Here is a 60,948-nt window from a genome sequence, read left to right on the forward strand (position 1 = left end):
AGGCAAACTTTTCATCTTCCTTGGCTAGATGAGCTCAAGAAAAACATTTCATTTAAGAGGGCTGCATTACAAAGCTCTGCCCCAAGAAAACACAAACTCCTCAAGAGTAAGGATTTGGGGCTGGTTTGCTCAGTGTCCCCAGTATCTACCTGAGGTGTCCTTACATAAGCATTCAGTAAATATTTGCTGAATTAATGCCATCGGATGACCACCCTTCTTGCACCGTGTGAGATGAGCTGCAAGACTTCTCCCTTAAGATTAAGATACTGATGGAGCATCCTTCCAGATCAAAGGTGTGCCCTAGATGAGAGATAAGGATGTGCAGGAGGAAATGTTGCAAGTCACAACTATCTATCTATTCAGTCTTAAGTGGAAACTCAAAAGACACACACCAAGGGAGCTGATAGTAGGCCCAGAGTTACAGCTCTCCTTAAAAGGAACTGTGTCATGCTGCTGCTGCTGCTAAGTCACTTCAGTCGTGCCCGACTCTGTGTGGCCCCATAGACGGCAGCCCACCAGGCTCCGCCATCCCTGGGATTCTCCAGGCAAGAACACTGGAGTGCTAGAAGTCACTTAACAATAATAGCAGACATATAAGTGTCAGGCCTTGTTCCAGGCTTTGTTTAGATTACCTCACTTAATCTTCACCACAAGGCTACAAAGCTAGTTCTATTATCATCATGTCCCTTTAACCGATGAGCAAATCACTCATCACTCACTTTAACCGATGTGTTAAATCACTTGCCCAGTGTCACACACAGCATCAGAATCAAAATTTGAACCTGGCAACCCAGCTTGAGTAGCTGTGTGTATAACATCTGCACTGTGTGACCACCTTGGCCTCCCAGGACCTCTAGGATTTCAGTTCGCTCACTGTCTGGGGATCAGGGGGCAGATAGGAATGATGATTATACTAGGGGGCTATCAAACCTTTCCAGCTGCTTGATTGCTTTTTGAAAAGAAATGTTACTTGGCTAGTCAAATTCATAGAAACAGTGTAGAAGGGAAGGAAAGGGAGAATTGCTTTTTAAAGAGAACAGAGTTGTGTTTGCAAGAGGAAAAAGTCTGGAGATCTGTTCAACAGTGAGTATACTGGGTTGGGAAGATCCTCTGGAGAAGGAATGGCAACTCACTCCAGTATTCTTGCCTGGAAAATTCCATGGATAGAGGAGCCTGGGGTTGCAAAGAACTGGATGCGACTGAGCATGCACACACATACACACACTTAACACTGCTGTTTTTAAATGTACAACTCAGTAAAGATGGGAATTTTTGCTATGTGCTTAACCACAGGAAAGGAGGAAAGGATGGAGGAAAGAAGAGATAGATGAAAGGACTCTTACCTGGCAGCTCAGTAAATAAAACAGAGGCGGAACTGCTGATTCGGTGGGAATAGGCACCTAAGGTCCCAGCCTCTCAGCTTCTTTTCCCAGCCCTTCCCTCCAGAACAGCTCTGCAAGGAGATCATCAAAGCAAAGGTTTAAAACCACTAGACAAGACAACTTCTAAATTCTCTTTAAGACAGTTTCAAAGGCCTCAGGTCAAATCATACTCAAAATTCTCCAGCTCAAAAACCCTTACGGCCCCTCAGCAAAGACTCGGTTCAGTTCACATTCACTACCATGGCCCTTGAGATCAGCCACGATGTAGCCCCAGTGTAACAGTCCAAGCTGAGGACCACTGAGGCCCCCTGCACTCAGAATTACTCATCACAACAGTCTCTCGAGCCTCTATGTATTGCCTAGTTCATCCTTTTTGTGATGCAAGAGCTGTGAGCTCACCCACCACCCCAGCTTAGAGGACTGTTTCTATTCCCACCTCAGTTATGGTGGCAGTGCTGTCCCTATTCCACTGTCACCTGCACAAGATGACCAGTTCCCCCATCCTGCCCCAGATGGAAGGGAGGAGGAGGAGTAATTCACAAGAGCATAGTGATACCCCATCTGTCCCTATCCCTTGACCTGTTTCATGACCAGGGAGAGAATGAATGCTGGGAAGGCAGCATCATCATAACCAGCTTGTAGCAATGAAGGCCAGAGAACTAAGACAAATATGTGCCACTGAAGGGACAACGGCACATATTTTCAGTTAAAAAGAAAGAAAAAGAAATGCTAAGTAAAGGACAGAATAATTATTATCTCAGACTGTAAACCTCTCTCTACATCGTCCTTGGGCCCTAAAGTGACCTATTTCCATCACATGTTCATTCCACTAGCAGCCAAAATTCATCTCAACACCCATGTTAAATTCTCCATTTTACATGGAGCTGACTGAAAGGCAATGAATAAGAAAGTGAGGCATTTGAAAGGGAAATCCAATCTTCCTAGTTCAGAACTACACCAACTCCTTTGCCCGCCACAGGAAGGGATTTGGCTACTCAAACCAAGTAACCCATTTCTCTTTGTTTAGGAACATGCTGATTACACTCAGGGGGTATAAATAAGATAAAGGACCCATGCACACTAGATTTTTTTCATTTGGCAAGCAGAATAAAAATCATCTGAATATATCCCTGTGGAAAAATTATTAATTTTTTATAGACTTGTTATAGGTTTCACAAAATCTACTGCACACTTTTTTAAAAGTAAGAAAATGGCTTTTTAATGATACTTAAAATATATGGCATGGCAAGAATTATTTAAAATGTGTTTCTGGGGTCTGAAGTTTGGTACTGCCTGTTAAAATATAGATGATTTGGATAAAGCTGTCTTCTTGGGAATAAATGTGAGACCCAGGCTCCACTTATTACAAAGCTAATAGGAAGGAACTTGGTATTCAGGCAGTTAATTAATTGGTATAAATCCTCCCAAGATATTAGATCCCCTGAACTCACCAGTTAGTGGTTGGCATTGGCCCATGTGCCTTAACTGCTCTTAACCCAGAAGAAGTCAACACAAAGCAGACGAAGAAGAAGCAAAGCTGAACCCAACAGACATGTGACCACGACTCACCAGCAAGTGTTTCCGGAGCAGTGTGCCAGACCCAGGAAAGCAGACACATGATCCACGTGGTCAGGATTCTCAGTCTCCACTTTCATGAGCCACAAGCTTGATTTTCCATGTTGGTGGGCATACGTTGTGCAAAAAACACATCTCCATTTTTTTAAAAAAGGCTATACACCTACACCTGTGACTAGCCTATGTGAGGATGTGTGTGTGTGTGTGCATATGTGCATGCATGTGGGTGTATGCATACATATGCGTGACTAAATGAATGGGTAAATGAATGAAGTTTTTTATATCTACATGAAGCAGATCTAATATATGAAGATCTATGTTTACAAAAAGGCTTTCCTTTTTTTCATCATGCACCAGGTCACTGAAATATTACACTATTTTGTGTCCAGCATCTCCCTTCAAGGACCTATGAAGACATGAAGCACCACAGAAGTCAGAATTCATAGTCTATCTGAGAAGGCCCGTGACAGACTTGGACCAAACCACATCAAATATCTGACGCCAAGTGTAAAAGCTCTCAAAGTCACTTCAGGCCCCGTTTGACTGAGAAGACTTAGAGAGTGAGTGTTAAGAAGGACAGGAAAGATGGTAGGTTTTAGATGGCTAAACAGGCATCTCAGGGAGGTACAAAAGCAGAAGAAATGACTTAGGAACAAAAATAAGCCTCTGTTTGCTGATAGAGGTGACAGTGCCTGCCCTGATCAGAGCCACAGGAAACAGGGATCATTATAGTGTGGGTACTCGTTATGACGGGGTAACAAGCTGCCTGGAGAAGTTGATTTGTTACATCAGGGAGTCATTTTAGCATCTTTAGTTGTAGTAACAGGGTGTTCCTTCTGTATGGTGAGAATTCACCCCAGGATTCCTTTAAAGAACACACCCCCTTGACATTGAGTTAATGATTTCATTCACACTCAGCTTTTCAATATCTCATCTCAGTAGTTCCCAACTTTTGAACCACAGAGTTATGGCAGAGGTCAAATAAACACTGCCTGGAAATGACTTGTTCCTGGTATATTGCCACAATCTCTTTCTAATATGAGTATATACTGCATGAGACATAAAATGCAAATTCATTCAAAAGCAACAGTAACCTACACTGCCCCAGGCGCCAGCCTATGGCTTCACATGGAGTCACTTTAACAATAACCCAAATGTCACTGGCTCCAATCTCGCTGCTGTTCATGCAGGACATCAGCCTCCAGTAAAATACACCCTAAGCGTTTCTAGGCGATCTCAAGGATTTGGGGCCTGCACCTGCAAACAAAGCCGTCCTCTTCTCCAGCCGGCCACTGGGCGGCGCTGCGTTTGCACACCTTCCTCTCTTGAGCCTTCAAGCACCCCACGGCCTCTTAACTCCAGCCAGGCCTAAACTGCAGGATGGTTTATACAGAGTATATGTTAGTTGCTCAGTCGTGGCTGACTCTTTGCGACCCCATGGACCGTAGCCCGCCAGGCTCCTTTGTCCATAGGATTCTCTACGCAAGAATACTGGAGTGGGTTGCCATTTCTGTCTCCAGGGGTTTTCCCTACCCAGAAGTCAAACCTGGGTCTCCTGCACCGTAGGCAGATTCTTTACTGTCTGAGTCACCAGGTAGATGGGGAATATCTCATTCTTCCTTCCAGTTACTATTCCCAGAGCAGTCATATTAGCACCACACACAATATTTTACTGAGAGTGTTTTAGGAAAACAACTCTTTCAGTTTTTACTTACAGCCCCTAAGCTATAAATGAAAATTGTATGTGAATGTGAATCCAGTTGAGGTTGGTCAGGAAGAAAAATACCAGGGACAGAGTCCAAGATGTGCTCACAATCACCCTTCCCATAATCTGCGGTCAAAATGTACATTCTGTTTGACTCAGCAAATTAAACCTCTAAGTGCACAAGGAAGTAAAAGGTGTAAGAGGATTTTCACTGCAGATTATTTGCAAAAGTGAAAAAGGAGAAACGCACATCTCCTAGTGCAGCACAGAAATGGTTAAGTTATGACACACAGACAAGGTAGAATATAGGCAGCTGTTAAAACAAAAATGATGTCGACTTGTAAGTACTGCTGGAGATCTCTGCAATGCAGCTTTTTTTTTTTTTTTTTAATATTTATTTGGCACCTCTGGGTCTTAGTTGAGGCATGCAAGTTCTAGTTCCCTGACCAGGGATCAAACCCAGGTCCCCTACACTAGGAGCACAGAGCCTTATCTACTGGACCACCAAGGAATCCCTCTGTGATGCATCTTTAAGTGAAACAAGCCAGTCAGAAAACATTAGGGACAGTGTGACCAAATTTCCAAAATGTGTGGGAAAGGGAGGGGAGGTGTATATATTGATATTATATGTCAGGAACAAAACCCATGGAACTATTGAAAACCTTTCTTCATCACTCCCATTCTCTGACCACTCAGATCCTTTCTGAAACTGATATGAGAAACAGTAAGAGAGATCCAAGTGTTAACAGTCTTCAAATGGCCATATTCATCTTCATAAGAAGAGACGAAAGAGGACGTAGTGAATGAAGGCAGGCAGGCAGCCAACCAGAAGATGGAAGAAAAGAAGTACCTAGGGTTTTTAGAAGGAGTGGGGAGATGGAGATCCTGGAGCAGTTACTACAGATTTGGTTTATGGGAGAGAAAGCTAGGTGAAGTAGGGCTCAAGGATGTTTTAATGTGTCATATTCTGTGTGACCTCCACAGAGTCTGCAAATACAGCCATGGCAAAGATCTAAAACATGCATGAGGTTTTGAGATCAGATTGGTGTTTCTTTCCCATATTTCTGTGCTGCCCGTGACGTAACAACAAAAGCCTAGTTTATGGTTGGAGCAGTCTGAAAAAACGCAAGGAAGGACATCCCAGAAGTTGTTCCAGCATTAACCCCTGCCAAGTTTAATTAGGTGCTGGTGGGCTTTGTTATAATAGAAGTCCACCAGTTATAATGAGAGTGTATTACATTTATAATTGTAATAGGTAGATAATTTACCTTCACTCAGGGTGGGGATTTGGGTGAGGGAAGCAAGGTGACAGGTGCAAAACTTAAGGAGACACTGACTCTCAGCATCTTGCTGGTTCAGAGCCCACCTATAAAAGTCCCCTTGAGGGAGTGCCTCCTTAACTGAGCACTCTAGCTACCCTGCTTACCTCAGCCCTTCCTGGCTCTGCTTGCTTTGCTAATCATAGTTCTGAATCTCATTTAAATTCAAACTGGGATGTTACCTGCCACACAGACTGTATACAGAGTACCTTGCCATTCCAAAAGCACTTTCAGGTACATATTTCACTGGCTCTTCGTGACAATCTCAAAGGAAAATGAGGAGGAGATGTAATTCCATTCTACCAATGGGAGACCAGAAAGGTAAAGAATCTTGTCCAAGGTCACACGGCTAAGTGACAGCAAACTAAACTCAGTTCAGCTGACTCCAATGATTACCATCCCCAAGTATTTCCATGACACCACCCACACAGAAAACAAGCAAAACAAGCCAAAAAAAAAAAAAAAAATCACTCATATGTATCAGGGGAAGAAACGAACCTCTGAAGTGAACCTAGTCCAAATATTCATGTCTCCCATCAAATAAGGCCCTGCATCTCCCTTCTGCCCCCTTGGAAACCATAGGAGGCAGAACCCACAGAAGATAGAGGCAGCCTCTAACCAAGATGGCCACCCCAGCAGGAAAAGCTCCTCTGAATTCCCTAGTAGCGGCAGGTTCTCAGGAGGGACTGTGGGGTGGGAGGGGGGTGGTGGGGTTGAGGGCGAGAGTGTCCCTGGCTGCAGGTTGGCACCAGGTATGAGGCATAGGAGTTCTTCTGGAGTTTGGGGTGGGGGGAGGGCATCCGCACAAGAGACATTAGCCTAAGAGAATCTTTCAGAATTGGACATCCCAGCAGGAGTACATGCAACTATTGGTGGTCAGCACTTCCAGCTTTTCCGCTTGAGAGGAGCAGAAGGAAATCACATGGCATCACTAGCCGCTAGCCTGGAGCTCAGCCAGGTGGCCTGGAGACCTAGAAATTTGCTTAGGGAGTCAATTGGGGCATACCCTGAACTACCCTGTTCATCCAGTTGTATTTTAGGGCACAGCATGATTCCAACACTGCATTTAGTAAAAATGAAGAATAACTCTCCCCCTGCCCTCTGAAGGTTTGTTTTTCTCAGTTCCCACTGGTACTTTCTTTTTTTAAAAGTTTCAAAATGAATCAGCAAAGCACACTCATTTGCCGATTGTGCTTTTTCTCCCCTTTCTTTCACAAAAAAAAACCCTAAATCATATCTGGTAGAATTCATCCTGTTCTTGTTTACCTGTTACTCTAAGAATATGGATTCATTTCCCTCTAGCCTGGGTTTAGGTACTGTTTAACCAAGCCTTTGCCTCCCTCTTCTGTTAAAAAAAGGAAAAACACACAAACTCAAGTTCTATATTTAAGAAAACATTTAGAGGAAACTATCTTGGATACTTATGCAAGCTGTGCAAAGTGGCTTTAAACAGCGTCTAGTATTACAGTATTATCCTCTTACCAGGTTCGAATTAATACTTCCCAGAAAAAGTAAACTTTAAATATCAAATCAGGATCAATTGCACACCCACCTGAGTAGCTGAACAAAATCAATGGAGCAATTCTTTAGTCGCTGGACTAAAAGATTCAAGATTGATTTTTCCCCCTTTTAGCAAAGTATGAAACTCCTTGGTAACCTGAACTATTATTATTGGAGTCCTGTATCTTGCAAGGATTTCTGGGCAGTTTATCGAAAAACCATCTTTCAACAGCTACATGGGTAGCTGAATTTGCATGATCTCATCAGGCAAAGATTCTTTTAACAACATTAACCTCAGAAACAGAAAAAAAAATTATGTGTGTGTCTGTGTGTCTTCTGTTAAGTACCAGAGTTTTCAATTATAACATTCCTTTGCAAACTCAGCTATATCCTAAAACAGCCGGTGATCGCCTCTCATTATACTCAGCATTCTGAGAACTGAGTTCTAAAGGACCTTATGCTGTCTTGAAGGTAATGGGAGATTCCTTTAAGGGAGTTTTTCTTTCTGAGGAGGACGACTACATACCCGTGGATTACTGAAAAGCCCTGCTGGGCCTGTCTTGTTTCGGAGCTGTTTCCACAGTCAGTCGGGTCTTCTGGGTTTATAGGGTGCCCCTCCTCTAAGTGAGGCTGACCACTACTGAGCACTGAATTAGGCTCTCAGTGTACACATGTACACACGCTGCCAACCAGGCACCGTTACCCTCATTTCTCAGCAGAGGAAAGAGACCGAGAAGTAACTTACCTGGTGGAGTCGCCCATCTGCGCTCCGGAAGGCAGCGCGCCTCCGCCCGGCCCCGCTTCTGTGAAGCCGCTTTCCTCGCCCGGTAGGCAGGCACAGCCGAGACCAGCAACGCCCTGGTGATCAGAATCACCTGGGAAACTTGTTCCCTCTACCTTCCCAAAGCCTCTGCCCTCGAGATTCTTCTTCAGCGGTTCCAAGATGGCCCCGGAAACCACCGCTTTAACAAATGATCCAGGTGTTTCTTATCAGAAGATTGTGCCAATGGTCTTAGACCGGGAGTCTGCCGCAGCCGGGGAGTATTTCTGGCTTTGTGGGCCATTAGCTCTCCGTCACAACTACTCAAGGCAAAAGCGGCCTGAGAGAATTCATGAATGAAAAGGACTGACTGTGGTCCAATAATTTAGTTACAAAAACGAGCGACTGGCTACAGTTTGCTGACCCCTCTAGTAGACCATTCATCATAGCATTAAAATTGAGACATGAACGCTTGCTATTTGTCAACTCATTAAGGCTGTCTCAGTCAGGCAGTTGACCCAATGAAAATCTCCCCAACTCCATGGAACATCACTCTCATCAGGGGATAAAGTCAAGGCTGAGTCTTCCCAGCCTCTTCGGGGAGCAGCACTTTTAATGTCAGATGCAGGCTTGCTGACTTCCTCTGTCTGCATAACTTATGACACAGTGGAAGGCTTAAGTCAGACACATGCAGATAAAGCGAAGCGTTCACTTCAGCTTGTTCGTGTGTCCAGTAGGCAGAATTCTAAGGTGGCCTCTGGGTTGGTCACCCCATGCTGAATACACACCTTCCTCTAAAGATTCAATTGCCCTGATTTTCTTTTAATGTTTTCATTGGAGGATAACTGCTTTACGATGTCGTGTTGGTTTCTTCTGTACAGCTACATGAATCAGTCATAACTATATGTCTGAATATATCCCCACCCTCTTGAACCTCCCTCTCACCACCCCCCATCCCACCCTTAAATTGTCACAGAGCACCAGGCCAGGTTCCCTGTATTATACTGCAGCTTCCCACTGGCTGTCTGTTTTACACATGGTAGGGTATATAGGTCAATGCTTCTTTCTCAGTTCATCCCATCCTCTCCTTCCCCCGCTGTGCCCACAAGTTCAATCTCTATATCTACATCTCCATTTAAGTGCCACTTTACAGGGACTTTGCAGAGGAAATTAAGATCCCAAATTAGTTGATCGAAATCACCCTGATGGCCCTGATCAAATCAAGTGAGCCCTTTAAGCTTGAGTCTAGAATTCTGAAGTAGAGAAGTCAGAGAGAATTACTGCGAGAGGGGGATTCAGCATGAGGGAAGAGTCTCCATCGCTGGCGGTAGTTATGGAAGGCGGCATGGGGCAAGGGTAATGGTTGACCTCTGGAAGCTGAGAGAGCACCCTCACTGACAGCCAGCAAAGAAAGGGGTGCTCCAGCCTACAACCAAAAGAAATGAGTTCTTGCAAGAAGTGTGAGCTTGGAAGCACACATTGAACGCCAAATTAGACCCAGAGCCCTGAGCAAGGCTGTGGCATCAGCAGGTGAGACTCCCAGCTCAGCAGAGAATTCAGTCATATCATGTCTGGACTTCTGACCTATGGAAACTATGAGTTGATCAAGTTATATATGGAAAACTGCTCAGTTTGTACTAATTTGTTACACAGCAATAGAAAACTATTATAGGGAGGCCCAAGACTTTGATGTCAGAATTACTGCTGGGGATTTTTATTGGCTTGGCCAATAAGTTCATTCGGGCTTTTCCATAGCATGTTACGGGAAAACCCAGACAAAGTTTCTGATGAACCCAATAAGTACAATAACTTCTGGGTTTAAATGTAGATAGATGTGTCCCTCTAGATCCATATTCATTCATTCTGTCTGAATTCTCATGTGGCTCAGGCCAGTGCATACAGCCCACCTTTCAGGACTGTGATTATCAAGATACTGACTGCAATGATGTTTACCCAAGACCAACTTGCAGACTTATTTCAACATTCCTGCTGTATGCAAAGCATCAAACCACATATTGGGGGGTCAATTAGTGATCAGGGATGAAAAGATAGATAAGAAGGTTACATCTTGGATGAGGGACGGATGTTTGGAAAATTAACTGTCGGGCAGGTATTATAACTGAAGTGTAAGAAAACCATATTGGAGCTCAGAAAGCAAGAAATGATGGAATTTACATGAGAGGATGCAGTTTAAGCCGAAATGGAAGAAGCAGGCTGTATTTTAAAGGACAAGAATGAGGTGGTAAGTGCGAGATGTTGGTGGAGCTTGTGGAGGATTTTCTTTATTCAATGGATATTCCCTGAGGGTCCCCAAAACTCTTCCTGTACCCTGGGAATTATGAGTTTGGACTGCCACATCATTTTTTAAGGTACCTATTGTTATATTCTTTTTTCACACCCTCATGAGGATGACTGGTGCTCATCTGAATTCAGAGGAGTGCTTGATTTGCCTGCCATCCTCTGGGAGTACCCCTGCTAAATGCATGAAAAGTCACTCAACATCAGAGATCATTCAGCCACAGATGTGAGAGCGCCTGTCACCTTATAGAGCTTACAATAGCCAGTGTCCTCTTAAAATTTTCCCCAGAGGTGGGAAGGCTGGAGGGAGTACTGGTTAACACAGTGGAATTTCTGTTGGTACCAGCTCCAAGCAGTCTCTTAACTGAGATGTTTAATTGATCTTTATTGAGCAGAACCTTCCCTTCTGCTTATAAATGAAATGATTGCTCTTCCCTCTGGTTCTATCTGAAGAAGTTAATAGCCCCAGTTTTCTCTGACAGCAGACATACTTAATAACCTGGAGACTATCATAAATATAGTTTATTGTCCAAAATACAAGTCACGTTCTAATCACCCTTCACATTGAGACTGCCTTGCTTGTATCTGTTTATATTTGGAGGAGTTTTTGCCAACTGATGAGTATATTGTTCTTTCTACTCAGGGTTCTGCTGCCCAATTAGACATAGGCCTTCAGTGAAGTAACCTAAATAGGCCTTCGCCAAAGGGCTTCCCTGATGACTGAGACAATAAAGAATCAGCCTGCAGTGCAGGAGACCCGGGTTCGATCCCTGGGTTGGGAAGATCCCCTGGAGGAGGGCATGGCAGGCTACAGCCCATGGGGTCGTAAAGAGTCGGACACGCCTGGAGACTAAGCTCAGCAGCACCAAGACTGTTGTAGACGCCCTAACGTGTATCAACGTGGTCCTTACAGGTAGTAGCTCCTAGAGGAGGCCCGAGAGCTGAGCCATAAGCATTTACCTACCTGGTGCAGGAATATTTTGCAGGCGTGGAGAATATCGCTGCAATATTTCCAGGATGCAGACACATTCAGGATTCAGTACAAACAGAGTCATTACTGCCTAGTAGCTATAAAGAGTGATTTGGGGAAAAAAAAGTAATACTTTCCAAGTTCCTTGAGTTCATTTATAAAGGGCTTTATTGATATTAACATTACTTTTTGAAATAACCTTCAAACACAACAAGCAGGTTTTAATGTTTCCACTTTATAACTAGGAAATTTTGTATTAAATGTTCCAACTGCTGTGCTACTTGGAGAATAGATTTAGCAGTAAACCAGAGGCTAGGCCTTGCTGCCACAGTAAACTATTATTATTTGGTAATTTTCTCTAAAGTTATGGATCTTCTGGGCCTTTTTCTTTTTTCTTTCCTCCTCCAGTTTTCTGACTTAGCCCACTTGTCACCTGCTATCTTTCTCACCCCTCTCTGTTGCCATCTTAGCCTTGTAGGCACCATGACCATGATTTCTGAACCAAATTTTGGAAGTTGACTTATGAAAAATACAAATGTTCTTAATGGACAGGAAGACATAATTTTTGAAACCATGATTTTCCAGAAAAATCTGAGATATATAATCACCCCCATTTTACTGAGATGTGGTTGTCATATAATATTGAATCAGTTTTAGGTATACAACATAGTAACTTACATGTTATAAATTGCAAAATAATTACCACAATGTGTTTAGTTAACATGTACCACCTCACAGAGTTACAATTTTTTTCTTGTATTGAGAACTTCTAAGATGTACTCTCTTAGCAACTTTCAAATTGAAAAACAGTATTATTAACTATAGTCATTGTGTGTGTTTTAAATGCCCAGTACATATCCACATTATAACTGCAGGTTTGTACCTTTTGACCACCTTCACCCCTCCCAACACCCACCTCTGACAACCACCAGTCTGGTCTCTGTTTATATGAGTTCAGCTGTCATGATTCTACATATGTGTAAGATCATAGGGTATTTGTCTTTTTCTAACTTATTTCACTTGGCATAATGGCCCCAAGGTGCTTCCTGGCTTTCTTTTCACTCAGTATCACAGTTAAACATTCAGAATCATGTTGGTGTTTTTACAAGGTCCTGTCAGGTGTTATGGACTGATTTGTGTCCCCTCAAATTCATATGATGAAGCCCTAAACTACAGTACCTCAGAATGTGACTATACTGGAAGATAAGGTCTTCAAAGGGGTAATTAATATGGGTCCCAATCCAATCTGACTGGTGTCCTTAGAAGAAATGGAGATTAGTACACCCAGAGACCCCAGGCCTGCCCGTAGTCTAAAGGCCATGTAAGAACAGGAGGAAAATGCAGCCCTCAGCCAGCAAAGGAGAGAAGCCTGGTCCCTCACAGGCCTCAGAGGAAACCAACGCTGCTGACATTTTGACCTTGGATTTCCAGCCTCCAGAACTATGAGAAATGCATTTCTATTGTTTAAACTCCCCAGACTGTGGTATTTCATTATGGCAGCCCTAGCAAACTCATACAGATACTTGAAAAATGAATACAGAAGGAGGCCACAATATCTACCAATTACATGGATTTTGCCACATGGAAATAGTTGCCAAACACTAACTCAATCCTCACCATAGCCCTATGAGGGGCCATAGCAGTATCATTTTCATCCCCATTTTACAGATAAGAAAACTGAGGCACAGAGAGGTTCAGTGAAAGCCTAAGGTCATCCATCTGGCATATGGAAAAGCTGGAATTTGAACCCAGTCACCAGTATAGGAGTTCTCTGTTTTTGTCTCAAGCTTCTGCCTATGTTCCCCAATTGATCATCCACTTTGGATGGACCAACCTTCTGAAACTGGTTTTGGAGGCAGCATGGAAGGTAAATCTGAGGATACTGTGCCCCACTCTTGAGAGACAAGGACTCAAGACTAGGGAGGCTTTGGAGAAACAAGGAAAGCTGGTTCATCCCAGAGACCCCTGGAGAAAAGGAAGAGACCCCTGGGCCTGGTGAACTGAGGGCGTGGAGGCAGGAAAACATTTCCCACGATCGCTGTCACCCTGATCCAGAGCTCTGCCATCTGGTATCCCTGGGTTCCTCCAGGCATGCTGGCCCTGTGGGTAAGCGGTGTACTGCATACAAGCTGCTGGAGCATGTTGGATGCAGAGTCAGAATTGGCTCACTCCCGCTTCAGTAGTCATTTCTCCATGGTAAGCAAAGAAAAGATGCCAGAATCAGAGAGGTTCTCCTTCATCCTCCAGACCGGGGTTTCTCAGCATTGTCTTTAGTGACATTTTGAGCTAGGTCATTCTTTGTCATGCAGTTCTACCATGGGCACTGAAGGATGCTTAGTAGCATCCCTGTCCTCTATCAGTCACTTATGACCCGCAGAAATGTCTCCACATGTTGCCAAATATTCTCTTAGAGACAAAAATCACTCCCACTGAGAAGCACTTCTCAGATACTTCCCTAAAACACTATTTCCCTCTGTCAGGAAGTGGTCATAATAATATATGTGAACATTCTACATGTATGGTGTTTTATAGTGCACAACCTGCCCAGCTGCGCATGGTCATCATTCTCCTCCCTCCCTCTCTTCAAGTGTCACGGGAAAATGAGGCTAATGTGCCCTACACTTTATCATTCCTTTCTACTTTCCATATTTCTGAGATGCTATAAGGAACCTGAGGGCTTCCTGACCTAAGTTCAGGGTTGGGTTTGAGACTGACCTTTCTCCTCCCTGAGGTAAGGACTAAGAAAATAAAACCTATGCTGATCCTTCTGATTTTCTAGTTCAGCCATTGATGTGACAGGCATGAGGTGTTGATAACATTTTTTTCTCCTTGTTGAAGGAATAGATAAAACAATTTTATAGCTGTGTTCCCCTATCCCTAAAGCAGGCAGTATTAATTAGGAAATAAAGCAGTGACAGGGTGTACATTAATGGGCTATTAATGCCTGCCATGGATGCCCGGCATGGTCCGAAGCCAAAGGCCAAGCGATTTCCACCACCCAGTAAGCTCACTAATGGCCAATTAAAGTCCATCCTGAATAGGCTCTTTCCTCTTGGTCAGGAGTTTTTCAATTTAAAAAGTGGTGAAGTTTCCAAGTATGCATAGATTTGTTTTCATGCATGTTTCTGTCTCTCTCTTCTTGCAATAAGAGGCGAATCCACCCACAGAGGGTAAGGGGAAGAAATCAAAGAAAGGACTGGAGTGTCAGGGACCAACACACTGACCCTTGAAGCAGTCCCTTGGCCCCGTTTCCTGGAGGCAACAGGCCCCTCGTGGGGAGATTTTACTCCACCCATTTCTCTCCTGTGTGTCCAAGATGCAGGAGGGAAGGAAGCTGACATTTTTGTAGAAGCTTTTGTTTTAGAGACTATTCTGTCCTGTTGACAGCTTATCTTTCTAACGATACCTACCTCCTAATACATGTAAGAGCTAAGGTGGCACACACTGGGTGTCCACCACGTGCCCGTGCATCCATCTATATGTCACTGAACCCCCATCACAGCCCCTTAAAGAGGGATTCTGAGTATCCTCATGCTGCTGATGGAAAAACAGACACAGAGAGATTCAATAATATGCCTAAGATCACACAGCGGTGGAGAAAGCCAGCAGTGTAACCATCACCTAGGAGCTTGTTAGAAACACAGAATCCAGTCCCCACTCCAGAACTACTGCATAAGAACCTTTGTTTAATAAGATCCACAGGAGAGGAATACCCATATTAAAGTTTGAGAGGCACCAAACTGGAGTCTCATCCCCTGGGTTATGTTCTTCTCTGCAGTCAATTAAAAGGAAGTGAAGATTCATTCTGTGCCTATTCTGCCTGTCACTTGGTTATCACACAAGTTTATTTAATCCTCCCAGAACCTACAAGTGAGACTGAGATCAAGCGCCCAAGATTCTATAAAAGAAAGTGACCAAGCTTCACCTGAGCCCAGAGAGGTAGGTCCAAAAGATGTAGCCCCAAAGACATAGGCCCCTGAACACAACAGTTCAGACTGTGGGTCAGCGGGGCCGTCAGGGTCCCCAGGCAGAGGTCAGACAGTTCCACAGATGGCCACAGCAGACCACAAGGCAAATGTGAGACGTTCTCACTGTGGAATCTCTGAATTCTGAGGTCTAAAGAAGAAAACATCTGCTTTTCTGGGCCGGTTAAAAAGTTCTATCAAGGAGTAAAGAGCAGGCCTCTCAAAGCCCCTTCTGGACTTAGAATTTAATGCCTATTTATTGAGAAACTCTCTCTGCATTTGCTCAGTCCTACATCAAGACAAAGTTGTTCTCTGTGCCCTAAAAGCTTCAGTTCTAAAAAGGCCACAGAAATGGGTGAGACATAAAAAATACCAGAACAATGAAACAGCTTTAATCAGACTGCCTTTGCTTTGCTTGCTTATAAGTCACTGGCTTTAAATTTAATATAGTGCCATGTCTTTATTTTTCTTGAAGTTTTTTTTAAAAGATCATATAAAGATTTTCTTCCATGTTGAGACTTTTATATTGTATTTTTCTTAAAATGGAGTATGGTACATTTACCCTCCATCAGATGATTGCTTATAACTCACCTTGCTTTATTAAGAACACTGCTAGAGGCTTCTATGCCCCTAGTAATAAAAATGTATTTTCAGGCCCATTCAAACCAATGAAAATACAAGTTTTCAGAGCACAAGATAATAAAAATTCTCTAGATCAGTGTCTTTTAGTACTTTTAATCTGTTAACAGACCCTAAGCGTCTCAGATGAAAGGTACTCTAGTGTGAATTGCCATCGTTAACAGCATTCCATACAGGTAACTCTTGATTATTCCAAGTTCTCAAAAATTTGGACACTTTTACTTCCTCTATAAAATCTCTAGGGTGTGTGAAAGATAAAAAGAGGCTTTTCAATTTATTCCTCAAAATATACACAAAAGTATTTTGCATATACATATAGGCAAACATAAAATTTGTATGAGGAGCAAAGACAAAGTATATGTGTGTTCAGTTGTGTCTAACTCTTGGTGACCCCATGGACTGTGGCCCACCAGGCTCCTCTGTCCAGGGAATATTCCAGGCAAGAATACTGGAGTTGCCATTTCCTATTCCAGGGGAACTTCCCAACGCAGGGATTGAACCCACATCTCTTGGGATCTTCCAACCCAAGGATCAAACCCACATTTGTTGTGTCTCCTGCACTGGCAGGGAGATTCTTTACCACTGTGCCACCTGGGAAGCCCTGGAAAGACAGCACTTGTTATCAAGTGTTCCCTCACTGAAACTGATTGAGAATTTTAAAGAATCTGCCTACAATGCACGAGATCCAGGTTCAATCAACAAGGCTTGTTTTGGGTCAGCCAAAGGACAAATAGATCTCGACACCCACCTGCCAGAATTTTGAGTTTTCATACAGACTTTAACAGGGTTCAGTCATGTATACTGTCCAGATGGCCTCAATAACACATTACTGTCTCAAGGCAGTGTCCTTGGAACTTCCTCGGTGGTCCAGTGGTTGAGACTCCACCTTCCATTGCAGGGGACACAGTTTGATCCCTGGTCAGGAAAGTAAGATCCCACATGCCACAGGCAACTGAAGCCCATGTGTCACAAGTGAGACTCAAGACCATGGTTCCCACTCCCACCATAGCAATGGTAGGCAGAATGTATATTCCAAGGGCAGGGGAAGGGATGAGGAGTCCTTGATCGCCCAGGTCAAGCTCTCTGGTCAGCTGATGGTCACGAACCCTCAGTGACCTTCTCCAATATGTCACCAAGGAAGCATGCCAGGAAAGATGGCCTAGGGAAGAAAGCACTCAACTTGTTATCATGAATGCCTGGTCAACCAAACCAGTGGATATATAAGCGTATGTAGGGCTTAGATGGAGAAGGCATTTGGGGACTACCCCTGGGCTGGTACTTTTCGTTTTCCTCCCCAAATGAAAAAAAGAGCAGAAACCTGGATAGAGTCAAGAGAGAACCTAAAAAGTAAGACTGCATATGGAGCTACTTGTGGAGCTAAGAGCATGTGTCTCAGAACTGCTGGGTCTCTGCAGACCAGATGCTCCTCCCTTCTCCTTGAATCCTCATTGGTATAATTAACCCAGGGCAGGCTCATTCAGGCTCCCAAGTCACTTCTAAACTGTCCATGGAGCTAACAGTTAATTGCTCAAAGTGAACCAACCTCCCTAGAACTAACAGCTACTGCAAGAGGCAATGACCAAGATGCGAAGGGGGAAGACAGGCTCAGTGGACCACCTGGGTGGATTGATGCTGTGTGGTTAAGTCTGAAGAGCTGAAGAGGGGCAGATGCAGAAAATGCAAAAGGGAAGGAGAACCATGAGGATATAGTCAAGCTCTATTGTACGGATATTTCAGCCATATATTTTATACAAATTCCATTCAACTTGCTCTAAATGAAAGAGAAAGAACAGAATTACCATTTAAACCATGTCAGTGAGTTTAATTACATCTCACTGGATGAGCTCATAACCCAGGGTCAGAGGGAAATGGGAGCTGTGGAGCTGCCATCTCTCAGGAAGATTCAGGGCTTGGAGCCCTCTCATAGCCAAAGTAGCTCATCTTTTGCACTTTTCAAGCAAGATTATTCCTAAGTGTGAGTCACCTTCTTCATCAGGTTCCCTAAGAAATAGCAATAGCAATCAGTGGTAGAGGGAAAATTGGGCTTCTTTGGCTTTTTGTGAAACAATATATAGTTCTCTCTGGTGGCTCAGGGGTTAAAGTGTCTGCCTGCAATGCGGGAGACCTGGATTCGATCCCCTGGAGAAGGAAATGGCAACCCACTCCAGTATTCTTGCCTGGAGAATCCCATGGATGGTGGAGCCTGGTGGGCTACAGTCCATGGGGTCGCAAAGAGTCAGACATGACTGAGCGACTTCACTTTACCTTTCTTTATGTAGTTCTCCAAAATGCTACACTCCTGGGGGATTTTTCAAGAAAATTGACCATCAGTAATGATTTATTTGTCTTCACATAATCTATGACCCAGATGTGCTGAGAAATAAGAAAAGAATGAATGGATCAAGAAGGGCTGATCCAAAGAGTCCAGGGGGAACCTCCACAGCCTACATGGAATGCTAGAGAAAGGGGACATCCAGCTGGTGGGAGCTGAAGATCGCATCCTTCTTGGGCTCAGGAGTCAGCCCCTCTTCCTACATCTTAATGCTCCCCTTCTCTGTTAGCCCCACCCTTCCAGGGCTAAAAAGCCACAAGGAAACACTGTGCTCCATCCTGTTCTCACATCCTCCTATCCACCCCTCTCCTCTTTCCCTCTGCCATTGGATTTCTTCACTTGCCCCCCATTGCTTCCCTCCCATCTTCACTTCTGCCCACTGCGATCTGGTTTCTGCCCCACTACTCACGAAACTGCTCTCCTTGAAACCCCCAGTGATTTTGTCATTGACAAGCCCAGGGACTACTTTTCAATCCTTACCTCTGTGACCTCCAAGCCAAGTTATATCTTAAACCATGTCTCTTTGGGGGAGAGTGGAGGGGGACAATTGTTTTTCAATGTTGTGTTGGTTTCTGCTGTAGAACGAAGTAACTCAGCTATATGTATACATACATCCCATCCTTCTTGGATCTTCTCCACACTGCCCCCCATCCCATGCCCTCTAGGTTACTGCAGAGCACCAAGCTGATCTCTGGTCATTAGTTACCTATTTCACACCTGGTAGTATATATATATATATGTCAACCCCAATCTCCCAATTCACCCCACCTTCCCTTCCACAATATCTCTTACTTCACAATCTCTTTCCTTAGTTTCTGTGCCACCCAACCCTCCCAATAGGTTTCCCCTTCTCTGCACCTTCTTGGTCTCTTTCCGAGCTGATCTTTCGGGGGTGGGGGGTATTTCTGGGACTCTGCATCAGGCTTTCTGCTCTTCATCCTCTATGCTATCTTTCCAGGGAAGCTCTCCCCTAGTTTCAATTACCATCAAAGTCTGTCTCCATCAAAGACGATTCTCTCTTCTGCAGCTTTAAATCTACATACAACATCCTGTTAAATATCTCCATTTAAGTGGCTCATACGTCTGTCAAATGTACACTCAGAAAAACAACCCAGGACAAGCAGTTCAATACGGCAAATTTCATATGGTGATGAGAGAGCTAAAAGGCCAAAGAGGATGGTGGGACCGTCCAGAGAGTCACACCCTAGGAAGCCTCAGCCACCCCTCTGCTGAGCTGGGGGGCAGAGAAAGAAGGGGTGTTGCCACAGCGATGAGGGAGGAGCTGGGAGGCAGAGGGAGTAGCTGCCTGGGGGTCAGGGCCTCAGAACTGAGCAGCCACCCTCCAGCCCTGCTACAGATGCCTGAATAGAGAGCAGGATGGGGAGGGGGAAATACACTGGCTTCTCCCATCCCCAGGCTCTCCACCCTCCAGCCAATGCTTTCCATTGGCTGAACCTACCCAGACAAGAGTTGGCGAGAAAGTCTGGAAGGTGGGGCTTGCAGGATTAGCCCTGTGACGTGGAGCAGAGCAGTGGAAAGGCAGGGGGCAGGTCTGAGACAAATAGGAAAATGGCAGCACAATACTCGTTCTCCCTGCCTCTCCTGTCCCACCGGTGGAACTGTCTTCATACTTGACCTCTCTCTTTCCCTTCACGTCCCACATCCCGTGATCCTTCCTCTAAGCAGCTTATCCAGTCCTCTGCCCCTCACAGCTAGCCTCACTCACAATTGTTACCACACTGGGCACAGCTCTCCCTTCTCCCGTCTCCAGACCCCCTCTTCTAATTCATCACTACACTCCAGCCAGAAGGATTTTTCTCTGAATGTACATCATACATCTTTCTGCTGCTTCAAGTCCTACAGTGGCTAGCCGACTGTGCTTAGGATCCAGCCCAGATTCCATGGCAGGACTTTGTTGCATCTCCCATCTCCCCTCCCTGACACCGTCTTAAACCCTCAACACTCCCACATCCTGAACCACCAGCCCCAGAATTTCCTGGGGCAGCCCTCAAGTCCAGAAGCTCACAGGTGCTATTCTGTCTTCACAGAACCCTCCCCTGTCTTCCACCTCTTTTGACTTAAGCCATCTTGTGTTGGCCTCGATGGAAGTGCTTCCTGGAAGCTTTCCCCATCTCCTTATACGTGTTCCCTTGTGCCCACCACTTTCCCCAGTGGTAGGGTTATCTAGAGTTTCCCAGGTGGTTCAGAGATAAAGGATTCACTTGCCAAGCAGAACTGGGTTCAATCCCTGGGTCAGGAAGATCCCCCAGAGAAGGAAATGGCCATCCACTCCAGCATTCTTGCCTGGGAAATCCCATGGACAGAGAAGCCTGGCGGGCTACAGTCCACGGGGTCCAAAGAGTCGGACACGACTGAGTGACTAAACAGCAGCTGCTGCGGGGTTATCAGATTCAACAAATAAACCATGCAAGTTAAATTGGCCATCCTGTATTTTATCTGCAAACCTACCTATCAGAGTATGGCAATTGCATGTTCACATTTTTTAAATTAATCAATTACTTTTTAATTCTTGTTTATTTCTTGGTTGTAATGCATGGCATATGGATCTTAGTTCCACCACCGTGGATCAGACCTACATCCCCTGCATTGGAAGCCCAGAGTTTTAACCACTGGGCCACCAGGGAAGTCCCTATATGTTCACATTTTAATTTCCCTACTAGGCTCCAAATCACTTGAGGAGAATGATCTTTTCAGTAAGATTGCCCGATCTGCTAAATAAATAGGTAAACCTGGATGAATGGATGAGTGACTTGAGGATGGGAGTTTTTATTTGAGATCATATGGGACTTCACTTCAGCCCTAAACAGGAGATATGCTTAAGAGACTAAAAGGAGGCTAATGACAATTACTCATCCAAGTGGAGGCTCCTAGGTTAGCTCTGGGTCAGGCTTTCAGACTCTAAGAGAGGAACTTGGGGGAGGAAGCTGTATACCAAAGGGAAATAACAGAAAGTGTAACTGGAAATGATGACTTAATGCTTTCAGCCTGCAGAGAGCTAGCAGACTAACTTCAGCCAGTTTGAGGATTGCTCTGACTCAGTTCTGAGTCCTTCACAAAGCTGGAAAATTTGTGCTCCTGCCACTGGGGTTAAAATGGTAGAAAGGGCAAGAAGGGTGATGGCAAGAATCCTCTTTTTTTACCTTGGGAAGGTTTTCTAGTAGAAAGCATAAATCTTGCTATTTTCAGACCCAATACCCAAAGACCAAGGGGTAACAAATACGAAAAAGAAGGCGAGGTAGAAGAAAGGCAAATGAGAGCACATGATCTGAACCGGCAGCCTCTGCTGGCTCCAGACAAATGTCCACACTGAAGTGCAGGCCCAGATGTTCTGCCCCTTCAAGAAAAAGACTCAAAATGTTAATACCTCATCTCAGGATTTTTTAATGTGGCCATTGAGTTAATAAGTATTAAATGGCTCAAACAAAACACAACTGTAAATTTATTACTCCTTATAGGCTTCCAGTATTCTACAGTGGAATCAGTATGTATCTCCAGGCTGAGACTCCTCACAATTTTCAAACTCCAGGCAGCTGCTGATTCAAATTCCAGAAGCCTGTAGTTGAGGATCAATGTCTCAGATGCTCTGCAGAATCTGGGAAAGCATTTGCCAATTTGCTCTGGGGCAAAACTGGCTGTCAGTATCAAACAAGCATGAATGAGGTGATTTTCCCTTGCTATCAACATAGTCACCTATATGTTTAGTCAATGTTTATTGACTGTCACTTAGGAAGGTCAGTAGATAGTGGAAAGAGGCCCAGAGGAATGGGGTACATTCAGTTGAAATCCAGCAAGTACACACTTCTGCTGCCATACCAGTTACTTATATACTTATCTACTACCTCCATCCTGGTTGGTTAACTTTCTCTACCCCAGCTCTAGCCCTGTGGACCTCAGGCCCCAGAGGTGGGCCAATGGTGGGTACTCACTTGTGCCCACCTCCAGTCAGTTGCTGCCTTCCTTTAGTCATCCTCCTTTAGCCACTTGTAACTCTGGCCTCTGTGCAGTGTCTTGAATATCACACACTAACTCTCTGAAGACAAAGTAAAATAATAAATGTCCCCCAAATGCTCACATCACTCATCTCTCCCTAATCCCTTTTCTTTTCTTAAGTTCATTTTTCTTGGAGTATAGCTGCTTTACAATATTGTTAGTTTCCACTATACAGCAAAGTAAGTCAGTTATATGTATACACATCCCCTCCTTTTTAGATTTGCTTCTCACTTAGGTCACCACAGAGTATTGAGTACAGTTCCCTGTGCTATGGAGTAGGTTCTCATTAGCTTTCTATTTTATATATAGTACCAATTGTATATATATGTCGATACCAATCTCCCAGTGGATCCTGCCCTCTCTTCCCCCTTGGTAACCATAGGTAATCTTGGAAACCAAGAAAGCTAATCTCTTTCCTTTCTTTCTGTTTTTAATGATTGATTTTTAATTATTTATTTATATACCCTGCCAAGTGGCGTGTGGGATCTTAGTTCCCCAACCAGGAATTGAACCTGCGCCCCCTGTACTGGGAGCTCGGAATCTTAACCACTGGATCACCAGGGAAGTCCCCATAACCTCTTTTCTTGATTAATTCCCACTCTACCATTCAGATTCTAATCAAGGCTATGGTTTTTCCAGTAGTCATGTATGGACTTGAGAGTTGGACTATAAAGAAAGCTGAATGCCGAAAAATTGATGCTTTTGAACTGTGGTGTTGGAGAAGACTCTTGAGAGTCCCTTGGACTGCAAGAAGATCCACCCAGTCCATCCTAAAGGAGATCAGTCCTGAGTGTTCATTGGAAGGAGTGATGTTGAAGCTGAAACTCCAATACTTTGGCCACCTCACGTGAAGAGTTGACTCATTGGAAAAGACCCTGATGCTGGGAAAGATTGAAGGCGGGAGGAGGAGGGGATAACAGAGGATGAGATGGTTGGATGGCATCACCGACTCAATGGACATGAGTTTGAGTAAACTCCAGGAGTTGGTGATGGACAGGGAGGCCTGGTGTGCTGCAGTCCATGGGGTCGCAAAGAGTCGGACACGACTGAGCGACTGAACTGAACTGAACCATTCAGATCTCAACTCAAACGCCACTTCCCACTTCTCAGTCTGTACTGTGGCTTCCTGACAGTTAGTCTCACAGCTCTGTTCATTGAGTTTATATCTTGTGTCCATTTGCTTATTTGTTTGTCTGCCTCCCTGCAACAGGAAGCAGAATTTATTTGGCAAACTGAACAGACTTCCATATACTTTAGATGGGATTGGCCACCCACCCAGCTGCAAGGATGGACCCTGCTTTATTCCAACCAGTGAACATGGCCCTTCTTCCTGGTCCCAGTCATCAGTACAGGAATGAGAATATGACCTAAGGCAGCTCAAGCAGAGTGAGCCTGGATGCTCGGGTGGGGAAGGCAGAGATACAGACCTATGCTGAAGAGACAGATTCACCAAGGTGGTTATAATGAAGCATGACGTGAAGGAGAGCAAAAGCGCAGACTCCTAGCAAGGCGGCTCCAAAGGCTATACACCACAGGCCTCTGGAGCAAACCAGACATGGGCTGGCCCTCCTTTGCACTTTTCACTTATATGAATCAATGATTTTTTTTTCTTTAGCCAATTTGGATCAAGTTTTCTATCTATTGTGACCAACAAAATCCTAACTAATAAACCTTGATCATTCTGCTTACCCCTATATCGATAAGAATGCAGCTCATGAAAGACCCTGTATCTTGAACAACATGCCATTGGGAGAACTGGGGATGGCTTAATGGAGGAGGTGACTGGTAACATCAGCTGGATCCTTAATCTGAACATAATTCTTTTAGAAAGTATGTTAGATTGCCCTTGATTTAAATGCATGAAACTCAGAAGTATTTTCCCCGTGTGTTTTATGGCAGAATATTTGCTACCTGAGGTTATAAACTGCTCACCTGTCATCTCCTAAGAACTCTTGAAGATTTCTGCTTCAACCCCTGGACTTTTAACCTAAAGAAACTATGATTTTAAAGTGGAGAAAAGCAGCAGGAAGGAACGATTCAGCCTCTAGCCACCTTTTACTCTGCTGGATAAGATCATTATTTCTCCCCCAAGAGTGTCCTGTAACCTCCTACATTTCTTACATTTCAACTTCAAGTTTCATTTCTTGGGCATTTAAGATGCCTATGGCTTTTCACCTGGCTAGGTAGAAGCCAGGATTTTATTTTTCTCTTGGGGGCTATTCTGCTAGGCTAGAGTCATCAGAAGAAATTTTAACTTTATGTTGTTATATATATGACATCTTTCAAAGTATAGTCAGACTCTGTGGTTCATGATCTGGTTATTTGATTTAAGGTCTGTGTGGCCAAAGGGCTGTATTTTCTAAAATATTGAGAAACAGACAAACTTGACAAGACATGGAAGGAAAAGTCTACAAGTTGGTCCTTATATCCTGATCAGGGAATTCTCTTCTGCCTTCTTTGGTTCACCAAAATGTGTACTTGCCCATCCTGTTCACATTCTCAAAATGCTTGTTATTCTCAGGGCTCCTGGAATATATAACCTCCAGTGGCTGCCTTTTGACTTCCCAATGAACTACTCTGCAAACTTTTGCTTTTATCTTAGGACTTTTCCCCCCTTTGAGAGAGAGAAGAGCAGGTTGTTAAAATATTAGAATAATGTCATTCTCCATTCTCTCTTTATTCTCCATCAAATAAATCCATCTGTACTATCAGTTCCATGAAACAGAGATGCAATCCAAAAGCTTGATGGAGAGCAGAATACATTCAGAGTCTCAAAATATCTCTCCAGAAATGATTTAACTATGAAGGGACAAATGATAACCTGACAGTGGAGAAACTTCATGGGCACCACCTCTACCAAGATGCTAAGAAGACAGATGACAACCAGGTGGCTACTGTAAGGATGAAGAGTGACACACTGTCACTTTTGTGGAACCCTCACCAAAAGCACATAACGTGAAACAGCTTCGAGGAAATAGAGGAGACACCCAGACTGAGGATCATTCTACCCAACAACCAGCCCCTGCTCTACTCAATAATATGAAGAACAAAGAGGATGAAGAGCTATCTCCTGTTTAGACCAAAGTGACATAAGAACTAAGTGCAATGCATGGTTATGGACTGGCTCCCGAAAAAATGAGCCCTTAAGGATGTTATGGGACTAAATGGAAAAATATGAATATGGACATAGATTAGTGAACAGCATCAATGTTAAATTTATGACTTAGACCCCTGTGCTGTGGTTTGGTAAGAAAATGTTGTTGCTCTTAGGAAATAATCACTATTTACAGGTAAAAGGGCACAGCATCTCTTTACCCTTAACTGGTTCAGGCAAAAAACATATATGGAGAGATGGTGGATGCCAAAGTAAATAAAGCTAAAAATCAATAATTGGTGAATCTAGGTAAAGCATATACAAGAGTTCTTTGTAATAATCTTGCAACTCCTCTTTAAATTTGAAATTTTATCTGTAATAATATACCTGTATCTATATAAAATAAATACACAGAATTCAAAATAAATGCATCAACCTAAGATCCAGATTATCCTTCAGGTATTGTTAGGCAATCTGAAGAGAAACAAAGGCTAGAATAAAAACAGGCACTGAGTCCGTAGATTCATACATTAGTATTCTGAGGATATTTCTACCAACTTAAAGTATGCTTTCATTTGAATAAAACAATTTGGACTTCCTTAAACTTAGTGCCAATTACTTATATGTTCAAACCCTCAAAGTACAAATTCCATACCTTCCCCAAGTGAAGTCCAATGTCATCAACATTCTCATGTGCTAACAAGTAAACAAGGCAAATTTCTATAACCTAACTATAGAACCTCTTTGTCCATAAACTCTTTCTAATATACCCAGTTCTTAGAAAATCAAATTTACATCTCTGGGATTTCAAATACCACAAGCTATAGTTTTTGTCACATCAAATGAGCTATTTTATTCTTTATCTTCTTAAAAAGAAATTCAATAAATCTTTGCTCACTGCTAGCTCTTCTCTCTCTCTCCCAACATCTCTTTGATCAAGCTTTTTCCATCTACTCTGGAATGATCCAAGTGTAATTAGAACTTCTTACCTTCTTTAGCCCAAAAAGAGCCAATTTATCACAAACTGTCATGGATTCTGATGCTAAATTACCAAAAGCCCAATTACTAACAGAGGGAAGGAATCCTCCTTCCAATTAAAGTGACTGATTTCTTTGCAGACACAGTAGCATTTTACTTTTTAATTATGTGCATTCTGATCAAATGTGAAGAAATTCTTCCTCATTTCATTTTCCTTCCAAAGAACATGACACAACAAACATTAATCATAGAGTGATTCAAGGTTAGACCTGCAAGTGCCTTCAGCCAAATTAGACCTCTATCAATGGGGTTTGTCCATTCTACGGGTCTTATTGGCTCCTTAAGCTCAAAAGGGAGAAGGGAATAATTATTTGCTATATCACATAGTTTACCTAAGAGCTTGCCAAGCCTCCCAGCCCTGCTAAGCTGTGATGAGACAGCATTAGATATTTAGATAAACACAGACTAGCGTGGAATAGGACACAGTATCACTTCTCACGCACACAAAGAGCTGCAGTTCTGGGCACAAAGCCGTGTCAGGAGGTAAACATGCAATTTGAAAATAAATCTGCTTTTTCTCACTTGGGTGGTATTAACGTGACTATGTGTTGTCAAATTTTGAAAGAGAAAAATAAAACTTTAAAATCAGTTTGGGGGAAGAGGTACAGTTGGGAGAATCTCAAGCAGCATAAGGCCACCAAGTCTTACACAGATTTCCCAAGGCCTGAAAGACACTTTTCTGTCCACTTGGCTTTGAATCAAGACTGGCCAGTCATGGCTCCCACAGCCTGCTGACCCAGAGCCTGCATCCTTATCTCCTCTTCCCTCTCTTTCCACGTGGTCAGCAGCCTGACGTCAGTTCATTCACTTGAGACACACAGAGGTCAAGGTTTTCATTCAATGAGCGTATTCCAGCCATGTGCACTCCAGAACCTTCCTTTGTCCAGACAACAGTGTCTACCCTTTGGACTGGTACAAATGCAGCAGGTGCTGAAAAAATTTTCAAACACTTTCACAGATACATAAAGAAGAGCCTGGGAGCCATCCAAGATTTTAAGTTTTTGTGAAAAATTAAATTGTATACTAAGCTTTTGAAAATTAAAAAATCCTCCTACGTGAGACTGTACCTCTGCCCTTATGGCAGGCTGTTTGCAAAATTCAGGAAGACCTCCCTTTCCATTCATTAGATAATTGCTGAGCATCCCCACAGGCAAAGCAGGATGTCAGGTGACGTAGGTGATGAAACAGGACTTGCTCCTTGCTCGAGTGGGGAGGGCAGGTAAAAAGACACACTCAGTACAGTAAAGAACGGAATGGAGGAGCTGTGATGGGATAACAGGGTCACCCTCGGAAGAACAGAGGAAAAGAGCAGGGTTGCCGTGTAGGAGACACAAACAAGGTCAAGAGGTTGGCAGGTGTCTTGAAGGGAGGCCAGTCTTGCCAAGTTGGGGCAGGAACTCCAGGCTTACCTGTGGAAGCATGGGCTTATGCATGACATTCCAAGAATAAGAAACACAAGAAAGAACAGGCCAAACATGCACATTCCCATATGTAAAGTAGCTAGTGGGAAGTCTCTGCATGACACGGGAAGCTCTGTGACAACCTAGAGGGTGCGGTGAGGTGGGGCTGAGAGGGAGGTTGAAGAGAGAGGGGACATATGTCCCATGTGAATTATGGCCGATTCATGTTGTTGTATGGCAGGAACCAACTCAACATTGTAAAGCAATTATCCTCCAATTCAAAATTTTAAAAAAAGAAAAGGCCAGACTAGATGCTACAAAGACTAGGCTAAGAAGCCTGGGCCTTTTGAAGAACCAAAGAGGAGCATGAAGTGATCATCCAACCGGCTGTGCTGTAGGGGGTGGTGTGGGCAGGTGAGGCTGCTGAAATGACCCTCTGAAGGCTGGCAGAGCTGGTTGTGGCAAGGGGAATGGAAATAAGTGGAGATTCAAGAGATTTGGGGTTGGTACAAACCACAGGGACTTGCAACCATCATGTGAATGGATGAGGAAGGAGGTGAAATAGACTCTGAATGCTATGACATGTAAACACTTGGGTGGAGTCCATGGACTGGGCAGTTTTTGCTATTTAAAATATTTACTGTGGTTATTAGTCACATCCTGCATTGAGCCCTTGTTTTATGCTCTTTAAACATCACTGAGAAAAGTTGAGGAATTATTTCTATCCTCCTTTTCAAAGAAAGGGCTTCCCTGGTCACTTAGCTGGTAAAGAATCCACCTGCAATGCAGGAGGCCTGGGTTCGATCCCTGGGTTGGGAAGATAAGATCCCCTGGGGAAGGGAAAGTCTACCCACTCCAAGGCTTGGGGAATTCCACAGACTATATAGTCCAAGGGGTCAGAGAGAGTTCGACATGTCTGAGCAACTTTCACTTCACTTTAAAGATGAGAGAACCAGGCCTGTAAACGCTTAGCCCTAAGCAGAGAAACGCAACTAACCCAACTAATTGGCGTAGGGCTCAGACGAAAGATCAGTAGGTCCTTGTTACATAATCCAACAAAACATGAAGATAGCTCAATACTGTCCTGCTGGCATGTCTTCAACTGAACTGGGGCAAACATCATAGAACTTTATACCGTGAGCTGTGTTATAAGGTTGTTTGTTGATACTGTCCATTCCAAGAGCCAGTGGAAAGTTACCAGTGTGCTGAATCATTACAAACATGGATGCAGAGAATGTAAGTCTTGCACTTTTAGTTGAACAAAATACAGTTCACAGGTGCTATTTTTAGACTCAAGTTTTCCCAACAGAAAGTTTTTAAAAGAACAATCTGTCTAAAAAGCAGGTAAATAAATTCACTGACAAAGACTTAGATATTTTAGGACTTTAATGTTCTTCATATATTCAACATAAAACACTGACAATAGCTGAATAACAGGGGAAAAGAGTCTTCAGCAAAGATCTTCCCAAACTCACAGCATCACTGGCCAAACACCATAAACAGTCATGTGAACAAATGAAAGAGGAGTTTAACAGAGATTTTTAGTTTAATGGCATAACTGAAAAACAAACAATCAACCAACTAACCTTTCTTCTACCCACTGAGAGGAATAGGAAATGAATCAGGGAGCTTCCAAACCTTGTGAAGTATCTTTAAAAAGGAAGGGGTAGGGGAGGAACACACCATTGAAAACATAACACTTCAATGCACAAGGTTAAGAAGCCTATCAAATTCTCAAAGTCTGAACATATACCCACACGAACTGTATTATTAGAAAACATTAAGTGCACAGAGATATAAGCTATTTAGTATTAAAAACAGACCTTGTTATATAAACATACAGTATGCCACTTTCATCTCTTTAGGAGAATAACAGTATAAAGAAAGATTTCCAGTCTGCCTTTTAGTCTGAACTCCTAAACATTCACCGCATGGACGGTGGTGACCCGAATTAATAGCTGCAGAACTCCAGGAGACCCCCACTGCTGTCATCTTGCAAAGGATCAAAATTCAGCACCCAGAAGTTCCCACCCCACCCTCTATGCTGTTTGTGTGTTTCTAAAAATAATAACCTGCCAATTTGCATAATTAAAGCCATAGGCAGCTTTGAATATGAGATCTAAGCAGAAAGAGTATCAGCAAAGACAATATTAAGAGTTTTTAAAAAAAAACGAGAGGGAAGATGTTTTTAAAGGCTTCCAGTTAAAGTCAGAATTAAGAATTAGTCCCAGTAGTTTGGCAGAGCTGCGGATATGTTGCTGTTTTTCTCTAAAAAAGAAGAATCTATCATATCACTTGAGAAAATGCCATATTTGTTAATATTTTTGTAACCATTCCCAAGTGACTTTCAGCTTCGTTCATTGTTCAAGGGCAGAGTATATACTGGTCAGGATGCGCTCATAGCTGGTGCATCTCCAAAAAATTCTTCATGAAGGCTGCCAGCTTCTGGACGTCTTCGACAGTGACGGCATTGTACAGAGAGACCCGGATGCCTCCCACGGACCTGGAAGGACCACAGATGCAGCCGTTAAGAACAGGAGCATCTGGTTGAATGTCAAGACCACCCTCCTTCCAGTCACCCACTCCTTTAAGAGTCATGGCACCTGAGATCATCGTGTCCAACTCCTCACCTGAGAATACCCATAGGAGGCCAAGAGCTTCAAACATCTCAGTCCTTAGAAATTCTTCCCAACACAGTGAGCATCATGCTCACATGTGACCTAGGTTAACTCAACTCTTTGATGAGCCTGACATACAGGGGGCAGAGGGCTGGCAGGTACTCTTGTGCGTGAGGACATACATTTTTCATGGAGCCTAAAGGATTAACTACTCTTTCTGATGTCCAGCGGAAGCAATAGTGGATCTTTCTTACATCGGACAGGGTTGTGCCAGTTGCACCATGGATGGGATGGCAACCTCTGAGCTGTCACAGCAGACAGCCTCAAAGGTAATTTTGACCAAAGCTCTTAGAAGATGAGGCTCCATCATACTCTCAGCTGAAAAATCATGCTAAGGGTTCTAAAAGCAACAGGAAGATTATCCTGTAATAACTGGTCTTTTTCAACTAGTTACAGTAACTGCTACTTCAAGCTGGGCGGGCGCCTGGATGTGTTTTACTCTCTCTGCATCTGAAGGGGCTTCCCTGGTGGCTGAGACAGTAAACAACTCGCCTGCCAATGCAGGAGACATGGGTTTGATCCCTGGGTCGGGTAGATCCCCTGGAGAAGGGAATGACTACCCACTCAGTATTCTTCCCTGGAGAATTCCATGAACAGAGGAACCTGGCGGGCCACAGTCGATGGGGTCACAAAGAGTCCAACATGACTTAGCAACTAACACTTTCACTGCATCTAAAAACTAAACCAATTCTCTGATAAGCTTCTGGATGCAACATGTACTCACCTATGCCCTTTCAAGGAGATCATATTGAGTTCAAGAGCTTTGTCAAGAAATCTTTTTTCTAAAGCATCGTCTCCTTTGGTGTTGCCAATGCGGAATGGAATATTCATCTTGCTTCTATTCTGGGGCTCCACTGGACATCTGAAAAACACGTTTATTGTTGCAGATAATTGTTTGCAATGTACAACTTTAACAAGTCAACAGAAAGTTTTTTAAAAACCATTTTCTAGATGCAACAAGAGGTTAAAAATCTGCCCCAGGACATTTATAATGTACTTAAGGAGATCACATTTGCATTTGGAAAAGGGAGTTGGCATTCTCTTATATAACTTGTACTTAATTTCTAAGAGCCTCAGTTATCTCATCCAAATATTGGGAATATTAATAAAACCACCATTTCAGACAAGTTTTGACAGCTCAATGACACAACATATATGAAGCTTCCAACACAGGCAGCCACAGAGCAATGTGAATAACCCTTTCTCTACAAGGCTGCAGAGAAGAAAAAGTTGGTCCGAATAGTGGCTGTAAGATTTTAAAAATAATGAGCAGCAACTTTCAAAGCACTTACAAGACTAAAGTGTCCCAAATCATGTGACCTTGATCAACTTATTAACTCTCCCTGTTGTACCTCTGATGTGAGAACTCAACAACAAAGCATTTGCAGAGAATTTCTGTGGTACGTTTGAAAATGGCCACAAATTCTCTGTAGCCTTCCCAGCAAGAGGTGGGGCCTAGTGTTCACAGCTTTTGAATCTGTGCCGGCCTCATGGATTTGCTTTGACCAAGAGATAATCTGGAGAGTTAGGGTGGGTAGGTAGGTTCAGGATGGAGGGGACACATGCATACCTATGGCTGATTCATACTGATACATGGCAAAAACTATCACAATGCTGTAAAGTAACTATCCTCCAATTAAAACAAATAAACAGTGCTTTTACAAAGAGAGAGACTGCAACAGAAATGATGCCATGCCAAGCCAAGGCACATGCGGCTTCTATACCTGTCTTCCTCAAACACTGCTGCTAGGTAAGCAAGCCCAGGCTAGCCTGCAGGAACAATAGCCCCAGCCAACAGCCAGTACCAGCTGCCAGACAGGCGAGCATAAGCCATTTTAGACTCCAGGGGAACCACCAGATGACTTTGGTTGAATAAGTGATCTCAGAGGAGACCAGCAGAAGAAACCACCCAGCTGAGCTCAGCTCAACCTGCTGCCGGAAAAGAATCCTGAGCAATGAAAATGGCTGTGGTTTTAAGTCAGTCTTGAAGTTTTCTGTGTGTGATGCAAAGGCAGACAACTGACACAACTTAGAAGAGTGCCTGGATCACATTCAATGCTATATAAGTATCTGTTAAAATCAAATAAATTTGTCTTTTTATTCCCAGCACCTTGCACGGGACTCACACAGACTCTCAACATGAATGAGTCAAACTTCATCTAGGATAGGGTAGTATTTGACTTCAGTTTCTGATTTGGAAAACAAGCAAGCCAAAACTATTTTTCATTGACAACCAAATGAGAAAACAGGAGAGCTGACATGCTGCTCTGAAATACAAGGGAAAATATGTCATAACTCTCTTTCCCCATCTTCTCAAGCACATCCTGTTTTATCCTTCCATTTCTACAGGGTGGGATTCATTAAAATTAAACAGCAAATAAAAGCAGTGCGAGGAAGCCCCCCATTAACAGCGATGCTCACCCCTGAGGCACACACACAGTTCTTGTTAAAGTTAACAGGAGTCAAGTCCAAATTAACAGACAAGAGAGACCCAAGAAGGGAAATCAGGTCTCTGGTAATAGGCTTTGAGCCGGAATTCTGGCCCCCACCTTTTCACAGGTAGTAGGTTTCCTGGTTGACATTTAAATTAAAATTTTAGTGTCTACCTCCTTTGATATTCTGCTGCCTCAGGCTCCCCAAGCAAGGGTCCAATTATAGAGCTGGAGCAGCAAAAAGGATATGTGGTTTAAGGGTAAAAAATATTAAAAAGGGGAAGAATTAAGAACCTGGGTTTACAAATCTGTAAACACAAATCTGTATTTACAGTCTTCCCCCACAAATTCACCCATCCTACTGTGAAAGTAGATGGTACCATAACAGCTATAATGTCATAAAACCTAGAAACTGAAGATTAAATTAGCATGCAGAAGATACCTGAACAGTGCCCGACAGTCTCTCTGATGTGGGGCTGAGGAAAAGAAGAAATAGATTAGGAGAATTAGTTGCTCCCAACCTAGCAAGACAGCTATGTAGGGAATTAAAATTCCACGGGACAAGCCCTGTGGAAGCAAAGAGCTGAGCAAGTAATTCTGCCCAGAGAAGGTTGAAAGGTTTCAGAGGAAGGTATGAGGGAGGGGTTAGGACAGGGTGAGGGGAAGGAACAGTGTGTGGCAGAGAGCCGTGTCTGTCAAGCCCTGGAGACCACAAACAAATAGCAAATAGGGTGCCAGCTGCCTGGCAAGCCCCACCCCAAACTATTGATGGCCCCTAATTTCCTTCATCAGATCCTTCCTCAAGGACACCTGGGTGGACTCCAGATTTTCCCCGTTAGGTAAGCATCCCACGTTGGTCTTGCGCGCACCTGATTTTGTGCACACTTCCACGCCAGGCAGAGTACTGGCAGAGGGCAGGTGCCTAAGGTGAGTCTTTGGTCCAAGTGCAAGAGTTGTGAAGTTTGATGGGTGTTGAAACCTCACTCCAAGATTGAACACATTTACACTCAACATAACCAAAGTGTGGGCCCTTGCCAATACCAGCTGTTATCAATCTTTAGAATTTCTGTTGATCAGAAGGGAAACACCTCCTGGTTTTAATCTGCATTTCCTAAAGAAATTAACCCCTCTCATCATTAGCCAGCTGTCTCTTCCCAACTGTTTGCTCATACAGTTAAGAGACCACCTCCAGCCTGGTTTGTTTTTTGTTTTGCTTTATCCTTTTTAATTTGTGGATTCTTTCCTATAGCAAAAGTAAACCTTATAAGTTATATGCTACCAAGTTTTTCTTATATCTATCATTTTGTTTGGTTTATGATGTCTTGAACTGTAGCAAAGTTTCAAATTTTTAATGTAATTAGACATCTTTTACTTTATGGCTTTTGAGTTTTATGGCTTATTTTGGAAAGCCTCTGTACACTCTATACTTAAACAGAAATTCTTTCCTGCATTTTATATGTATGTCTTGCATTTCAATGCATTCACATCTTTTTGATTGATTAGAATTTATGTATAGCATGATGAAAATATATAACTCTAGTTTTTGTTTAAATAAATTATCAGTGCTTCAATCAATTGAAAACATGTTTTTTTTTTGTCTAATTTAAAATGCAGGGACTTCTCAGGTGGTTCACTGGTTAGGACTTTCCGCTTCCAATGCAGGAGGTGTGGAGTCAATCCCTGTTCAGGGAAATAAGATCCCATATATGGCCAAAAAATAAACAACAACAAAAAAAACCAAAATGCAATTCTCAAGTAAACAAAATTTGGTGAACTTTTCCAGTTATCTGTCTTTCCCTCTGCCAGTAGCTTTGTATTTTAATAGATCATATGCTAATATTACCTTTTACTAATGTTCACATATGTTAAACATTTTTCAGCTATCCTCTTGCACTAACTTTCCTAGTTAAACACTGAACTAATATTTATTAATGTTTGTGATTATTGTGGATTGGATCTTTCCTCATTTTTTATTGTTATCTCTGGAATTTGGGAAAGTAACTGACTTTTATACATTTCGATATAACTGATGACAATTCTGAACACAATCGTTTCTAATCTTTTCCACTGATTCCTGCATTTTGAATAGAAAGTCACATCATCTGTGATTTCTGTTGTCTCCTTAGCGTAGTAGTTAAAGGCTCTGAGACCAGTCCCACCGACTCTCCCCACGTTCATACCCTGTTGGACCCCACCTGCCCTTTGCACCTGACCCTAACCTATCTGTGCTGCTGTAAAACACTGTCTGCTCACAAGAAAGTGACAATAAAATGTACTAATATCTGCGAAACACCAAGAGCTCTGCCTGCTTTGTTTTCGGGTTGTCACTGGACCCGTTAGGTGCTTCCCTCTCTCCTAAGGCCTGGTTCCCATAGGAAGTTGATGAGAAGAGGTGACTTCTGATCTGAAATGGATTGTACCACTTGGACATCTTTAGCATGCTAAAGTTAATATCTAAAACATTTTAACTTGATATGTGACGCAGGGCACCCAAGCCAGTGATCTGTCACAGCCTGGAGGGATGGGGTGGGGAGGGAAGCAGGGGCGGGTAGTGGTTTCAAGTTGGAGGGGACACAGGTATGCCTATGGCCAATTCATACTGATGGATGGCAAAAACTATCACAATACTGTAAAGTAATTATCCTTCAGTTAAAATAAATTCTAAAAAATTAGTATCTAATACATATTAAACACTATGTGCCAGGAACATCCGAGGTGCTTTACATAATAAACCACAAATAATATTAAGAGCTAACTTTCAAGAATGCTCCCCACCTACCAAGTAGGGTTTCTCATGCTTTACACAAATGGCCCAGAACAAGAGCCCTTAAACCCCTCCATTATATACTCTTGATTCATACGCATTTTCATTTAACCCTCATGATGGTCATAATATTCTATGGACTTATGTCCATTGTACAGATGAGGAAACTGAGTCTAGAGCAGTCAGGACACCTGCCCAAGGCCACATGCTAGTAAGTGGCAATGCGGGGCTTCTACGGCCAAGATGCTACACTGCCCACGTGGGCTCAACTCACAGCCAGCCAGTAACTGTGGGTGGTCAGGATAGAGAATGAACGGGGACTTCAGTAGCGGCCCTCTCAAGTCTCTGAGTCCCCGGCCAGGAACACTGGCAGAGCTGGTCCAACCCCCAGCAAACTGCCCAAAACTGTGTTCCATAAAGGGGCTGCTTTACCAGGCTGGGGGGTCACCAAAGTGGGGACAAAAATGAGGAGCAAAAGTGATGGTAAATGGTAAATTCCAACTCTAGGTCCCTTGGTATTCCTCTTAGAAACTGCTCACCTCCCCTTCAGGGCCATATTTCTTTTTTTTTTTTTTTTCTTCCATTTATTTTTATTTGTTGGAGGCTAATTACTTTACAACATTGCAGTGGTTTTTATCATACATTGAAATGAATTAGCCATGGATTTACATGTATTCCCCATCCCGGTCCCCCCTCCCACCTCCCTCTCCACCCCATCCCTCTGGGTCTTCCCAGTGCACCAGGCCTGAGCACTTGTCTCATGCATCCAACCTGGGCTGGTGATCTGTTTCACCCTAGATATACATGTTTCGATGCTGTTCTCTTGAAACATCCCGCCCTCGCCTTCTCCCACAGAGTCCACAAGTCTGTTCTATACATCTGAGTCTCTTTTTTCTTTTTTTGCACATAAGGTCCATAGCAAAGAATTTCCTGAAAATCCAGATGCACACAGAGACAGCTCGTGAGTGTCCAACTGCTGAACAGGGGTGACGGGGAGCAAAGTGTACTCCTGACTATGGTAACAAGGTTCCACAGGAATTCCATGAGCCAGGATGACATTTTCTGGGCAGGCGGCCCAGGGCTGAATGGGAGTTCCCAGAAAGTGGTTTATTCAGAAGAGGATGTAAGTTCGGGCTCAAAAGGCTGTTCATAAGTGAATGAGGAGTTTCGCATGGGAAAGTGATCAGATTGCCCAGGAGACAACCCACCTGCCATGTTGGCTTTGGCAGGCTGCCTTCTGGAAGATGCTGGGGGGTGTTTGTATTTAAAGGATCTCAAGTAGGGGGAAGAATTTCTGGGACTTGTGGTGTTCCTTCTATACTTTATTTTCTTTCTAATGCCCTGGATTTCTTCCGGGGGCATCACCATACTTTCTGTCCTCCCATTTTGTGCCTATACATTTCCCAAGAAACACACGAAGTCAATGCTAACAGAAAAATTGGTCTCCCCTTCACAATAGCTGCCACGTGCTCTCACTCGCATTCATATACTGTGCACTCTTAGGAAGCCAGGAAAGGAGACTTATTCTTCTTGGTAACACCAGAGCCTAAAACCAGGTTAGCCCAGAGGAGTGCTCAGGCACCATTTACTGGAGGGGTGGATGGATGGATGGGTGGGCAGATGACTGGATGGATAGATGGGTAAATGGATGGTAGATGGATCGGTAGATGGAGGGTGGGTGGATGGGTAAACAGACAAATGGGTAAATGAACTAATGAATTAAACATGTCTTCAGACCTTTCCACACTATCTTTTCAATCCCAGCACAAGCCATGCCCTCTAGGCAGCCCACTCTCTGCTCTCCAAACATACTACTTTCTTCCCTCAGTGCTTTACAGAGGCCATTCTTTGCCTTCCTAAAAATTTATAGGACTTCTGCCTTCTTCTCTGCCTCATTCTACTCCTGCCCAAGGCTGAAGCTCATCTAAAAGCCCTCCCAAAAAATAAAAAAATAAAAAATAAAAGCCTTCCCTTCTCCTCCAGCCAAAGCAGCATCCTCCTGTCCTCAGCTCATGACCCATCATTTAGCCCTTGGCTATCCTTGGACCATCTATTGCCAATCATACATGTTAAAATCGCTCTAGTGAGTGCTAGCGGAGTACTCTGGCTTCACCTCTCACATACCGGGATCTGAAATGGAAGATTCCCAAGGGCCAAGCCACAGAACCACAGAGAAAGCAGAAATGCATAGTGGGGAATCCCTTACCCCAGATGGCGTACGGAAGAGGACCCCAAAGGTTAAGTCATTCAGCCAGGCTGGACCCCCTGAGGGCTTGTGGCTGCAGGCCAAGAACTCATAGGAGCAGGCAATCAGTTATGTCATCATAGATGACATAGATGACATAGATGACATGATGTCATCAGAGATGACAGCAGCCGCTATGGCTGCCCCAAAAGTGCACCCCCACCCCTCACCCATGGTTGGTTATGGAGACGTGTTAGCAAGTCCTGTGTAAAACATACAACTCTAAGTCAGGTTTGAGGCATTGGTTTGTTTGGGTTTTTTTTGGTCTTATGTGGCCCACCGAGTTCTCAATAGGGAGCGAATATTCCTTTGCTATTGTCAGCTAGATGTTTTTGTTACAACAGATGGAACTCCGAAGCGTAAAGACCATTAAGAAAGGGGTCCTACAGAGGGATCGGGTGGAGAGGGAGGTGGGAGGGGGGACCGGGATGGGGAATACATGTAAATCCATGGCTAATTCATTTCAATGTATGACAAATGTGGGGTAATTAGCCTCCAACTGGTGAAAATAAATGGAAAAAAAAAAAAACAAAAGAAGGGGGTCCTGGCTTGGTCAATGAGAGTATCTATGCAAATGTGTGTAGAAATGGGCGTGGATACACAGCATAAAGTCAAATCCTCCCACAGGTGTCCCCACCTTGAAGGAAGGGACAGCAAATGAAAGCCATCACCTGTTAAGCTCTTTGTGTAGCAGACACTATAGTAGGTACTTTATATGTGGCATTTTGGTGAGAGGCCTGTTGTAGGGGGTTGAATGGTGGCCTCTGCAAAGGTTTATCCATGTGCTCACCTCCACATTCACCTGTGAATGTGACCTAGTAAGAAAAAGGGTTGGGACTTTCCTGGTGGTCCAGTGACTGGGACTCTGTGCTCCCAATGCAGGGGGCCAGGGTTCAATCCCCGGTCGGGGAACTAGATCCCACATGCTGCAACTAAGACCTGGAGCAGCCAAATAATTAAAGTAATTACTGCAAAAGAAAAGAAAAAGGAGCTTTGCTGGTGCAATTAAGCTAAGGATCTCTAGATGAGATAAATCATCCTGGATTATTTGAGTATATCCTACATCCAATGACCACCTTGTGAAAGACAGAAAAGAAGATACACAAGGAAGGAGAAGGCCACGTGAAGCAGAAGCAGAGACTGGGGTGAGGCAGGAATGCCCAAAGCCCCCAGAAGCTGAAAGAGGCCAGGAATGGACTCTTCTTGGGAGTCTCTGCAGGGAGCAAAGCTGTACTGACAGCTTGACTTTGAACTCCTAGACTCCCGATAACTGAAAATAAATTTCTCTTGTTTTAAGCCACCAAGTTAGTGGTACTTTTGCTCTAGCATCCCTAAGAGATCAATACAAGGCTCATAGGTTTTCTGGCGCTGGTCCAGGGGTCAACACATGTTCATGAATCAATTAGTCACAAAGACATTTAACTAGGAGTCAACTATATCAGAGTCAATTCCATTCACTGACTACAGGCCTGGGATTGGAGAGTTTGTCCTGTGATAGGGGAAAGAGTAAACTTTTCTAAAAGGGTAAAAATCCCAGAGAAGTCAGGAGTGGGTGCTTATACCAAGGGTCTCCAGTGGAGTCCTGAGACAAAGCTGAGAGTTTCTAGCATGTTCACGTTTTGTCCCCAGGGACATGGAGAGGAGGTGGTAGGGAGAGAGGGGTGTGCAATGTGAGCAATTTCCCCACCAGTGGGAGACAGGTCCCAAAGCCCGGTATTCCTAGGGTGGAGATCCAGGAGGGAAAACTCACGTGCCTCACGCTCCTGGGAACTTCAGTGTCTCACAGAAAGATGGCTGCATCCATGTTCCAAAACCAACACAGCATAAACACAGTTTTCAATTCACAAGAGGCAAAATGTGAGATAAAAACCATCCACTTACACATAGAATCCTTGCGAATTATCAATAATATCATAAATCATTTGCGATTTGATGGAGCTAAGCTTCTCCATGGCTGCTGCCCCGCCGTTGTTCTTAATCCACTCCAGGACCAAGCCCATGACATAGATGCTAAAATAAAGAGTAAAAAAAATACATATTATCCATTTAGATCAGTTTTGCACAAATGACAAGACATCTGAGCAAAATGAACCTGTACTAAAATAGACTTAAAGATCCCATTAGACAAATTATTTTTAAAAGAGAAAAAATTTCTTTAAAAAGAAAAAAATAAAACTGCTGAAGGGACTTCCCTGGTGGTCCAGTGGTTAAGCCTCGGAGCTTCCAGTCCATGGAGTGCAGATTGGCTCCCTGGCTGGGGAACCAAGATCCCACATGGCACACGGCACAACCAAAAAATGAAAAATACAATGGTGTGAAGGGCTCCACGTGTACCTCACTGAAAGCCCACGGGGCAGGAACAGAGGTCTCCTGTGGAGAAGGCACAGCTCGAGCTGGGCATATGGAGGAGGCCAGCTATGCCCTGTCTACGAGGGGGGACAAAGGTTCCCCAGAGGAATTTGTGTAGACTTAGTTGCTGGGTGTCCAGGTCCAGTGAAGGTCTGGGGTGGGGACCCCCCAAACATAGCTGCTGCCTCGTTTATTAACACTGTGACAGTGTGGGGAAGGGAAGACACTCTTTACACAAGAAGCTTGTCCCAAGGAAGCCCTAGATACTGACTGGCCCCTTCATTGCCTCCAGGTGGCTGGAGAACTGTGGTATTTCCACCCCCAGAAGGTAGCAGAAGCCAGTGTGGGGCTGCCCAGGGGCCCTGGGCAGAGAATGGCCTGTACCCAGAAGCACGCGATGGCTCCTCCGGAAGCTTCCCCAGCGGGCTCCCCACTTGGCCCTGGAAGGAATGAGAAGTGGTGTCCAGGGCCAGAGGGGAGGGAGCTCAAAGCAGAAATCAGCCGCTGGGTGTTTATAGCCTCAGCTGAAGCTCTCTGGATAAAGACTGAGAGATCAGAGGGGCAGAGGAGAAAGCGAGGGGAGGGAAGCAACATTCAGCAGGCCAGGCACCCTGTTGGCTGCCCTCCCTTTTACTGGTCAAAAAAAATCTGAGGCCAGAGCTGCCATCATCTTATTTTACAGATGAGGAAACAGGCTCAGAGAGCTTGACTCTGCATGATTTTTACACCCAACAAGCAGCTGATAAAGCAGGATTCCAGCCCCAGCTGGTCTGATTCCAAAGCGCCAGCTCTTCTCACAATAACAAAGGGGCTCCAGACCCTCAACCATGATTTCACCTGCCCGTGGGTCGGTCAGGCTGGCACCACAGCAGCTGCTGTGGGGGCGTAACAGCTCACACGTGTGTTCCAGGTAAGGTGTCCTCCCACTTTCCTGTAAGATGCGCTAGAATTTCCACCTAACCCCAAACTGCTCGTTTCCCCAGGAACCACATAAACCCACCCGGCCACATGATCCCAGCAGAGTCACCTGTGAGTCCTGCCTGTTCAACAGTACATGCTAGTGACTGAGCTTCACTTCTCACTGCAGCTGTCTTCCCAGAGTTCCCAAGCTGCTATTTCAGTCATCAAATCACGGCTTCAAAAAAGGCTCAGACCAGGTCCATGGTCCCAGCCAGACCTCAGCACCCGCACACTTCCCTCTGGTGTGTGACTCGGCCCCATACCCAGACTCACTGCCCGTGCTCCTGGCTAATCCTAATGAGATCTGAGCAGCACAGTCAGCAGAGAACCCACCCGTTTTACAAGCCACCCAGAACTAGCATCCTTAGCTTCTGTCTACAAAGCCTCAGAGTAAGGCAGATGGCTTGGAAGGAAGCGGGTTCTCCTGGAGACCAGATGCCCCAGAAGTGGAAGGATGTCTGGCCTCATGACTCAACCGGAACCCCTAATGGGTAGCTAACACACACTTCCACTCCCATACCATCCAAAATCTTCAAAACACAGGGGTCCTAAGATGCTTATGCGGCCTTGCAACTTGGTCTCCACTCTCCCCACTAACCAGGGTATCACTTTTAACTGATGTATTGTCTTCACTTCTAAAATGCCACCAGATTGGGGCTTCCCTGGTGTCTCAGACGGTAAAGAATCCAACTGCAATGCAGGAAACCCAGGTTTGATCTCTGGGTTGGGAAGATCCCCTGGAGAAGGGAATGGCAACCCACTCCAATATTCTTGCCTGGAGAAATCTATGAACAGAGGAGCCTGGAGAGCTACAGTCAGTCCACGGGGTTGCAGAGTTGGACAGCACTGAGGGACTAACACTTTCACTTTCTTTTCATACAGTGTAAGTGTACTGTCTAAGCCTGTGCATTAAATGACTATAGAAATCACAGCAGATCCATTCTCTGGAATATCACACAGCAATTCAAAGGGGAAAAAAGGCAGGCATTTGTCCTGACACAGCGTGTTCACAGTACATTGCTGGATGGAAAAAGAATTCACAAAGCAGCCTGTATGGTAACATTTCATTTGCATAATTAAATATATGGCTTTATTTGCATCTGCTCTGCCCAGCAAGCAGTTAACAGTAGTTTCGCCTCAGAAATCTTTGCCAAGATCTTATGTTAACTTTTCTAAGCAATACAAAATGCTTTTTGGGCACTAGGGATTAGAAAAGCACCCCAGAAAGCCCTGGAAACTCTCCCTGGCTGTTCTGAAGGACTAAGCCTCCTGGGCAGGCTCACACTCCCATTCTGATAAGAAAGATGGCCTGGTTTAGTGGGGAATATTTTGTTTCTCGCTAGCTACTTTACTTCATACTATAGATAAAACGAATTTATACTTACAGGTCCCGTTAGTCATGGGAAGAAAATCTGCCTTATAGGGTTAGAAGGGAAGTATAGGAATCTGTTTGCATGTCCACAAACTGGGCTTAGTGTTGAACAGAATGTCCACGTGGTCCTTTATTCCACCCCAATTCACTGCTCAGGGTTACAGGCAATTATGTGAAGGCCAGTTGCCCAGCTGAGTTCAAACAAACAGTCCAGGGCCTCTGGTCACTTGGCTCTAATTTTATTAGAAAAAAAAAAAAGTGCTTCTTTTTTAACTTGGGACATTTTCAAGGACTTCCACGTGATACAAACTTCTGAACTGTTCTGGGTGCCTTATCAGCTCACAGCCAGGCCTGGGGAGGGTGTCATGCACAAATCCTCTCTCCATCCGATGCTTGTTCTCACTGGGAGAGCTACAGTTTTCTAATCTTAAAAATACACCAAATGAAATCTTAGTTTTTCAAGTCATAGACTGAAGGTAGCTACTCAATCACACAGATGCTTACTGTTTTTCCTTTTCTCTTCTTTTAGAGTAAAAGAATCCAAAACACCAAGGGGTGTCCTGGGTCAGAATATATTTAACCCAATCTCTTTTGACCTCCGCATTTATATGATTCTCTCTTTTTTTAACTGGTGTGTAACTGCTTTACAATGTTGTGTTACTTTCTGTTGTACAACAAAGTGAATCAGCTACATGCAATTCTGATCAAATATTCTTGTCAGCCCTGCCCTGAGATGGCCTCAGTTTTCACTATCCTGATCTGTCTGGAGAAGAAACCTTGCTCTTTTTCTCTCCTTGTTTCTGTGTGTCTGGCTCAGCTCCCTCCTTGGGCAGAAAGGCTCTAGGCAGGGAGCCAGGTGACCAGGCTGACCCTGCACACGGGACTGGTCAAGGCCTGGGGCAGAGGCCTGCACAGGCGCTGGCAGGGGAATGACCCTCAGTGAGCCACTCAAGGAGGACTCTCTCTCCCTGCCTCCACCAGGTCTGACTCCAGACATTTTCATTTCCCATTAGACAGACTCACCTGTTAACTCACAATTTCTGCTGACTTTTAATAGTAGCAGGCTGCCTTTTAACACATTCATTACATTTTTTTTAAAAAATTGACTTCGAGGTCACTCATTCACATAGAGAAGGTGCCAGAGGGTAAGAGTTCATCCTGCTCCCCCAGGCTGTGCTCTGATCAGAACTGCTGGCCTTCAGGGCACATCCAGGGCCAGGGCTTTCCTGGCCCCACACACTTTCTCGCTCCCAGAGCCTCGGTGGTCTCTGCCTCTGCCTGAAAGACTCACGTGCCAGAGACCAGACCCTGGCGGCTTGTTCTAACAGGTAAGCACTGAACGCCTCCCAGCACCTCCTGCCGCGGTGTGGCCTGGCTCCAGAGCCCCTTCCCCAGGGGACCCAACCATCCAGCACTGCTCGGCTCCCTTCCTAGCTGGCCAGTGGTCACTGGTTTTTCCACTACCAGAAACCCCAGAGACAGGACAGGTGGGCAAGACAGGTTCAGCCCTGCCCCGCGATCCCCACCAGGCACTTCCGAAGCACTTTCAAGGGAGTGAGGCAGAGTGGGACTGACAGGCGACCAGGAGAAAATACCAGACACCTCCATTCCCTGAGGGAAGCAAGGGACACAGAGTAAAGAGCTGCTGCAGCCTACGTGAGCCAAGCAGAAAACCAGCAACAATTTCCACCAGCATTCCAGCTGTGGAGAAAGCTCTTTTCTTCCTGTGGTAAGTTATATGGAAGGAGTGTCTTTCCCACAGGCTGTGCCTTGGAGGGAGACCGCTAACAAAGCCCCGGTCCCCATGGAGCCGAGGCCTGCACTGGCCCAAGCCCCTCTTCATATGCTCTGTTATGAGAACATCCACTATCACTGAAAAACTTCAAAGAGCTGGACTCCAACAGCCATCTATTCTCCAGAGACGGGATCCTTCCAACACAAACCGACACTGGTCATCTGGCTGGTAAAGAACATGAAGGTAACGGGTGTACTTATCCAGGCTGTCAAGTCAGACCGCCTGGGTTCAAACCCTGCTGGTAAATAATAACACAGCACTAACAGTTATAAGCCACTGAGAGCCAGGCATTCACTAAGCATATTTTCGTGGTGGAGGTTTAGTCGCTACAGGCTCCTCTGTCCATGGGATTCTCCAGGCAAGAATGCTGGAGTAGGTTGCATGTCCTTCTCCAGGGGATCTTCCCAACCCAGGGGTCGAACCCAGGTCTCCTACATCGCAGACAGATACTTTACTGACAGCTATGAGGGAAACCTCCAAGCACACTTTAGACACATATTTTAATCATCCAATCCTCATCAGCAACTAATTACTTTTGGAGAGACCAGATGCACAGACAGATTAAGCAACTTGCCCAAACTCACACAGATTGTTGGTAATGAAACTTATCAGGCTAAATCCTAGGTATCACAAAGGTTTTCACCAACTACCTGTGTCTGGGAGTTAAAAGACCATAACGTGGGATAGCCTTACTCTCCCCAAAAGTGCTATGATGCAGACTCTGACTAGGATTAACAGGAAGCCAGACTAACAGGACCCCTGCAGATTGGATGAAAAACAGAGAAGTGTTTGTTCCAGACAGTGTGTTCAATGCCAAGCAGTGGGCTTCAAGCAGGCCCAGCGAGGGAACAAAAAAGGCAGGTAGCCCAGCCTTTGAAAGTTCTTCTCTAAAGTTGCACTGTTTGATTGAGATGCAGGCATGACACTTCATGTGCAGAAAGCTTTTGGGCTAATGGTGAACCACACCCCAAAAAGAAAGGCAAGGAAAGCTGATCAGACAGTGCACAGAGGAGGATGAGGAAATGGTGAGCTGGGCAGACAATCCTGAAGGACATCTGGGGGATTAGGTTACCAATTCACAGAATCATGTCCGGCTTCAGAAAGTCACCTAGTATTGATGGGAAATACTGAGACCCCCTCCTTCCCTGGTCCCCAGACCACACCCTGGAGTTACCTGAAACAGGGAGGTGTGTTGTACAGGGAGTTATTTCCAGCCTGCACTTTGTAATCCAGGACGGAGGGGCACTCTTTGAGGGCAAACCCCAGCAAGTCATCTCGGACGATCACCACCGTGACCCCCGCAGAGCCAACATTCTTCTGGGCACCAGCAAAAATCACACCAAACTGCCAAAGAGAAAATCTGCTATTTTAAACATACTTGGTCATCTTTCATAAATGTATGTCAAATTCCCCGATCTCTTTCTAAAACACAGTTTTTATAAGGAAGTAACTCTACTTTAATCTTGTTCAGAGCAAATTCCCTTTTCTAAAGCAATCTCTATATGGACAGCAAATCAATACTTGTGAGTTTAGAGCCTGCAGATTACAAATCTGCCTGGTCCTTCCCAGGAAGAGGCCAGCCCAAGCCCACCACGGTGAAGACCTTGTATCTATTCCTATTCACTCTATTACATCTTTTTCTACATCCAAGCCCATCTTTAAAATAAGGCTGCTGTCCTTGGTAATCTAAAGAAACCAATTTTTAAATCTATTTATATTTTTATAAAGGGACAATCATAAGACACTGAGAAATGAGACAACCAGCCCAACAGAGAAAAAAATTCAGAAAAAGAGATGTTTTAAGGTACTTTGGGACAATTTTCATGTAAGATATAGAACCCTCTTCCATGTCTCCCCATGAAACCTTTAGGAAGATTCAGCAGCATCCCACAAGGGAGGAGGGGCAGAGCCTGGCCCAACAGGAAGAGGTATTTTCACAATTGACACTGTTTAGAATTGCCAGTGTATGGTAAGTGAAAATAAAAAGTAGGCTATAAACAAAATATATATATTCACACAACAGAATATTATTAGCCTAAAAAGAAATGAAGTTCTGACATGCTACCACAAGGGTGAACCCGGAGAACATTATGCTCAGTGAAAACAAGCTAGACAAGAAAGGACAAATATTGCATGACTCCACTGATGTGAGGTTATCTAGACCAGTCATGTTCACAGACACTAAAAAAAAAATATATATATATATATAGAATGGTGATTGCCAGTGACTAGGGGAAGGAAGGACTGGGGCTGTTGTTTAATGCAGACAGAGTTTCAGTGGGAAGAAAAAGTCCTGGAGATGAATGGTGATGAGGATTGTACAATCATGGATATGTACTTAATGCCACTGAACTGTATGCTTAAAAATCGTTAAAATGGTCGATTTTATAATAAGTATATTTTACCAGATTTTTTTTAAAAGGCACACTACCACTTAGTTTTTTAACTTCCTTACAGATATCACCCTGCCCCCCAAGTTGCACAACTGTGGGTGCCTCTCCCACTGCCCACCCTGGAGAGTCACCTGGAAATCTCCATGTCCTATGGATGCTCTTGGTGCTGGGGTGGGTAACAAGGTAAGGCCAGGCTCCTTCATAGCCCCCCAAGTTTGGATAATGCATATCTTCCCTTGACAACAGCAAGCAATTCCCAAGGTGTCAATGAAGAAATTTCTAAAAGCCACTCTCAGAGGCAGGTGAATTCCCCCAAGGACTCAAGGATGACCCTGTCAGGCAACTGTCAACAAAGGGCTGTGAACGTCCGGATGTAAATATTCTGACAACCAAGGTCGGCCCTTCCCTGTCCTAGTATATGTTAAAATGTCCTTAGAAAAACCAAGACGCTGGGATCCCCCGACCCAGGCCTCTTTCACGCTTTACCTTGGAGACGTCCACTGGCCTGGACAGGAAGTTTGAGGACATGTCGCAGACCAGCACCGCTCCCTTGACGTCAGGGACAAAGTCAAACTCCACCCCATGCACAGTCTCGTTGGCGCAGTAATACACATAGGAGGCATCTGGGTTGAGGGTCCAGGTGCTCAGATCTGGAATTTCTATCACAGGAGACAAGTTAGGGACTCCACGTTTCCTCCCCTCTTCCCTTAGGGAGATGGGAGTCCACCAGTTATGACACCCCTCGCCTAGGAGGGGAGACTGATCCCAGAGCATTCACAAGTAGAAGGCATCCTACTCATCTGGTGTTACAATCACCACCAACATCCTAAAAGGATGCTCCATCTCGCCCTTTTGACTTTTACTGGGGCAAATAATCTTCAAGAATGGTGTGGTAGGTATTCGGGTTCTTCCTTGTCACCCACCATCCAACATCCTAGGTCCACTGACAGTGTCCTTTAGGTGCCAATCTCCCTCACTCTCAGCTCATGTGATTCCAGTAAAACCAATTCTACCCATAGCCCTGAAGGTAGAATGCAATTCAGGCAAGGCCACTTGACTGATTTGGAATGGGACACAGGAGACATGAGACTGTTACTGGGAATGTGTGAGCAGAGGCATTGAAACTTGGGAGAATATAAGGCAAGGAGCAGCTGCAGCCACCTTCTAAAAAGGAGGGGGCAGCTTTCCTGACTGTGGAGGGGACAGAGGGACACACCAGGACCAGGAGACTTCCTCTCACTGTAGGGGGGGGTGGGGGGCTTGATTAAGTCATACCTAAAGCCAACCCAGCCCCTGGGCTTTGCAACTAAGTTAGCAGCCCAGGTGGAGAGGGAAATGGCAACCCACTCCAGTATTCTTGCCAGGAGAATTCCATAGACAGAAGAGCCTGGTGGGCTATGGTCCATGAGGTTGCAAAGAGTCGGACACAACTGAAGCCACTTAGCAGGCACGCACACAACAGTCTAGGAATACTCTTTCTGCAGCAGCCTGTTAGTAATCTTAACAGGAACAGGCAGCCAATCTAAATGGTATCAAATGGGGGAAGAAAGAATCGCCCAGGGCAGGGGTAAACTGCTAGCTAAGGAGGGATCACCCACTGGCCAGCATTTCACAGACCAGCTCAGCTACCAACACTTACTCGTGTAACTCCCAAGTTTGGGGTGGACGATATTCACAGTTCCAAACTTCTTGGCTTCTTCTGCAGCCTTAGCTGACCAGGATCCTGTCACCACGTAGTCAGCACATCTTCCTGCTTTCAGGCCAATCAGGTTTAAGGGGACAGCACTAAACTGGCCACACCCACCTCCTTGTACAAAAATCACCTTGTAGTTGTCCGGAATGGCTCTGGGCAGATGCAGAGGTGACAGTAAACAGGGTCAAAGATCGAGAATGAGTGATGCTCTTCCAGCACTTCACCCTGGGGTGGGCACACTATAAGAGCAATGGTAAAGCCCCACCTCTGCCTTCCCCACATCAGTCACTTATCTACTCAATTTCTTGCACAGATATTTACCGGGCCCCACAGTGGAAGTCTGGGCTTCCCTGGTGGCTCAGATGGTAAAGAATCTGCCCACAATGCAGGAGACCTGGGTTTGATCCCCGGGTTGGGAAGATCCTCTGGACAAGGGAATGGCTACCCACTTGAGTATTCTTGCCTGGAGAATTTCATGGAAGGGGAGCCTGGCAGGGTACAGTGCATGGGGTCGCAAAGAGTCGGGCATGACTGAGTGACTAACACTTTCACTGACTTTTTGTGTTGAAAGCCTATGGTTACTGTTTCGACAGAATCTTACTAACACCCTTCCTTTAGGGAAGCATTGGCTACCACTCTCAGTCCAGCTGGTTCAAGGGTGCCCAACCCCAGCTCCAGGGGATGAGCATGTGACCCATGCTGGCCAGTGGGGTTTGGTTCTGAAATCTTAGATCCAAACTTCTAGAAAAGAGAAGCTGTTTCTATTGAGGGAAAGAACTTGTAGAAGCAAAATCTGCAACCACCAGCGGCCATCTGATAAAGCCAACACATAAAAAAGCAGATCCAGGAGACTGAGGAAAAGACCTTTCTTACATCATGTGAGCTCCTGCACTTTTCTGTCCTATAAAGTAATACACTTATTTATTTATTTATTTATTTTGCTTAAGCCAAGAGTGGGGTTTCTCACTTGCAACTAAAAGTCCTAAAAGTATATATGTGCTGGTCCATGCTATGAATCAGGTGAACAGTGGAGAAGGATCTTCCATAACCCTTTAGACCTATAGGCATGTTTCACCTACCCCATATATATTGAGATTAAGAGTGAAATGATTTGATTCCAGCGTGGAAAATTAAGATGATGACTGGGATAGCCACAGGCCATGGAAACTGGACCCGAGCTTTTGAGTAGTGTCAGAGCTTAGCAACAGGTCATGCAGAAGGCAAACGGACAGGTGACAGAGCTCCAGAAAAGAGGCTTAAGGAAAGCAGCGAAGAACCTAGCAATGTGAGAGGGTCTTGGGCTTGCCAGCAGGTGGGGTGGTGTGCACGTATCTGGTTCTGAGCTGTGCCTGCCTATCTCCAGGGCTCCGGAGAATAGCAGAGCACGCAGACAGGCCTTGGGAGGCTCTAACCATCAAGTTCTCGGCAACTGGGAGGAGAGCAGCCCAAAGCAGGGTTCCAGGTTTATGTTATTCAGATGCAGTGAACGAGGCCAAGAACTGGATGGAAGGACACCAGAGGTCTGGGTACAGGGGTCCAAAGGGATTAGCCCATACACTGAGCCACAAGTCCAGGCTGGAGAGGCTCACAGCTCTGTGGGTCAAATGGCATGTCTCTGGGCCAACATTCCAAGCATTCATGAAGGACAGGATTGCTCTGTGAACATAACGGGGACCCAGGAGGCAGCCCCGCATGCTTAGTCAAACAGATGATGACTGCCTCTGATGTGCACATCGCCGTGGGCTTCTAACACTCCTCAGAAAATGTCACTAAGCCTGCCCCATCTGAGGCATTTTATTAAGGCAATTTACAGAGCAAGTTATCACATAGTTAGTACAAATCCAATTTTGTTAATGAAATAATGCAAGGATGGACCCTAAAATTTAACAATGATTACTCCTGGCTGGTGGGGTTATGGACAATTCCAATTAAATCTGTGAGTTTTTTCCCCTAAGCTTCCCACCATGAACATGCACCAGTGCTATAAGCAGAAAACAAACAAGTGTTTTGTTTTTAAGGTGACCATATTTGTATGTCCATGTGAGTATACAATGCATAAAACTGTAGCTTAAAGCAGCAATCTATTTAAGAATATAGTTTCCACTAGGTAAGAAAAGCAGTGAAGATAACTAAGAGAGTTCATTTGAGGAGCAGTTTCCAGAGTTCATAACCCTTAAAACTGCCCAAAGAGTCTGTTAAGAATGAAGTTTCTAAAGAGGCTGTGATTTGACAAGTCTGGGTGGGGCCCACCACTTGAATTTTTTAATATTTCTCCCAAGAGGTGATTCTGACAGATTGTATGAGGCACATAATTTAAAAGCCAGTGAACTAAATTACAATTAATTATGCTGACAAAGTTGACCACTTATAAATCCCTTCTAATCTAATTTAACTTCCACAGTGCTGAAAAATTTTCCCAGATATAGTGATTTCAAATCTTTGGAAAAACCACATAAAATAAAAATAAACACACAAATGCAGGATGAGGGTCAAATTAAAAGCATTATGTACTGATCTAGTGAATCTGGGAGAATCTTTAAAAAGATCTTTTAAAAGAATCTTAAAAAGATAACTTTTAAGAATGAAATATTCCGAACACATAGCAGAATGTAGTAATGCAACATACACCTACGTATATGGATTGCCAAACAAGAAAAACCCAACTTTGTCTTTAAAATTTTATACTTACAACAATTCCCGTACAAGGTTCTCTGTGTTATTGATAATCTTAGAGAAATCTGATGACCTGTGGCTCATTTCTGTAGAAGGAAGAATCAATAACAATTAAAAAAATTCCAGTTCAAAACCAAAGGAACAAGTTATTGAAGATGTAACTACAAAATTTGCAAATAAAATAATAAAGGGAAATGTCAGTTATTTTGCATACAAATGATGGACCACACATTTTAAGAGGAAATCCAAATTGATTTTCAAACTGCAAATATTTTAACTTTATTGTCACAGCAGAATGATTTTTTTCAAATGGCGATAGTCACTCACTGAGCCATTTGCTAATTTACTCTTCAGTCTCTGATTTCTCAAAACTTTCTCACAAACAAGAATTGTTTGCAAAGGCTGCCCTTTGGGCCAACAGCACAAAATGCCATACTGTGCTGTCCCTTCACAGAAATTTAAGTACATGTCACTTAATTCAAATCAAGGAACAAAATTTAATAGCAATAGCACACAAAGTTAACCCTATGATCTCTCAATGCTCTGTAGCCTCTGGAACTACCAAAAAAGAAAAAGAAAATTAAAATTTTTAAAAAGGTACATTTTAGAACTCAAAGGTCATCTTTCCTAATAACAGAGGGGAGAGAAACAACAGAATTATTACATGCAAGATCTTCCCAAAAAGGCTTGTGTATTTCTATTCATTCAATGAGTTCATGTTTAAGAACAGCAAAAACTGTAAAAAGAATGTGAAACAATATTATAAATGTTTGGGCACTGTTATGCAAATGCACAGGATCTTTTATGAAACGGTAAGCTGAGATGTATAAACCCCTCACCAGCATTTATGTTGATTTCAAAATTGCTTTGATCAAACATGCCATGGAAGTTATTAAAATTTTAAAATATATCTACCAACCCCTATGGGAAGACCCAGTAGAAATTCTAGGCTTGATGACGCATTTTAGTTAGTTCCCTTTAAATCCTGGACATTAACAACATCCAAAAGTAAATCTTACCAAGAACACTAATCCCAATTCCTTTGTAGTCTAATAATTCTTTTTGCATCTCTAACAACACCTAGGGAAAAAAATAAAAAGAAAATAGGATGATTTCAGTATGCTGTGCACAACTCTCTCTGGACACACAAACTGCAAAAGAGGAGGGGCAAGGAGAAGCTCCGCCCTCTGGGTCTGTGAGGAAGCATCTGTCCGGGCCACAGCCAATCCTCTTTCTCTGCCTGTTCCCACAGAACCCCATGATGCAACTTACACTCAAGTTGAGTATGAACTTATGCAATGTGACTGATTCTAAGATACAGTTTTTCCAAAGGCACGAATTTAGAGATAAAAACTCACTTGAAGGTAAAATAAAAATCAAGTGGTAAGTTTTCTAATAACAATTCTTTACCTGTCAATATCCATTAAAGAATAACTTTGGGAAAAACATGATTCCCTAGAAAATTTCCACTTCACAATAGCATTTGCGACTCTCACAACTGCATTTGCCACTCTCTGAAAGCAAAAGCACAAAAAGTTCTGGGTATAGAGGACAAGAAAAAATAATTTATGCCCAAATTAAACCAATAACTCAATTTTCCATCTTTTTGGTATACCGGAATGGGTGGGTCGGGCAGGAAGTAGGAAGCACTTGCTGTGAATTAAGATTGGGCTGGGATGCTTCCCAGGTGGCGCTAGTAGTAAAGAACCAGCCGGCCAAGGCAGGAGCATGGGTTCAATCCCTGGGTCAGGCAGATCCCCTGGAGGAGGAGACCCACTCCAGTATTCTTGCCTGGAGAACCCATGGACAGAGGAACCTGGCAGGCTACAGTCCATATGGTTGCACAGAGTCAGGCACAGCTGAAGTGACTTAGCACACACACATACACCCATGGGGGTACTGATCGCCCCCTCAACAACAGCGCTGAAGGTGATGTTCTCCTCCCCAGTGTGCAGGTGAGGGATCTCAGCTGAGGCTCCGAAAGAACTTAACTGTATGTCCCTGTCCAGCCCTTTGACCCATCTTGTAAGATCACTGCAATCCCATAAGCATGTTCTGCTTCACAAGAGCAACTGGACAGGTGGGACCCATCTTATGGCCAATCCTCCAGTGCCAGGAAAGGTGGGGGGAGGGCAAAGCTCACTCTCCACCCACTGCCCCCAAATACACAGCTCACTTGCTAGAGAGGTGCCTCATTGTTATTTTTCCCAAAGGCAAGTAAAAGGCAAATTACTACACCCTGAAAAGAAAAACACCTATTTCATTTATACATACACACACACACACACACACACATATATATATGCACATATACATACACACACACACACATATATATATATGCACATATACATACAAAGACACATACACACACTGTAATATGGGCTTCCCTGGTGACTCAGGTGGTAAAAACTGCCTGCAATGCAGGAGACCCGGGTTCAATCCCTGGGTTGGGGAACATTCCCTGGAGAATGAAATGGCAACCCACTCCAGTATTCTGGCCTGGAGAATTCCATGGACAGAGGAACCTGGCAGGTTATAGTCCATGGAGTCTCAAAGAGTTGGACACGACTGAAGCAACTTAGCATGCACACACGCACATATATATGTACTTATTCCATCTATATATTTCATATACATTTCAGTAAGAAGAATAGAAAGCCCTTATCAGAGATGTTATGCTGCAGTATTTACAGGAGTGAAATGACATAATATTTGGAACTAGCTTAAAATTTATCCAGAAGCAGAAGGGGGAAAAGAGGATATAGGGGGAGGGAGTGCTGAAACAAGATTGGCAAAATGTCCTTAGTTGTTAAATCTTGGCTGGGTCTATAAATTTCATTATATTATTCCCTCTCTACCTTTGAGTATGAGTGAACTGCCATAAAGTAAAAATATTAGAAAGAAAAGCTCTAAAAATGTATACAAAATAGGTGAGACAAACCCTTTGTAGAAGCATCCTGCCATCAAAGGAGGTTGCCTTAAAATACACCAGCTAAAGATCTCATAAAACATAACCTAAACTAGATCACAACCTGTATGAAAAAACAGTTCAGCAATAAAGAATTAGAAAAAAAAAAAAAGAAGGCTTAAGAATTTGTCATCGTTTTTGTTGGACACATTAGCACTGGCTGATCAAACAAACTTATAGTGAATCCTTTTCTTTAGTATAAACAAACATCTGTGATAGAGTCATCCTTGAACCTCTTTTCAGACTCCCTTCCTCTTATAGAATTCTCTTATAGTATTCTCTGAGAAAAAAAAATCTATAAAGGTTTATAACCAAAATCATTATAAAAAGCTTTAAAGACTTCTACCCCAAAAGCATACCCCTCTAATCAAGTGAAGTTTATCTTTTTCAAACTGAAGAATGCAATCATTTTGTGGATCACAACCAATTTTTTTTAATGAACTAGAATAGACCAGAGCAGAATAGAATATTAAATTGTGTATGTTGTAGTCATCAGGCTAAGTACTTCATAAACTGTTTGTTTTAATTATGTGCAGGTACGTACTCACTTCGTGAAATATATTTTTCATTATGGTTACAGTCAAAAAAAAGTTTGCAAAACTTCTCTAATCTTTATAATTCAACTAACTCAAGAAGACACATAAATAGAAACAGCTGCCCCCTCCCAGGTTAGAGAGCACATATGAAGGCATAAATCCTCCAGGAAAATAAATAATAAGTAATTGTATTACTGATAACAATTATCTTTATAATAAATGCAGAACAAACTGCACAGGAAACAAATATGCAAAAGACTCCAAAACATAGAGGGGGAAACCGGTGAGGGTAGCAGAAACGTTTGCACATTTATGATGGAATCCCACCTAAAACAGACTGCAATAAGTAAGAAAAAAGTAAGCCCTGTACTCTCCGCTACTGTGAGCACTGAGAAAAGCAAAATGTTCTTTCCCGTCTAAAATTATAAAAATTCTCTCTTCTTAGGACAACACAGAGAAGGCTCTGTCCCAGGGATATTTCCACTCTGTTTAACAATAGATAATTGAAAAGCACTTGGCTATGTCCCATGTTGCTACAAGGTATTATCAGAGTTATCCTGGTTAGAAAAAGCAAAATGTAACAGCAGAGGCAGCTGGTCAACGCGTCCAAGGCACATTAGAGACTAGGCCTCCTTCACAGCTGGGGGCTGGGAGAAGAATGCGGGTGGGGGGAGTGGGTATTGAAGGTCAGGGAAGGAGCTGGAACTCGGCTGGGGGCTGGGAAGGCAGGGAGTGAGTTACACTAGCACTTGAAAGGTCTGGTAATGGCCCGGGGGAGAATTCAGTCCTTCATTTGCTCCAGAACAAAATGAAGCGAACTGGGCTAGCTGCCCGGTGCCTAGCAGAGCTTGAATATTAGAATGCCTTTAGGGTACACGCCAGTACAGGGTGGAAAAATCTATGCGTGAAACAGAGCAGAGAAGAACAGCTTTAGGGACGGGTGGAGTCTCTGAAAGGCAAAGAGGGAAAGCTGGGCTGGACTGGAGTCTTTTAAGCTTACAATTTTGAAAAGCAACGTTGCCAAGTGCTAAACTGAAGCCAACACTGCTCCCGAGGGGTTTTGCACGGGCCTCTAGTTTACGCTTCGCTCCAGTTAACACGATCCCCATTCACCACTCATTCACCATGTCCATTCACGCATCCACTCAACATTGCCTGGCTCGCAGCACTGCTGGGCAAGGCGAATGCACAGTTGAAAGCTTTTTCTTTCCGGCCGCACCCCCAGTCCGACCCGGTTGAAGGCACAGCGCCTGAGTTTGCAGGTGCGTTGCGCAACGAGCCAGCAGGTCCCAGGCAGGCCGAACTCAGCACGCGGCGCACCACTAGCCCGCGCCAGGGGCAGCTGAGCAAGCAAACTTCAACAAGTTTCCTTCTCCAAAGTATTCTTCCAAAGGCCCACCCGCGACGCATCCTGAACTGGGCGTGCACACTCATGCGGAGTATTCAGGGGACTCGGGGAGGGCAGAGGGCGTCCGAGCTCTCCACGCAGGGATGCACTGCCACCAACGCGCCTGCTCCCGCCTGGAGCGCAGTCCTAGCGCGCGCTCCCTGGGACTTACGGAGCGCGGCAGCTTGGCAGGCCCGGGTCCGAAGTTGACCACCGGCATCCCGGAGTCCATGGTGCTGCTGCAGGGACGGCGAGACAGCTGGAGAGGACCTAGCGATTGGCCAGCGCGAGTTTGCAGCTGGCGAGGACTCTCCGCTCCCTTTCAGTTCCGAGAGGCGCCCGTAGCGGCCTGCGCTATCGCTGGCCCTGCGCTGATTGGTTCGCGCAATGGGACTCGCATCCCCATTGGTCGCGCTTCGCAGTCACGGCTCCTGAGCAGTTGCTCCCCCTCGCGTTTGCTGTTTCAACCCTTTTTGATCAATGCAAGGCGCGCGGGAGATTGCACCAGCCTGGCGGCTCGGCTGCTTGCCCGCCCGAGAACCGTGGGCGGCTAGAAGCGGTTGCCCTTGCCAACATGCGTTGGCACTTCTGCACCCTTGAGGCCGGTTCCAGTCCTCCTCCAGACTCTCCGTGGGCTGCAAGGGGAGATGCGGAGTAAATCATTCCTCACCCCCATCCAACTACATCTTCACCAGACCCCAGACCGTAGACTGGACTGTGATGCATTTGTTTGAGTCAGCAGTCACTAACTCACTAAACTTTCCTAAGCACCCCTGCCATGGGCGCCAGATACTACAGGGGAGAGGCAGAGCCCCCAAGGATGGAACTGCAGGGTGAACTATGGGAGATGAGGTTCTCTGCAAAACATCAAGGGGCCAAGGGTTAAAGCAGGATTAAGAGACGTGGGTTGCCAAGGACCCTGAGAGGAGCTTTGACCTGGGAAGTCCTGATGCTTCCCAGGCAAGTCTTAAGTTGCTGATTCTCCGTTTCCCCTTGTGAAAAGAGCGAGTTGGAACCTGGCATTACCTCTCGGGTTTCCCCCGGCGCTGACAAGCTGTGAGTTTAGAAATGTGAGGAGATATTAACAAGAAAGCGATACCTCTGGGGAGCGTCAGCCCAAACCAGGCCCAGGCCCAGGGCCAGCACAGCTCAAACTTTTCCGCAGAAGTGTTCTTCTCAGAAGAACTCCAGTGGAGACCCACATGGGACTCTGAAATAGGGAGGGCCCTTTCCTGCAAGAAAAAAGTTCTTTCAAAGTCTGGAATTTCATCATTTGTTTAAAATGTGAATTTTACCTTTTACTCCTTAATTTAACCCAGTTTCTTATTAAAATATTTTCCCAAATCTTTGAGCAAAAGTGATGCACCAGGAATACACAGAATGCCTGTCATGGGGCTTTCCACCATCACACCAGCCAATGTCAACAACCCTAGTTTGAAAAGATTTGTAAACTGATAGGGTTAGGACTTTTGTTTGCTTTATTGTAGTATGTGGGAGGGATTGAGCTAGGATAGGAGGTCCTGCTTTAGCTTTGGGTGGTGGAGGGCAAAGTTTCCAGAAAAAGCTGAAATGAACAAGGTTCACTGCCTTCCTCTGCACCTTCATTTAGAAAATTGCAAAATTGATTAGAGGGTCCGAATGTCTATCCATAAACTCAGGTGTGCAAGATTTGTCACGAATCCATTATTGCATGTAATGACTTAGTTGTAGACCCCGAGCAGCTAATCTACTGTGGGAGTGGGGGAGTTCATCCCAGGGAGTTACACAGTTCCCTGGCATGGAGTAGAGAGGGAAGCACTCAGCCATTTGATCCTCCTGCCCCAGAAAATTTAGCTGAATTGTTGCCTCTGTTGAAGTCTATATGCTACTTCAATTAGATTAGCTCTCTACCACTTTTATGACTCGTTTGGGTGGAGAAAGGTGGCTATCCAGGCTTCCCAGGTAGCGCAGTGGTAAAAACTCTGCCTGCCAATGCAGGAGACACGGGTTTGGAAGATCCCTGGGTCTGGAAGATCCCCTGGAGGAGGAAATGGCAGCATGCTCCAGTATTCTTGCCTGGAAAACTCCATGGACAGAGGAACCTTTCGGGCTACAGTCCATGGGGTTACAAAGAGTCAGACAAGACTGAGACGCTGAGCATGCACACACATGAGTGGCTGTCACCCTGGCCACCAAGACATGCCACGCAGTCATTCCTCTGAGAGGCGTGTAGTGTCCGAGACGACACTACAGGTAAGGCGCACAGACCCTCTACTCAGGGACCTGCTGACCTCTGCCTCTCTCCCAACCCAAGGAAGTCTCTTTTCATTCTAGAAAGAATCCATCTCTTGCGATGGATGAAACTGGAGATACAGAGTGGAGTAAGCCAGAAAGATAAATACCAATACAGTATACTAATGCATATATATGGAATTTAGAAAGATGGTAATGATAACCCTAAATGCAAGACAGAAAAAGAGACACAGATGTATAGAACAGACTTTTGGACTCTGTGGGAGAAGGTGAGGGTGGGATGATCTGAGAGAACAGCATCGAAACATGTATATTATCAAGTGTGAAACAGATCGCCAGTCCAGGTTGGATGCATGAGACAAGTGCTCAGGGCTGGTGCACTGGGGTGACCCAGAGGGATGGGATGGGGAGAGAGGTGGGAGGGGGTTTCAGGATGGGGAACACATGTGAATCCATGGCTGATTCATGTCAATGTATGGCAAAAGCCACTGCAATATTGTAAAGTAATTAGCCTCCAACTGGTGAAAATAAATGAAAAAAAGAGAGAGAGAGAGAGAATCCATCTCTTTCTATGCTTCATCCTCTACAAGCATCTTCAGCCAGGGCCACTCAGGGATAGAAAGACGGTGGTGAGACTGTGGGGAGTTGAAATGCTCACACCCATTTACGGCAGAGTTGCACCAGCCCACCCCACGTGTATGCTTCCCCTTCCATAGAACAGAGCCTTTGTCAGGCTCCATATTTCCCAGCTCCCTTTGCATCAAGGCAGGTCATGTGGCTGGGACCCACCAATGGAAGGGAGCAGAGAATATCACGTTCAGACCAAGGTGGTTGAGAAATGGCATGCTCCTCCAACTTCCTTTTTCCTGTTCTGCAGGCTGAAATTGAAGACTCCCAAGTCCTAGGGGATGGTGGAGACACAGAAAGGAAGGAGCCCCAGCTTCTGAATTACCTGCTTTGGGCTTGTTACACATGAGAAATCAACTTCTCTTAGGTTATGCCACTGAAATCTGAAGGGCTATGTTATCCTAACTAATAACACCATCTAAATGCAACAGCTGCAGCTCAGAGATCCAGCTTGCTGTCACCAAGTGAACAAACAAAATTGTTCAAGCCATCTTCCCATACTTAAAGAGAAACCAAAAACCCAGATCTTTGTGTGACATTTCCCAACTCTTCAAGGTTTACAAAGTTCAGACAGTAACATGCAGATCAATATTGTGAGGTGCCAGACCTAGCTTCTCAGAAGCCTGATACAGCCTGCTGATCACCAGCTCTCCTTCTAGGGACTGCTTGACAGTACTCTGTCATGTATTTCCCTTTATTCAACAAAGAGCATCTTTGCTTCTTGTTTGGAGAAGGGAAGACACTGGGGAAAATACAATCTTAAGAAACTATTCTGTCATTCTTGCCTATTTTGCAGTGCAGATGTATAAAGATAGCCCAGGGAACCCTGCATTTCATGAGGGCCTTTCCCTTCTAGGGCTTCCCTGGTGCCTCAGATGGTAAAAAATCTGCTGCATTGCAAGAGACCCAGGTGCAGTCCCTGGGTCGGGAAGATGCCCTGGAGAAGGGAATGGTAACCCACTCCGGTATTCTTGCCTGGAGAATCCCATGGACAGAGGAACACGGTGGAGCTACAGTTCATGGGGTCTCAAAGAGTCAGACACGACTGAGCGACTAACACTTTTCATTTTCACTTTGCTCCCTTCTTGGTAGATTCTCATGAAATGCATACTTTGTAAGTATCAATTTTCATAGATATTTTTATTGAGCCCTTACTATGAATGAATGGTGAGCTTTGCTGCCATTTCCAATCAGACCGGTGTCCTGTTTAGAGGGGAGTAGGAAGAGAAGAGAAGGCAACTCTGAGGAAGAAAGAAACCTGTTTGTTTGGAATGAGTGAAGTTACTTCTACTGCTCTTTTTATAACTGGATATAAAGATCCTTTTTCCTTATCACTCATTATTTTCAGAGAAAATGGAGGAGAGGGAGAGGGATTCATAAGAGTTTATGTAGCAAAAAGAAATGTCACAATCCTATTACACTCTCCATTCTGACCCCAACTGGTAGGAAAAAATATCCATCCTACTTACTTTATTACCTCAGTTTATGTCCTCACCCTATTTTGCTTCATTTTTTTATTGTGATAAAATACACATAACATAAAATGTACCATTTTAACATTTTTACATGTACAATTCAGTGGCATTAATACTTTCACACGGCTGTGCAATCATCACCACCGTCCATCTCCAGAACTTTTCCACCTTCCCAAACTGAAACTGTCTGTACCCATTAAACAGTGTCCCTGTTTCCCCTCACCGAGCTCCTGTAAACCACCACTCAACTTTCTGTCTCTAAATTTGGCTGTTCTAAGTGGGATGGAACAGGATCCTAAGGGGCCTTCCCTGAATCAGACCCCTGAGTCCACTGTCTCTTGTCTGTAGAAAAGCTTTAGCCCCTCAGGCCTTCCCTGA

The 60,948-nt window shown here is 44.4% G+C and overlaps 1 protein-coding gene across 1 annotated transcript; it reads right to left on the minus strand.

Moving 5' to 3' along the window:
- Positions 1-29,356: 29,356 nt before the first annotated feature.
- PSAT1 (phosphoserine aminotransferase 1) lies at positions 29,357-56,579 on the minus strand. The gene is made up of 9 exons (XM_020892152.2): positions 56,409-56,579; positions 52,362-52,422; positions 51,359-51,428; positions 48,616-48,821; positions 47,463-47,635; positions 45,758-45,927; positions 39,989-40,117; positions 31,391-31,528; positions 29,357-30,491 (listed from the first exon to the last, which is right to left on the minus strand). Exons 1-9 carry the CDS (start codon positions 56,466-56,468, stop codon positions 30,386-30,388), a joined length of 1,113 nt encoding a protein of 370 aa, XP_020747811.1. The 5' UTR covers positions 56,469-56,579; the 3' UTR covers positions 29,357-30,385.
- Between the last annotated feature and the right edge of the window lie 4,369 nt (positions 56,580-60,948).

This window comes from Odocoileus virginianus, chromosome 18 (assembly GCF_023699985.2).
Source record: "Odocoileus virginianus isolate 20LAN1187 ecotype Illinois chromosome 18, Ovbor_1.2, whole genome shotgun sequence".
In the NCBI taxonomy this organism is placed as follows: Eukaryota; Metazoa; Chordata; class Mammalia; order Artiodactyla; family Cervidae; genus Odocoileus; species Odocoileus virginianus.

Bases quoted from the DNA above. Each gene is read 5' to 3' on its own strand.
- PSAT1 (XM_020892152.2), bottom strand. From the start codon at position 56,468: ATGGACTCCGGGATGCCGGTGGTCAACTTCGGACCCGGGCCTGCCAAG. The intron at 47,636-48,615 runs GTAAGTGTTGGT...CTCCTGTGATAG, and splicing joins CAAACTTGGGAGTTACACGA to AAATTCCAGATCTGAGCACC. The intron at 45,928-47,462 runs GTAAAGCGTGAA...TCTCTTTGGCAG, and splicing joins GGCCAGTGGACGTCTCCAAG to TTTGGTGTGATTTTTGCTGG.